Below are 72,089 nucleotides of genomic sequence, written 5' to 3'. Positions count from 1 at the left end.
AGGTTATCTCGGCTAGGCCGAGGTTTTCTCCGAAGATATCGGAATCCGTGATAAGCGGATAAGGGACAAGAGTCCCAGTATGAGGAAGGATTTCAGCCTAGATAAGGATAAAGCTCTTAGAGAGTTTATCTTTATCTATTGAAGAGTCCAGGATAAACAGAGAACTAAAGTCCATTGAAGCAAGGCTCCTATTGGGACTAGGATTGAGTTGACTATAAAAGAGAGGCACCCCCATGGGTCTAAGGTACACAATTTATATTCAGAACAGTGAAATTAAGGACTATTGATTAATTTTTAGAGATATTTAGTTACTGACTTGATCATCGGAGTGCCCCCGAGTGGATGAACCACCGTCGGAATCTCTTCTTTCTGTTGCAGGTTGTTCGGGCTAATCCTATTCTACTAGTGTTTTCCAGCTGAGTACTGAGTTGGCAGTGCGGTCGAAAATTGACATACACACTACGTATTTGTCATATGTTCGTATAAAGTACCCACTCCATTATTTTTGGAAGGTATACATTGAAAAAAAGTTACACAAATTTTGAAATTATCCAATAAGTTAATTTAGAAAGAGTTACTTTGAAAAAAGCCTCCGTCAGTTTAGAATATGTTTTACAAGTTTATTTTCAATTTTCAAATTTTTTTTCTTGACATGAGGTTTACTTTGAATTTATAAATTATATGTATTTAACAGTTTGTACTTTTCATGACCCTTATAAAGGCGTTAAATAAGGAAATGACTTCTTTCCGGGCCAATTATAGATTGAAAGGTACTGTTGGGTCTGTAAGGGCCCACTACAAGTCCCGTTTTAATAATTCAAACTGTTTAATGTGTAGAATTCGTCGAGTACTATATAGTTGTAAAAAATTATATTGGTCGGATATCAATAGCTATGTGATCAAATTAGATTTTTGTAAGCTGTTTATTTTTCACTGTCCATTTTTTTCATACAAAACTGATTAGATTACATAACTATCAATATCTGATTAACGTAATTGTTTATAATCATAGAATACTCGACGAGTTTTACACATTGAATGGTTCAAATTATTAAAACGGAACCCGTAATAAGCTTCTACGAATCCAACAATACCCTGCAATCCGTGATTAGACTAGAGAGAAACCGTTCCCTTAGATAACTCCCAAAAGTTGTCTTGTATAACATTTAAATATAAAAATAAAATAAAAAAACTCTCTTATTAAGATTTCGCTTTAGGCGTCATTAAAGGTTGGACTGGCCCTCTCTATGATTTTGTGCTATTAAAATAGCAAAGAAAATACTTTAATGAGTTTGATAATAATACTCTAAGTAGACATAGTTCTTTGTTTGGGTTTGTCTTTATTGCAACAAAATTTATAAGCTTGTCTTTTCTGACAATAAAATCTTATAAAGATGGACTTATGGCCAAAATCATCGGTAAAAAAGTATACGTGATTTTAATATTATGGTTTTAAAGTAGAAATAATGAAAATTAATAAGGAAATTTTATTTGGCAAATTATTTTTAAAATAGTTTGAAAATATTGTTGAAAAAAATAGTTTTTAGTTTTTTTTTTTCAAATAATAGATTTTGAAAATGAAACCAAACAAAGTGCACATTTTACGTTTAATTTATTTCTAAATTTCTTAAAATTAATTTCTAACCCAAAGAAAATGAGAGTTTTCAAACTTTCTGTTATTTTTGTTTAAACAATAAGTCTAGAGAATCTCTCCAGTTTACTCAAAAGTTTACCAACTGCCCACATAGAGCCCAGTATGTGGAGGCTGTTTTTATTTTAACAGTAAAAAAAATTATATATATATATATATATATATATATAATACCCTAACCTTAATATAATTTAATTAATTAAGTTATCAATCTATATTACTAGAGATAGAGGAAGAACAAATTCATGTGAATCTAAATAAGTGATTATTAATAAAAACTCGTGTACATAGCCCCCTCCCAAAAAAAAAGCCTCACATAAATAAGTGATTTCCAATTAATTAATTTATCAATATGTATTAGTAATATCAAAAGCCTCACGTAAATAAGTGAATATTATGAAACCATTGAAGAATAAATTCATATGGATCTATCAAAACTTAGAAATAATTAAACAAGAATTAATTATAGAAGTAGATACAATCTTTTTACATAGTTTTTTTTCTTTATTTTTTTTTTTTTCCAGAAAGGACTTCTCACATGAGTTGAGATTCACAAAAGATGAAACTCAACTCATGTAAAGAGTTGTGTTAGATACCATGATCGATTTAGATGAGTTCTTAGACTTTTTTTAGAACCAATGCTACAATCCTATGTTACAAAGTTGTGCGGAAAAAAAAAAAAAGAAAAAAAAAATTACAAAAAGAGCAAATTCATCTTTAAATATCAACATTTTCTTTTACCTTTCTTTTAATTAAAAAATCAAGTAACCTGTATCAAGGTTTCTGATTCAATTTGTTTGTTTGAGTTTTCAAAAAAAAAAAAAAAATTCTAAAAAAAAAATCTAAAAAATTCAAAAATTCGTTTGGTAAAAAAACTAAAAAAATTAAAAACTCATTATTTTTATATGATTTGCCCTTTTTTGGTAAATAATAATTTTAAACATTTTAAAAATGTGTTTTTTAATATTTATTTTTGTCAAACTAGTTTCTAATTTTTGGGAAAAAAAATTCCGAACACAAATTCTAAATACTTAAAAAACTTAAACAAACAGAATTATTTATATATATATAGATATATATTTTGTCACGACTCAAACCCATCCCTATAGGTTTAATGCCGTAACCGACCAGTAATCCGTGATTACCAAAGGCATGCTTAACAATAATGACAATATTACAATATAAAGGGGCTGGCGAAAACCAATAAATAATAAGATAATGTCCAATGAGCTGTGAGGACCTGAATGCAAATAAACTTTCATATACATAGTCATATCCATAACCATTTATGCCCATAAACACATATATACAAAACAAAATACAAGTTAGGGAATTAATTTCATCACCAAAAGCAATATCATTAAAAGTCTTAAAACATTCTTTTCACTTGGCAAACTCAAAAGGGTGAATTTGAACTACCCAAAAGGCCTTGACACATGATAGTTCAGAACCTCGCAATAAGGGACAATAGCTTGCTTGAAAAAACAAGAATTCGGGTCGACGCCTCTAGCTTTGATCCGGTGCTTGGCCACCTACATATATATAATAAACTGTGAGTTAAGCCCAGTGAATAACAGATGTGTAAAGATGTTAAGAATGATGTTCTTATAGTCTTTGAAACAATCGATTATCATTAGAATATTTTCAATCAATATTATTTGTCAATCAATCGTTTAGTCATTCAATTCAATCAATCATATTCATATAGGTCATACGTGGTACATCCAATAGCAATAATACAATAGGTCTTATAAAGATCAAACAATCAATTGACGGCCATCAAACAATAACAATAGTTTCAAGATTTAGAACTGACAGAAATTTCTGTAACAATAGCGATAGCAATAACAATAACAATAACGATACACTATGGATGCCACGAATGCAATTCAAAAGAGAATCATCATTCAATCGATAAAAAGTAACCGTTTAGAAACAATATAATTTATCATTCATAAAATAAATACAATTTGAACATATCTTTACAACATTGTTACTCACAGTAGGCTTCTCAATACACGTACTATTGGTTCATCATCTGACCTAAACAAACAAATTCAAGCACAACAATTCAATGACATTCATATCGCTAGCCAATTCTATTTGATTCGGTTGTTACTTATTCAATAACTACTCATCTTTACTAATTTGGTTCTAATTTTCCATTAATGCACTCGTGAGATGCAAATGATCATGAAAACATTTTAAAACCATGTAAACGGAGGCCCGGATGGTAGAGAAGAGAAGCGAAAAACAAAACCCGGATTACCCAAACTACTGCACGTGCAGGGGTCTTTGTCGCACGTGCGGGACCACCTCCGCACCTGCAATTTAAGCAAAATGCTCCTCAAATCTGCCCTGTTTTCCGCACGTACGGGGCCTCAAGCTGCACGTGCGGTGCTGGGTTTGTTAGACTCCAAAAATCTACTCTTTTATGGGTTCTCATCTTCACTTCATTTTGGTCTCAATTTCACATGTTTCAAGCCATAAATTTATATCAACCACCTTGAATTTAGACCCTCAACAGAAAAGGGAGATCAAACTAGAGATTAACACTTGAAATCAACTCCCTAAGTTTTTAATTTGCAAAGCTTACATTTCAATTGAATTACAAAACAACCTCATGAAGAAATCATTTGAGTTCATGAGGTTCATGCATGAAATTATTTATATCTACAAGAAACAACAAGGATATGAAAAATTCATGCCATGCAAGGTGCCTTTAAGAGTTAATTTATTCATTCCTTTCATTTAAAGCCATGCATGTAACAACCTTCTAATTACAAGAACAAATCTTTCTATTAACCTTATATTTTTCTTGGTAATTCTTGAATTCCATTGTCATGAGCATGATTCTTCAAATGCATGGGATTACAGAGGAGAAATCTTACCTAGAGTGGGTGATTTATAAAGTACAAGGTGTGGTTGCAATGATTTGCATAAGCTTCTACCTTTCTCAATTTCTTCTTCCGTTGAACTCTTACTCTCCAAGACTCTCCCTTTCTCTCTACATGTATGTGTTGTATTAACTAATTGGAATTAAATTCACTCAAATTAATTTAATTCTCATCCTTATAATCTTAATTACACTAAATTTAATTATACTGAATTAGGCTCTAATTTGTATCCAATTTTCTTAATTCTAACTTGTTAAAATTAGCAAATCAGATAGGTTTATTTCGTTCCTTTACATATTTGTTCACAATAACACTACAATACCAATCAATGCAAGCATATATCATATAGCACATAATTCACATAACACATAATCACATAATTAGCAATAAGCATATAATTAATATAATTAATTTGCTTAATTAAGGAGGTGGTTGTCACATATTTGAAATACTCATTTATTTTATTTATTTTTTAGTTCTGTGCATCATGGCGCTACAATCCTAAAACATATTCAGAGGAAATAAAAAGAAATACATACTTATTTTCTCTACTTATCTAGTAATAACAAATTGATAACTTAATTAATTGAAACTCTATTTTTTCCCTTAAAAGTCTCCATTTTAAGGTGAGCTCTCATGTGGAGAGTTAACAAATTTTCAAGTAAATTAGGACTTTCCCTAATCTTATTGTTGTTTAAAACAAAGAAAATGATATCAAACAGACATGATTCCCTTTCTACCCTGTTGAGCCAAACAACATATTCCAGTCGGGCCTAACAATAAATTCCCATTTTGATAGCTTTTTATATGGGGATTATTATGTGGAAAATGTTTGGTAGCTCAAAATTTTATGACTCAAGTGGTTTAAATCTGTCAAAACGACGTAATTTTACACTCAAAATTTGTCACAACGACGTCGTTTTAAGTGATTTGAACCATTTGAGCCACAAAATTTTGAGCTACCTAGCATTGTTATTATTATATTTACACCTAAAAAAAATTTAAGTGAACTTAATTTTTAGGAATACCTTATTAAAATATTTAGGGTTATAATTTATTCTTAAGGGGTGTTTGGGAAGTAGCTTTTTTGGCTTTTTTGGCTAAAATAGCACTAAAAGACAAAATAAGCTAAAATAGCCAATAAGACAAAATGTCACATCAAATCTCTAATCATTTCATTTTTTCTCTCAGAAACATCATATCTAACTACAAAAAAATCTAACTATCTTCTCAAACACAAAAATTTTAGCTTCCTAAAATAGTCAAAAACTAAAATAGTCTACTAAAATAGAAACTTCCCAAACACCCGCATAGTATATTTTCTTTTTGTTTCTTAAATTACCCTTTTAAGGTACACTCAAACAAAACAAATTAAAAAAAAAAGTCGAATTACTTTTGAAAAATCTTTCTTTTATTCACATACATACATGGGACACGATCAGAAAACCCGGCTAGGGCGGACCCTGGGCATAGGCCCACCAAGCCATGGCCTAGGGCCCCTCAAAATAGACCCAAAAAAAGACCCCCTCCTATTATAATTTAGTATAATATATTATGTATGTTTTAAGTCCAAAAAAAATTTGAAGAAGGCCCAAACTAATTTAAAATAAATTGACCCATTCAAAAATTGGAAGTCCCATTGAAAAAAATTAGCATTGTTATCCATTGACAATAGACCCAAAAAAGGCCCCCTTCCTATTATAGTTTAGTGTAATATATAAGGCATGTTTTAAATCCAAAAAAATTAAAGAAAGTAAAAGCTAATTTAAAATAAATTGACTCATTAAAAAAGTTGAAAGACTCATTTAAAATAATTAGCATTGTTATCCATTGAAAATGATTTTGCAAAAAAAAAAAAAAAAACTAGATTATGCAAATATGATTGATTTATTTGCTTCTAAAAATGTAAGAAGAGCGAGAATCAAGCGATACTTATTAGTTGTTGTAATGTAATGCTAAGTATTTTTTTGTGATTTTGACACATTAAATATTTTGTCCTTTTACCTTCAAATTTTTTTTTTCATTCAATGAAAAAAAAAATTGTGAAGGGCCCTAGAAATTTATCAGTTGATTATCAGCTTTCGGGCCCGAAAATCTCAGGACCGGGCCTGAACCCGGCATTAGCAAAGGAGAAGGAGAACGGCGAAGGAGGACGATGAACATTCAACCTATTTTTCATTATTGTACGGACTTTCAAAACTGAACAAAACGAATTTGTTTAACTTTCAGAATCGAATAAATTTACTTTGTTTGGCTATACACTGCCAAACAAAGTGAATTTGTTCGGTTCTGTAATTTCGAACAATAATAATGAAAAATGAAACTGAATATTTGTTTTTATGTATTAAAAAAAACACACACACAGAAATCAATAATTATACTTTGATATTTGCGTGAATACTTGCCTTATCTTTGATGAGTTGTTTCAAAAAACTATTTTGATTATTATTCTCATCCATTGTTTAATTTTGTTCAAAGTTTTTTCTGTTTGCAATTAACAATATAAGAAAAAACTATGATTATGATGATAACAGTGACTTTTGGTGGAGTGGATTGAAATTTTGAAGTAAGGAAGAAAAAGAGAAAATAATTAAAATTTGGAGAAGAAGATAAAAAGATTTAAATAAGAATAATACATATAATTGATTAGGGTGTATCATAATAAATAAATAAATAATTATTTTAATATTTAATATGTATTATATTTATTAATAAATTTATATTAAAATATAATAAAAATTAAAATTTTAAAATTTGAATCTACTAAGTTAATTTTTGGGTTCGAATAGAATGGCCAATTTTTATATATATGCGCCCAAAAGGAATAGAGGATTCCGAAAGGAACCTCCGGCCTAGTGTTTTATGCAAGTAGGAATACCAAAGCCCGTTTGTTTACTGCATTGGAAATTCTGTTCATTTTGGAACGTGTATATCTTACAGCTATGACATTTGTAATATTTGTTTATGATTTATTGTATGATTAATTATGATTTGATTGTGATTCATGGGTGTTAATTATGACTGATTGTGATAATAATTATAACCTATCATATCATATATATACATTACTAAAAATAGTATTTTTCTTTTATTTATTTGGCACATTTTAAAACTTTACTTTTTTTTAAAAAAATCACATCAACTTACATTTTCTATTAGAATAATGTTTGAGGGCCCGAATCAATGGCTCGAATTTGGCTCAAAACCCAAAACGACGTCGTTTTGGGTTTTGATTTTTTTTTTTTTTTTTTTTTTCTTCTTCTTCCTTCCTGTTCTTTCTGTTCTGCTTCTTCTTCTTCGTTTGAACCTGAGAAGCAGAGGCGAGAGAGAGGGAGGAGAGAAAGAGAGGGAGAGGGAGAGGGAGAGGGAGAGGCCGTCGCCGTCGTCGTCGCCGATAGCCGATCGCCGCGCCTCCGCCTTCGCCGCCTCGCTGCTCTGCTCTGATCGTCGCCGGCTCTGCCCCGATCGTCGCCTCCGCCCCTCGTCGGCTCTGCCCCGCTCGTCGCCTCCTCCTCCGCCGCCTTCTCCTCCATTTTTTAGGCCCCCTCCATTCCTTCCTCCCCCTCCCCCTCCCCCTCCCCCTCCCCCTCCTTCGTCTTCCTCCTTTCTCCGGCTGAAAAGAAAAAAAAAAAAAAAAAAATAGGAAAATGTTTTTTGAGCCATTCGAGCCGTTGCCCATTCGGGCTCTGTAGCATAGTTGTTTCTATTAACATATAAAGTTATACACAAACTCAATTTAAATTATAAGAATCAATTTTATATGGACTCTATTTGAGAAATAGATATTTTTCATATATATAATTATAATTTAATTATTATGATTTAAAAAAAAAATTATCTTGATATACACATTCTAAAATTCTACTTTTTTCTAAAAAATCCACATCAGCATATTGTAGACTCGACTTTCTTCGCGCGCTCCCCTTTCGAAGAGGCACGAATTGGTCTACTACAGTTTGGACTCCTGTCACAGTTCTGAATCTAATCTTACAAAGCGTAATGCGAGACTGATAAACACCAAAGAGTCCATTTCGACAAATTATTTTGGAAAATCGATTTTAAATCAAATAATACCAAAACTGGACTACTTTGCCAAATTACAAAGTCGCCACCTAAATATTTTGTTTTTGGAAAATTTAAGAAACCCTGACTCGTGCCAAAGGCCACGTGTCTGTCATCACCAAAGTTGCCTCGGATCGGGAACTTGGGTACGAAAGGGGAAGGTTCTGAAATGAGCGCCCCCGCTCGCCCGATCGAAGATCGGCCTCTACTACGATATGTTGTTTTATAAATACATGTGTTCTTATTCTAGTTATTAATCTAGCTTACTATGTGATGCACACAGCACACAAGTATAGACTCAATCACGAGAATTGGAACAAAACAACTCATGCTTGTTTTTGAAAATGGTTTGAAAATACTACTCGCAAGTAAGCTAAAGCGCGGATTTGCCACCCGCGAGTGGGCTTTAGAAAATATGATTTTGCACTCCGCAAAGTGGGCTTAAAACTCGCATTCGTTGAATTGTCTCAATTCAGGCAATCAAGCCTTCACCCACAGGCATTCAAGCAGTTAATCACTTAAGAAAATAGCCTCATGGCAAGCATGCTATCATGGCAACATACACACTCATGCAAGTATGCTAAAACGTAACACTTACAGTGTACTCCGAGCCAAAACAAAAGCTAATTAGAAATATGCATGATCCCTAATTATGCAAAATAATGCATAATGCAACACATGCAATAATGCAAATAAATAAGCTCGGCTATCTAAGATGGCATATGAATGTAACGATTTGATACACGTATTCAACTAAGTATTGAAATACGATGCAGTTTGAATGATGCGCCGAGTCTCGGTGCATGCAAGACAAATGAATGATGCACACATGTGAACATAAGGTATGTTCATCAAAACATGACCCCTAAACTGACCATCGAAAGCGGTTAAGTAAAAGGGAGAAAGACGTGGGGTTAAAAGACATGCACACACACACGCACCCTTATTATAACATTGCGCCCTCGCGAAGAAGGGTCCCAATGAATAAGCTAAGCTAATCTGAGCTAAGCTAAAGCTAAAGCTAAAGCTAATTAATCTAATTAAACTAATTAGACTAATTATTACACAACCAAATGAATAACTAGCAAACTACTTACTAATTATTACAACAATTAACTAATTAACAAATTAATTAATTAAATTACAAACTCAAGCTAATTAATAAGTAAAGCCCTAAACTTGTACTGCCTCAGCTCTGTTTGAAGAAGTTGAATATGCATGCCTCGGTTTCCGTCTCGAAAAGCTCTCCAATTTGCTCTTTAGAGGCTCTGTTTACAGGGTGTCTTCAAGAACCTGCTGTTGAAACTTACCAAACCAGTGCTGGGGAGTGCACCAGTGGCCTGCCGACCATGAGGAATTGCTACCGGCAATCTGCCGGCCAAGAGTGTGCCTTTGCCGGCCATCAATGCAAGGGTGCCGGCCATCAGTATGGCACTGCCGGCCACTAGTGTGCTGTGACACCAAACTACAACAGAGCACAAAACAGAGGAAATTGAGGGTCTTCCTAAGGCATGTATGTACTGTACCACTCCTTATCATTTCAAAACATCAAAGGAGGGGCACCATTGGATCCAAAACCATCAATCAAGCATGCAATGCATGATGGCCAAAGATCCAACTTGCACACACTTCAATAAATGCAAGACAAACAAGACTCTAAGACCACTACCTTATCATGGAAGATCAAAGGCAATGGAGACAAAGGGGATTGGCTCACTTTCATCACTTTGAATATAAAGTGGACTAATCCACGATGTGTTCAACATAACGTCCGGTTGAACACGATGCAATGCAAACAATATGCTATGCAAACAACATGCTAATCTTGACACGTTTTACTTGATTGATTTTTTTTACACATTTTAACCTTACCAACCATTCTTTAATTGATTTGTCCAAATGTGAAAGTCCTCTAATGATAAGGGGTCAACCAAAAAGGGAGTTTAAGACATGAGATGGATGATGCCTTTGACTATGAGAAACCCTCAGAAGAGGGTTAAAGCCATTTGAGCACTAACCCTACCTTATGTTTAAACATAACGTTAAGGCCAAACAACCCTCAAAGCAAATTGAAGAATGAAGAAATGAGGGAAGTGGCAGCTATGCAATTGCATGATATGGTATGAAACACAAAATTCTAACATGCAAACAACGCATGCACAACATGCTAAGAGACTTAAGCATAAAAAACTAGTGAAGGGCACAACACTAGCACCATGCAATACAATGCTCCAAGGACTAAACCAGCCCTAAACAGACCCAAAGCATGCCAAAACAGTGGCCAAAATAAGTTGAAATGACAGCATGAAAAGCAAGAAAAAGCATGCTCAAATGATGGCTCGCAAGCAAGGCACAAAGCTCAACTCTCAAACACATTGAAAGAGTGAAAAAAAGTGAAAGTGTGATGGAGAAACATACTTTGAAATCACATGCTAAATGATGCCAAATCATACAATCAACACAAGCACAACATGCTAATGGCCTTAGAACTCAAAGCTAATCAAGAGCATTTACACTATGGCTATACAAAGCAATGCATGCATGACCAAAGCTATTTAAATTAGAGCTAAAGCATGCTAAATAAAGACCAAAAACATGTTGTAGTGGAGCCAATACATGCTAGAATAATGAGCTAAAACATCAAGCATACAGGCTAATTAGCAAGATTACACTACAAGTGTAAGAAGCATGCATGAGGTGACTCAACCAGGCCAAAACAGAGTTACAACATGCTAAAATAAGGTCAAAAATAGACTGAGATCAAGTCAAGTGATGGTAGAAAAACATGCTCAACAAGTAGGGTAACAAGACATGCAACCAAGGAGCAAAGTGGGGAGGTCACCCCCTCTTACTTTGGACCTCAAAACATGATTTCTACTACTGAAATTTATCTGCGTTTCAGTGGTAGAAAGGCCAAACAAAGGGTGCCTCAAAAGCCTTAAGAGATGGCAAAAGGCATAAGCAAATAAGGCACACAAGGGGGTGAAACACCCCTAACTCCCACAGGGCCTCAAACAATTACTTTTAACACTTAAAAATATAGATTTTTGTAGTTGAAAGCTAGGCTAAAAACAACATGCAAGGGTGGCCAAACCAATGTACAAAAACAAAGCTTAAAGAGGTAGATTCTCACCCTTGAAGCACAACTTTAAAACAGCAAGCAAACAGCCAACTTTTGGGCCAAAAACACTCCTAGGAGCTCCAACAAGGCCTCCAAGAACCTCAAGCCTAAGGTTAAGGTGTTTAGCTAGGTGTTTTAGTACAAATATGTGAAGAAAACACACTTTCAAAAACAAAATATAGAGAGAGAGTATTCTAGAGAGAGAGAGAGAGAAATATCTCAGCCAAAATTTTCTAACCCCTTGCATGCATATAGAAGACCTCTATATATAGAAGATACAAGGAGCCTTCAAACAAATCCAGCCCTCCACGTGCAAGCAGATGGTCTATCCTGCAAATAGCTGGCTTAAAAATATCTAAAATATATCTGTTGAAATAATGGTAGTCGGCCGGCCATCAGTGGTGGCCGGCAGGGCAGATCCCATGGCCGGTAGGCCATTATGAACATCAATATGGAGGGACCAAAGCATAGTCCAAAAATGAGACAGAATGAAAATAGGGTCTGGAAGGATCAAACATGGAGCATTCTGTCGCGAAAGTCGAGCGCTCAGCGAGCAATCAAACTTGTTGCTGGATGAACCTACAAGAACATTCAAGCCTTAAGGACGGTAAAAAATGGGGTGTTTACACATATATTTTCTATTAACATATAAAGTTATACACAAATTCAATTTCAATTATAATAACCAATTTTATATGGACTCTATTTGAAAAATACATATTTTTCATATATATAATTATGATTTAATTATTATGATTTTGAAAAAAAAATTATCTTGATATACAAATAAATAAACAAGATAGAATGTGCTTAATTATGCAGACCAAATTAAGTTTCTTTTATATAGATATATATTTTTTGTCTATCTTATTGATATCTTAATATTAATTTATATTTAATTATATATATATATATGTAAAAGTACTGTTTATCCTCAAAAAAAATTTCTCTTATGTAGCATATCTCTGTTCTGTTTTTTTTTTTTTTTTTGTTCTTTGAAGTGCCACATAATATACCCTCGTCCTTAATTATTTCCAAAATATAATATTTGAAAGACTTTTACTTAATCTAAACTACCCATAAATAAAATTTAAAATAATTATATGTACTAAAAAATACTTTACAAATTAATTTTCTTATACCTTTTTCACTTTTATTCAAGTATTCAATTTTTATATTAAAATTAAATATATTTCTTTTTTTTTTTTATCTATCTTATTTCTATTGAGTTTCCTATTTAATATGAAGTTATTTACTAGGAAAAATTTATATTTAATTTAAACTTTATATACACATATATAATTATATATAATATGTATAAACAGATTTAAAATAGATATTAAAGAAAAATCAACACTCAACATAATTAATCTATCTATTTTTTCTTAATCTAACCGCAACATACTTATATTTAATTTTTTAAAATAAATTTTTTTATAAATAAATAATTAAAATCACTTTAATTGTATGTTACTATTTTCTTTTTCAATTTAACTATTATTATTAATGTCAAATTGAGTATTTATTTTACTATGTTATAATTTAATATCATATAAAATTATTATATATTTATTTCAGTTATACTTGTATAGCATGGTAGAGTTAAGATTTTTAATATACACATAAATAATTGAATAAAATTATTATATATATATATATATATATATATTTGTTTAAATAACACTTTTATAGAACAACAAGGTTAATATTATCAAAATAAATAATTCGAATTATTCTTTTATTTTAAATGACTTTTTTCTCCAATTTAATAATTATTTTTAATATTAAAATAAATATTTATTTTATTATATTGAAATTAAGTACAAAAGTATCATATATATTTAAACTATACTTTCATAGTTTAACAGAACAAAAATTATATTGCATATTTTGTAATATATTTTTTAAATAATTATATATATATATATATATATATAGATATATTATTCTTTTGTAAGGCATACAATGCAACATATTTCTAAAAACAATTTATATATAAACATATATCAATAATTTAATCTAATTTTATAAAATATTATTTAAAAGGAAAAAAATAACATATGCATCATACGGGCCAACTACTAGTATATATAATTAAAAGTAGTATTTTTCTCTTACTTAGGTGGCAAAATCTAAAGGCTTACTTTTTTTTAAAAAAAAATCCACATCAGCATGATTTTTTCATTTATATATAAAGTTCTACGCAAATTCAATTTTAATTATAATAACCAATTTTATATGAACTCTATTGAGAAATACTTGTTTTCCGTATATATAATTGTAATTTAATTATTACGATAATTGAAAAAAATTATCTCGATATCCCATATCGAAAAAAGAAGGAAAAAATGAATTCTTTTGTTTATATAAAATGAACCTTATACTCCTATTCAACATTGTAGTTTTATGCATTTTTTAATGTAAGATAGTTTAAATTTAAAAAAAAAAATTAAAATAACATTTAAAAGGTTTAATTAATTAATTTTTAATTTTTGTATAAGTTGATTGGTCTTTTGACCTAACCAATTAGGTTGAACCGTTTTCAGTTTAACCGATTCATCGGTTTAACCAAGATTTTAGCAATTTTAGCAAAATATATTGGTTAGATTTTGTTTGATTTGAAATAAACTAAAGATTAACCTAATTAAAAATTAAATGACTAATATTATTTGATTTGAAACAAATTTCCCGTCCGAACAATTGTTAATTTTTATTTTACACAATCTCACATGAGAGAAAAAAAAGTGAGCTGTTTCACTTATATAAAGTAAACATATTCTCCCATTTAATATTATAGTGTTGTGCATGTTTCAGTTGAAAACAGTTTAAATTTGAAAATAAAATAAAATTTAAAAATTTTAATTAATTATTTTTTGTGTAAGTTGGTTGATTTTTTTTTATCGATTTTAACGATTGTATCAAAATATGTATATTGTTTTATTTCTAAAGGTATGTTTAAGTTTTATGACAAATTTTAACATAGAATAAACTAAAACTAAAAGAATTATAAAACGAAATTTATTTTTATTTTATCAGAAATATAATTTTTTTTAATTTATTCTATTTTTTTTTTTATCTTTACCAATTAAATTATGACATATATTTCTTATTGTGAACTTAGAATATGCAATTAATGACATAACAACTGCAATATATATTCTAATAAAAAGGTCAAAATTTAATTCATTCTAAATTATTGTTATATATTTTTAAAGTAAATTTTCTATTATTATTTAATTTTAAATTTATTTTAATTATTTATTTAGCCCATGCATCACACGGGTTCATATGCTAGTTGTGATTATAATTTTGGTTATTATCCAAAAAAATCTTTAATTATACTTTATATAATACTTAATTCTGACTAATTATGATTTTCTTTTTTTTAGTTATGTCATTTGTCATAACCAATACTACAAATTTCAACTTGTATATGGTCATCTAAAGGCCGTGTATTGTAGCATGACCCTTAATACATTACTAGAGAGCACATATATTGTGTGTTTTTTGGGGGGAATTTCACTGGAAAGATGGATGAAATATCCATTTTATGAGTGTATATGGCATTACGATCAAGAATTGTTTTGTTTTAATTGTAATAATATGATTAATGAAACTATTTGGTAAAAATGACACATTATTATTTTGAAGGATATTTTTTTCCATTTTTATTTCACTGTCGTTGGACCACCGATTACTAGTCACCGAAAAAGTCGTTGGCAGTAGCAAGTGATGATGATGATGATATGGACAAATAAGCAAATTAAGTTGATAAATATGTGATATTAGACAAATAGGTGATGCAAACATATGAATGATATGAACAAATAAATGAACAGTGAATAAAATAGATAAATATGGTATTTTAAATTGTTATTGTTCTTAGCCCCAAAAGATCTCAAAAGCTTCAAAATTAGATTTATAGTCCGAGTGTCTAATTTTATTTGCACTCCACAACTTATCCCAATACACTCAATTTATTTAATTCATAATACATTCATTTTTTCACTTTAATTTTTTTTAAGGATAAATTATAGTAAATTTCCTTACACTATGACCCATTTGCATTTTACCTCCTGCAACTTCAAAACTTAATCGTTAATTACCTCAAAGTATTATCTTGATATAGTTAACCCCTTCTATTAGGATTTCGTTAGAGATTTATATAAAATCATATCATATATAAAATATATGACACATTTATTGAATTTTTAGGATAATAATGCCCTTATCTGGTGATTTTTTTTTTTTTTTTATCAGCAAACGAAAATTTTATTGATGAACCAAAGAGAATTACAACAATAAAGAAAACGATGAGTGCAAAGAGCATCAAAGTGAAAACAAACCAATCACAACTAGGTTGGCACTGATAAGGCCGCCCTATCATCTGCCAGCACACTATCAAGAGTTGGTGAGTAACCAACCGTAACAAAAAACCAAAACAGAGGACACACAGCCAAGCACACACAAGAACTCCAATGCTGATACAAGACAGACAACACAAACCACCACAACGAGCAAGGATCCTCTAGAGTTTTTTTTCCTAAAGTTTCTTAGAGTGGTGCATTGTGTTGTTGAGATTTAATGACAAGTCACATCAATTTTTCAGCATTAAATCTCAACCACACAATACACCACTTTAAGAAACTTTAGGAAAAAAACACTCTAGAGGATCCATGGTGCACCACAACAACCTTCCTCAAGAGAGATTGACAACACAACACAAGGATACCAAAACTCTTCTGCATTCAGCACTAGATTAACTAGAAGCTATGCTATTATTCCATCCACATAGATCAACCAGAAGCTTTGCTGAGCAGAGCACTAGAGCAACTGATTTAGCAAAACCACCAGCACAGCAAATTGGCAGTTCAACACAGCAGGACAACAGCAGGAGGATACCCTAACAGCAGCAGATCAGTAGCAGAATAACAACACCTATGCCTAGCAGTCAAGCTTCAAGCAGCCAAACTCCAAAAAACAGCAACAAAACTCTCCAAGATAGCAACCAGAGACAGAGCATGCAGACTCAGTTAATCAGAGACAGAGTCAAACCAACATATATCAGAGACAGACCGGTAGCCAGCCGCCACCACCAAATTAGTAACTAGAGACAGACCAGTATCCACAACCTACTTCAGATCATTCCACTGACCCTGCTTGAGAACATACTTCTCAGATACACAACTAGACCAAACATATGCAACCCCAAACCGAGTTGGACAGAAACCAAACTCAAAATAAAAAACACCCAACACCTAACATCTCACAACCTACCACCTAAACAATGTCTAATCTGTGCAAAAATTAAACAAGAATTCAATAATAGAATACTGATATTCTTTGACAGAGGCTTTCAACCAAATAGCTAATTTGATCATGATTGACTTCTTCAACTCCCCCATCCTTGGCTGAATTCCATTGAACAAGCATTCATTCCTATATTTCCAAATGGACCACAATGCAACCAACGATAATGCCTTCCAGATTTTCCTCTCTGATTTTTTGAATCTTACTCCCTCCCACCATTGTAGCAAACTCTCCACTGATCTAGGTATCACCCATTGAATCCCCCACCACTGTAACAAACCTGTCCAGACTTGCCAAACCAGTGGGCATAAAATTAGCACATGCTGAACTATTTCTAGCTCATTTTTATAGAACACACACTGAGAGGATACACTTCCATCCAATATTCCAAGCCTCTGCAGAAAAACAAATGTTTTCACCTTATGTTTCCATGCAAGCCACCCAAAGAACTGAACTTTAGGTGGTAGATAATTCACCTATACCAGATTGCTACCTGTACACATCTCACCAGCAGCCAAATCTGTATGCTTATACAGAATTGAGACAACAGACTTACCAGAGTATGCAGCTAGACAGACTGGTTTATCATGCTCATTCCTGTTGATTGTAATTTGCCACTAAAATAAGGAACACAAAGTGCAAATGAAATCATTAGATACATATATTATTGTCTTAAAAAAATTAATAACAGATAATATTTTCCTAAACATTCAATACATGTGTCATTTGCTTTTTATATGTACAATTTTGTGTAAATTTCTAATAGAATCCTAACAAAAATGTAACAAAATCATATTTCTGAAGTGGTTAACTATTAGGTTTTAAAGTTCAGGTGGGCAAAATGCAAATAAATCATACAGTTTATGGGATCTACGATAATTTACCCTTTTTAAATTTGTACCTATAATTTTTAAATAATGCAAAAATACCCCCATCTCAAATCTTAAATTCTAACCCTATTCCTAACTTTACCACCCACTATCAGTGTTGCCATTCCTCTTCAAAGCTTCTACCTTCAACGTCACACCCTTTCTAACCCTATTCCGCTACAACTTCTACAATCCCCTTCCCCAATCTATATGATCCCTTGTCACGACCCAAACCCGCCCCTGTAGGTTAGGCATCGTAACCGGCTAGTAATCCATGGATTACCAAAGGCCTCTGAACAGATAAGCATATAATAGGGGCTGCGGAAGCAATAATACAAAATAGACAAGGTCCATGAGCTGTGGTAACGTACATGAGACAGTAGATTTCAAAACTTATATATATACATAAGCATGCCGGTCAAAGATACCATATTTACAAAACATTTACAAAAGTGTAATTCCTAAGATCTGACTTTACAAAATAGACAGGGACCAGCATAAGTACAAAAACAGCCATAAAACTGGACATCAATCGGAACCTCCTCGGGAGGCACAACGGTTGGCTGACAAAAAATAGGAACGAAGGCCGTCAATTCTGACCCTGGTCACGCACCAGCTCACCTACATATATAATATAAACTGTGAGCAAAAGCCCAGTGAATAATAACAGAGTAAAAGCGTTTCAATGAATGAGTCCGTACAGATTTAGAAATCATAATTCCGATTTGTATCAAATTCATAATGTGTCCAGATCATATAGAGAAATCATAAGGTATGCTTAAGTTTACGTGATACATCCATTAGCATTAACAGAGCAGATACAGAACAGATGCAGACACGTGAGGGTCGCGAATGACCAGTTCCATAAGGAACCTCCAGATCTGGGTAACAAAGCAGAGATACACTAAGCCCCCATGACGGGGCCTCCGGTACGGGTAACAGAATGCTGATAAATTTAAGTTCCATAAAGGAACCTCCGATACCGGGTAACAGCCAACGGATATCACATGATGCTAAGGATGTCACGAATACATAACAGAAATTGGATAATCATTCATTGTACAGAACATATCATTTCAGGAAACAAATCTCATCTTGTCACACAGAAAATAAATACAGTTGAACATAACTTTACTAAGTTATTACTCACAGTTGGCCTTAAGACAGACAGGCGGAACAGACTGGTCAAACAGTACGCGGCACGTGACCTACATAAAACATAACAGATATACACTTGAAACACACGTTCTAATTGTACAAAACTTACGTCGTTGGTTCCTAGTGTGTTTCTAACCTTTAATCCTCAATATGGAGCCTTAAACATGGCCTAGGAATGCCTAGGATGGAATGAGGATGCAAGAATGCATTGGAAAACATTTCTCAAAATTTGTTGAAATTAAGGTCCACGCTCGAGCGTGGCTTACCTCGCTCGAGTGGACATACAGACACTGAATTCCCGCTCGAACGTGACTCTCCTCGCTCGAGCGGACTGCAAACTCATGAAAAGTGCTGGATGCATGATTTTCACGCTCGACGGGCGCTCGACCTATGCTCGAGCGTGAGACTCAGAGTCTCGCTCGAGCGTGGATTCCCTTGCTCGAGCGGACTGTGAAACAACAAACTTCTGGGTATACGCATTTCACGCTCAAGCGTAGACATAGTCGCTCGAGCGGAGATGAACGTACTCAGAGTGCACGCTTGAGCGTAGAGTTCCACGCTCGAGCGTAGATCAAATTTCTGGAATTTCCAGATTTGATCACCAAGCTCAAATTCGACTTCAAATGCAACAAACTCAAATTTCTGGGCCCAAAACTTTGGAAAACACTTAGAGACTCATAAAACAACATGTTTAAAGGATCATTTCAAGAAATCATGGCCCAAAAGCATGCCAATTATGCACAAACTCAACTTAAACCCAAAATTGATTCATGTATATGACTTGTATGCAATTCTTTGAACTCAAGTCTTCCAAAACATGACCAAATGCAATGTTCAACTCAAAAACATGATCAACTATGACAATATGACATGGAACATGAAGGATTTCTAAAACATAGCTTGGATTATGACATGAATGCAAGAATTCCTTAGGAAGACAACCCCAAATGCCATGAATTACACATGCATGTATGTATTGAGCTTCAATTCACCAATTCTTAGCTTAATTGGCCCCTAACTTTCTTGAGTTCACTTACTTAATGCCTTAAATACAAAGTTTAAGAGTATAGTTCTTACCTAAGGTTGATTTCAAGTATGATCCTAACCCAAAGCTTCAAATTAGCTTCAATCTCCTAGTCAATTCTTCATTTGAGCTCACCTCCCCTTACTCTTTCTCTCTCTCACGTTTTCCCCTTAGAATAGGCTCAAAATGTTTTAAGATCAAGGAAAAAGAGATAAGTGGAGTGTCAAATTGGCCTTATAGGTAGTAGTTGTCATAACTAATCAAATAGCATTATTTTAGTCTAATTTAATCGCTCCGAACCGAATTTTAATTGAACCTACCATGAAATTCTATAAATCCTAATTAGCACATAAATCAAGTCAATTTCTGATTCGAACGCCGATAAGGCTTTCAATTCGCAAACCGAAACTAAAACATGAACAGATCTTTCTACACTGAACAGATAGAGACACATAAATAATGCAATGCACATTTAAATTAATTTCAATTCCCTCATAAATTATTGTTAGGCATAATTAATCATGGATTAACATTAATCAGAGGTCGGGATTGTTACAGTCTTCCCCCCTTAAAAGAGTTTGGTCCTCCAAACTTGAATTACCTTTATTCTGGAACAACATTAGGTCCAATGGGAACAAGTCTGGATATCTCTTCATCATGTCTTCTTCTGTTTCCCAAGTGGCATAGGTTCCTCCGTGGTTTTGCCAATTAACCTTTACCAACAGTATTTCTTTATTTCTCAATCTCTTGATCCTGCGGTTCACAATCTGGATAGGTCTTTTCTCATAGGTGTAATCATCTTTCAAAAGCACATGTGTTGGCTCAATGACGTGGAGTGGATCCCTCAAGTATTCTCGAAGCATTGATACATGAAAGACGTTATGCATATGCTCCATTACTGGAGGTAAGGCTACCCGATACGATACTGGATTGATCTTTTCAAGGACTTCATAAGGTCCAATATACCTCGGCGCCAATTTGCCTTTAGCACCAAACCGAGTTTGACCCTTCATCGGGGTCACTTTAATGAATACATGGTCCCCAACTTCATATTCCCTACTTCTTCTTCGGACATCAGCATAGCTCTTTTGTCGACTTTATGCAGTTTTCAGATGCTGCTGGATCAGTTTCACCTTCTCGGTTGTTTCTTGCACAAGTTCCGGTCCTAACAAAGGTCTATCACCTACTTCAGCCCAACATATCGGAGAACGGCATTATCTTCCATATAAAGCTTCGTAAGGAGCCATTCCAATGCTCGAATGGTAACTGTTGTTGTACACAAATTTAGCTAATGGCAAATAGGTCTCCCAATTCCCCTGGAAGTCTAACACATACATTCTGAGCATATCTTCTAAAGTTTGGTTAGTCTGTTCAGTTTGTCTATCTGTCTGTGGGTGATAGGCACTACTCAACCTCAGTTCAGTCCCCAAAGCCTGTTGCAAACTTTGCCAAAATCTAGATACAAACTTTGAGTCCCTGTCAAACACAATAGATACTGGCACTCCATACAATCTCACAATTTCAGTCATATAAATATGGGCCAATTTGTCAGCATTGTAAATAGATTTAACAGATAGGAAATGGGCAAACTTAGTTAAACGGTCGACTATAACCCAAATAGAGTCCATACCTCGGGAAGAACGAGGCAATCCTATAATGAAGTCCATGGTAATATGCTCTCATTTCCATTCCGGTATTAGGAGTGGTTGTAGCAAACCAGCGGGTCGTTGATGTTCAGCTTTGACCTGTTGGCAATGTAGACATCTAGCCACAAAATCGGCAATACTCTTTTTCATTCCAGGCCACCAAAAATTCTGTTTCAAATTATGATACATTTTCGTATTCCTCGGGTGCATGGCAAACTTACTGCTATGAGCTTCGATCATCACACGTTTCCTCAAATCACAACAATCGGGTACACAAAGACGATTTTGAAATTTCAGTACATCATTCTCAAACACAAATCCTGGTCTCGGCGTTGAATCAAATTCCTCTATGATCTTTTTCAAGTATTCATCTTCACACTATTTCTGTTTGATCTTGTCAAGGATTGTCGGTTGAGCGGAAATAGTAGTTAACAACCCGTCTTGTTCAAGATCATTCAGCAATTCTTTTCAGTTGGATAACGGATATGAAAAACTTTCCATTGATTTTCGGCTCAAGGCATCCGCTACGGTATTAGCTTTCCCTGGGTGGTACAAGATCTGCAAATCATAATCTTTGATTAACTCTAACTATCGCCTCTGTCTCATGTTCAATTCCTTTTGGGTAAGGAAATACTTCAAGCTCTGATGATCGGTGTACACCTCACAAGTTACTCCATACAAGTAATGACACCAGATTTTCAAAGCAAACACCACAGCTGCTAGTTCAAGATCATGTGTTGGGTAATTCCTTTCATGAGATCAAAGTTGTCGAGAAGCATAGGCAATCACTTTTCCGTTTTGCATCAATACACACCCCAAACCTTTGTAGGAAGTATCACTGTACACTTGAAACCCATCAGTACCATTAGGTAAAGTTAAGATGGGTGCAGTCACTAACTTGGTTTTCAATTCTTGAAAGGCTGCCTCTCTTTGTTCGTTCCATTCAAATGGCACATTTTTCTGAATTAACTGGGTCAATCGCATGGCAAGCTTGGAAAAGTCTTTTACAAATCTCCTGTAGTAACCTGCAAGTCCCAGAAAACTTCTAATCTCTGTCACATTTGTCGGTTTAGGCCAATCCACAACAGCTTCAATTTTCTGAGGGTCAACAGAAACACCATCTTTGCTGATTACGCGACCCAAAAATGTCACACTGTCCAGCCAAAATTCACATTTGGACAATTTAGCGTATAATTTCTTTTTTCTTAAAGTCTGCAGGGCAATTCTCAAATGATTCTCATGTTCTTCCCTGCTTTTAGAATAAATCAGGATATCATCAATAAACACAACAATGAATTCATCCATAAATGATTTAAACACTCTGTTCATAAGGTCCATAAAGGCGACAGGTGCATTGGTCACCCCAAACGGCATTACCAAAAATTCATAATGTCCATATCTAATTCTGAATGCAGTTTTCTCTATGTCTTCAGCCTTAACCTTTAATTGGTGATGCCCAGATCTGAGGTCAATTTTGAAAAATACTTGGGCTCCCTGAAGTTGGTTAAACAAGTCATCTATTCGGGGCAGAGGGTATTTGTTCTTGATAGTTACTTTGTTCAATTCCCGATAGTCCATACATAGCCTCAAAGATCCATCATTCTTTTTGACAAATAGGACTGGAGCAACCCAAGGCGAAGTGCTCGGACGGATAAATTTCTTGTTTAGCAGTTCCTGAAGTTAGGTTTTCAATTCTTTCAGTTCTGAGGTAGACATTCTATAGGGAGTCTTAGAGATAGGTTGTGTTCCCGGAAACACCTTAATAGTGAATTCAATTTCTCTATCAACTAAGTCCCCAGGTAAGTCATTCGGAAACACATCGGGAAATTCACAAACAACAGGGATAGTTTCTACATTAGTACTGTCAGATAGTGCAGTCAGTATACAACACAAGTAACCCCTACATCCCTTCTTAAGCAGTTTCACAGCTTTCATAGCCGAAATCATATATGGGGGAGGAACTACCCCATTCCTAGTAAAAGTAAATTCAGGCATACCCGGTGGTCTAAACACAATAAATTTACTTGCACAGTCAATGGTAGCACAGTATTTAATCAACCAGTCCATTCCCAAAATACAATCAAAATGATCAATGTTCATGGGCAATAAGTCAACATATAACGTCACATCGCCAATCATAATATCACATGCGGAATAAACATGAGCACATATCATAGAACCCCCAGACAGCGTAGATACAGATGACGCATATGTCATAAGTTCTAATGGTCTAGTCAATTTTCGAGAGAAAGCATGCGATATAAAGGAATGTGTAGAACCAGAATCTATCAGTACACATGCATTATGGGAACATACAGAGAGTGTACCTGACACCACAGTATAGGTGTTTTGTACATCACCAGGCACTAAGGCAAACACCCGACCTTACCTCAAAGGTTATTTCCCAGTATTGGCTTTTGCATTTGTTTTGGTCACAGAGACGAATCCAGCTAAACTTGCCGTAGGATGACTAGTAGTCTCAGACCTGAGCAGGCAATCTTTCACTACATGACTTGACTGGCCACATCGGAAACAAGCACCGGATACTCGGTAGCACACACCCCTATGCCTTCTACCGCAATCAGAACAGACCAGAGTAGACCCACTACTCTGACTCGAGCTACTTGTAGACCCCGTGTTTTGCTTCTTATTGACAAAAGACCGGTCTCTTTTAAAACCAAACCTGGACCTTTTTCATCTCTAATCATTTGTTGTAGTTACTGGGGCTTTACTTTGTTTCATAGCAGCTATAGTGGCTTCCGCCATTAAGGACCTGTACAAAACTTCTACATAAGTAGGCAATTTCAGTACGCCTACTTGATCAAACACCTCTAAATCCAGTCTGCCTTCAAATTTTCGTGCTTTCTTGTAGTCAGTATCCACCATATGTGGAGCAAACCAAGCCAGTTCGGTGAATTTGGCTTCATACTCTGCTACAGACATTCTTCCCTGTTTAAGTTCCTGAAATTCAGACACTTTCTGATCCCTGAAACATTGGGAAAAGTATTTATCATAGAAGACCGCATTAAACTGTCCCCACGTCATATTTCCATTGCTACTTCGAATCAGTAACCACCACCCTCGGGCTTCATCTTTCAGAGTGTAGGTGGCTAGGAGGACTTTCTGGATTTCAGAACAAAGAAACACCTCATATAGTTTCTCCATTTCAAGTAACCACGTTTCTACTTTCAACGGTTCAATTCCACCGTAGAATGTCGACAGTTTCATTTTCATGAATTTCTGTGTTAAGTTGATGATGTCATTATTATCTACTTTGGTTTGTGCCGGCGAAGGTGGATGGGGTAAAGGTTGTTGTCTTTGCTGTTGTGTCAAGGTCTTAGTCAAGGCTGCAAGCATTTGTTCCATGCGACCCATACGGGCCTCTACAGATTCACTTACATCACTTCCCCTTGCGTTCTCCATGTTGCTATAGAGACATCAAATGATAATAAACATAGGCATAATCTTATTCGTTTCTTTCAATTTATTTGCTCAAATTCACATTCAGTTTTCATATTCATTTGAATTACCACACACTCACACACGCAGATGGAATGCCCCTAACTCCTACTAGGACATCCTAAGCTCATATAGACTTGTGTGTGCGGTAGAACACGTGCTCTGATACCACTCTGTCACGACCTAAACCTGCCCCTGTAGGTTAGGCATCGTAACCGGCCAGTAATCTGTGGATTACCAAAGGCCTCTGAATAGATAAGCATATAATAGGGGCTGCGGAAGCAATAATATAAAATGACAAGGTCCAATGAGCTGTGGTAACGTACATGAGACAGTAGATTTCAAAACTTATATATATACATAAGCATGCCGGTCAAAGATACCATATTTACGAAACATTTACAAATGTGTAATTCCCAAGATCTGACTTTACAAAACAGACAGGGACCAGCGTAAGTACAAAAACAGCCATAAAACTGGACATCAATCGAAACCTCCTCGGGAGGCACAACGGTTGGCTGACAAAAAATAGGAACGAAGGCCGTCAATTCTGGCCCTGGTCACGCGCCGGCTCACCTAAATATATAATATAAACTGTGAGCAAAAACCCAGTGAATAATAACAGAGTAAAAACGTTTCAATGAATGAGTCCGTACAGATTTAGAAATCATAATTCCGATTTGTATCAAATTCATAATGTGTCCAGATCATATAGAGAAATCATAAGGTATGCTTAAGTTTACGTGATACATCCATTAGCATTAACAGAGCAGATACAGAACAGATGCAGACACGTGAGGGTCGCGAATGACCAGTTCCATAAGGAACCTCCAGATCTGGGTAACAAAGCAGAGATACACTGAGCCCCCATGACGGGGCCTCCGGTACGAGTAACAGAATGCTGATAAATTTAAGTTCCATAAAGGAACCTCCGATACCGGGTAACAGCCAACGGATATCACATGATGCTAAGGATGTCACGAATACATAACAGAAATTGGATAATCATTCATTGTACAGAACATATCATTTCAGGAAACAGATCTCATCTTGTCACACAAAAAATAAATACAGTTGAACATAACTTTACTAAGTTATTACTCACAGTTGGCCTTGAGACAGACAGGCGGAGCAGACTGGTCAAACAGTACGCGGCACGTGACCTACATAAAACATAACAGATATACACTTGAAACACACGTTCTAATTGTACAAAACTTACGTCGTTGGTTCCTAGTGTGTTTCTAACCTTTAATCCTCAATATGGAGCCTTAAACATGGCCTAGGAATGCCTAGGATGGAATGAGGATGCAAGAATGCATTGGAAAACATTTCTCAAAATTTGTTGAAATTAAGGTCCACGCTCGAGCGTGGCTTACCTCGCTCGAGTGGACATACAGACACTGAATTCCCGCTCGAACGTGACTCTCCTCGCTCGAGCGGACTGCAAACTCATGAAAAGTGCTGGATGCATGATTTTCACGCTCGACGGGCGCTCGACCTATGCTCGAGCGTGAGACTCAGAGTCTCGCTCGAGCGTGGATTCCCTTGCTCGAGCGGACTGTGAAACAACAAACTTCTGGGTATACGCATTTCACGCTCAAGCGTAGACATAGTCGCTCGAGCGGAGATGAACGTACTCAGAGTGCACGCTTGAGCGTAGAGTTCCACGCTCGAGCGTAGATCAAATTTCTGGAATTTCCAGATTTGATCACCAAGCTCAAATTCGACTTCAAATGCAACAAACTCAAATTTCTGGGCCCAAAACTTTGGAAAACACTTAGAGACTCATAAAACAACATGTTTAAAGGATCATTTCAAGAAATCATGGCCCAAAAGCATGCCAATTATGCACAAACTCAACTTAAACCCAAAATTGATTCATGTATATGACTTGTATGCAATTCTTTGAACTCAAGTCTTCCAAAACATGACCAAATGCAATGTTCAACTCAAAAACATGATCAACTATGACAATATGACATGGAACATGAAGGATTTCTAAAACATAGCTTGGATTATGACATGAATGCAAGAATTCCTTAGGAAGACAACCCCAAATGCCATGAATTACACATGCATGTATGTATTGAGCTTCAATTCACCAATTCTTATCTTAATTGGCCCCTAACTTTCTTGAGTTCACTTAATGCGTTAAATACAAAGTTTAAGAGTATAGTTCTTACCTAAGGTTGATTTCAAGTATGATCCTAACCCAAAGCTTCAAATTAGCTTCAATCTCCTAGTCAATTCTTTGTTTGAGCTCACCTCCCCTTACTCTTTCTCTCTCTCACGTTTTCCCCTTAGAATAGGCTCAAAATGTTTTAAGATCAAGGAAAAGGAGATGAGTGGAGTGTCAAAGTGGCCTTATAGGTAGTAGTTGTCATAACTAATCAAATAGTATTATTTAATCTAATTTAATCGCTCCGAACCAAATTTTAATTAAACCTACCATGAAATTCTATAAATCCTAATTAGCACATAAATCAAGTCAATTTCTGATTCGAATGCCAATAAGGCTTTCAATTCGCAAACTAAAACTAAAACATGAACAGATCTTTCTATACTGAACAGATAGAGACACATAAATAATGCAATGCACATGCAAATTAATTCCAATTCCGTCTTAAATTACTGTTAGGCATAATTAATCATGGATTAACATTAATCAGAGGTCGGGGTTGTTACATCCCTCTTCCTAGCCCTTCTTCACTTCTTGACATTCTTCTCTCTAGCCTCTTTCACTCTTGCGCTTGCTCTCTTGCTCTTGTGTCACCCTTCAATGGCACCCACCGCTATTACCCTTCCAACTTGAAACCCTAGATCTAGGAAGAGGAGAAACGGGAAATAAGGGTTGGAGGAGAGGCAATGGGTTCGTGGAAGAGATGGTTGGTGTTGATGGTTGAGCAGCCGGTAATGTGTACTGCGATTAGATTTTATGCTTTTATTCAACAGAGTAATTTGCTTGAAAGACATAATGCTAATAAAAAAAAATAGTAAATGGTATGCGTTGAAAGAAATGACGATGTGCAAATATAACCATTTTTTTTTTTAGCATTATTATTCAGACTTAAAATTTCGATGCATTTTCTAAATATAGTGATACTAGTTTAGAAAGTAAATATAAAAAGTGAATTTTTATATCATTTTTTTTTTTTTTTTTTTTTTTTTTCCCTATTGGTGAAATCTTCTATTTTTACTCTATTCATGAACCATCCGAACACCCATATCCTAAGAAGACTTGAACCGCATCCTCCCATATGGAAGTCTTGGGGGTGATGTCACCAGGAAACGACCTAGGCTATTGCACTTTTGGCAACTCATTTTTAGTGTTTTTTTCTTTTTCTTTTTGTTTTTTTCCACTTTTAGCGAACATTTTAAAAATAATTTGATATTTTTTTCAATAAATTTTTTAAGTCCTTGTAGACTTAGAAGGCGATATAATCATAAAAAAATAAACTTAATTCGAAAAAAAAGTTTTACTAAAAACAGTTACCAAGAAAAGGTTTACCAATTGATTTTTTTTTCTTTTTTTCTTTGTTTCTTTTGTCTTTTCTCAACTTTCTACAAATTTTGGTTAATTTTAAAAAATTTTAAGGCCGTTTAGTCTAATATAATTTTAAAAATAAACAATTTTGACAATTTTTAAAAGCTTTCACTATAGAGGAAAAAAAAATGCCCTTGTTAAAGCCTAAAACTCTATATTCTGTAGAGTAACAAGCTTTATTACTAGCCCAAAAAAAAAAGCTTTATTATTCCAATTATTCGAAAGCAAATATGCCCATAATTTTTTTTTTCTTGTATCCTATAAACAATGAGTATATATAAACTAATTCTATTTCTATTTCTCTTTCTCTCCTTTGCTTTTTTTTTTTTTTTTTTTTTTTGTGACAAATTAAACATTCAGGATATGGCTCCTTTTTTCCTTTTTTTTTTTTTTTTTTTTTTTGAAGATCGAATTGCGGCAAGTCCAAACATATAGTTTATTGGACCACTTTGAAAAATATAAATCAATAAATGATAGATAAAGAAAGGAAAAGTTGAATGTTTGGTGTGAATTGTTTCAGGTAATTAAATCCTAAGACTCAATAAGATCAAGATTATTACTTTTGGAGAGTTAGAGGGGGGATTGGGATTGAGAGTGAGGTGAGACTCACTAACATTGTGTTTGTTTTGAGAGATGAAGAAGGGATTGATAGTGAATTCTGGATTATGAATCCCCATGGGAAGGGGATTTGGATGGGCCTCCAAGACTTGGTATTAGAAAAATAATTCGCCCGACTAAATTTTTTATATTTTTTATTTTACATATTGGGTATTTTTTTCAAACATTAATGTTTAATTTTTTATATTTTTTGTTAAATAAAAATCATTATTTTATTTGTTTTATTTTTTTCTAGAAATTTTTTATTTTTTTTAAATTTTTTACATGTTAGGCATTTTTTTTAAAACATTAATGTTTAATGTTTTTGTATTTTTTTATTTGTTTTATTATTTTATATAAAAATAATTTAACAATCCCTACACTAACAACTATTATCAAAACAAACACAATTTTATTTAATCCCCTCACTATCAATTTCCTTACTAACAATCCCCTCCATTCTATCTCTGAAAACAAACGAGCCATAAGGACATCGGTTCACATATGATACAAAACTAGTCATAGTTGAATTTTTAAAATCTATTTCACTATATTTTTATTTATTTATTAGAAATTAGCGAGTAGAAAATAAACCCCCAAAAAAAAATTTGAATTTGAAAAAATTATTTTTGCCCCAAAAAAGAGAACCATTTAGCGTTTCTAATCTATTTCATTTTTTTTTTCCAAACTAATTTTTGTGTTTCTTATTTTTCAATTTTTTGAAAATTCAATTCAACAATATAATTTTCTAATGATGAGCAGAACCACAAAAATTATCCCATTTTTCAAGATCTATTTTACTTATAGCCCTTTACTATTATTATTTTTTTTAATTCAAATTTAGCCAATGAGAGTAATTTTTGGGCATGGTATTGCACCATAGAAGGTATTGCACCATAGAAAAATCTATTCAAGCATAGCGCAACACCAAATAATTGCAAGGAATATTACAAGAAACATATATTATTTAAATTTTAATTCACTACATGAGTATCATTACAAAATGCAAATAACCAAGGCAAAGGTATCAGGATCCTCTAGAGTTGGATTTCCTGAAGTGATCTCTGAAGTGAGTGATCCAACGGCTCAAAATAAAACTAACCAAAACGACGTCGTTTTGGTTAGTAATTTCAAAAAAAACAAAAAAAACTTTAATTCAAAATTTCTGTAGATCTGATATGAAGCATTTCAAAGAGAAAGAGAGAGAGAGAGAGAAAAGGGCTGAGTTTCAAATTTCCATCGCTCAAACCCACACCACCCACTGTCGCCCCCTTCTCTCCTCCTTCCTCTCTTCACTCTCATCTTCTTTTTCTTCTTCTTTATGTTCTTCATTTGAAGTTCATGGCCATGGATGACACCTTCAGGAAGTTCTTCTCAGGAAGTTTTTTCAACTGAAATTTTTTTCAGGAAGTTTGGTAAAAAATTTCAGATGAAATTAGTTTGGTGAAATTTTTTTTTCATCTGAGATATTCTACACCGTGGAGGAGATGGAGATATTCTTCTCAGGAAGTTTGGTGAAAAATTTCAGATGAAATTAGTTCTTCTCAGAAACTTTATGGCCATGGATGACACCAAATCCATTTTCATGTGGGTTTCTTTGCAAATCCACCTATTTTCTTCATCTCTCAACCATCAAAATCTCTGCAAAATCTCTATGTCCTTGAACCTTCTTGAAGAATAGAGATTAAAGTGAGTGTTTTGAAGAATAGAGATAAAAAAAAAAAAACTAAAGGGCATAGAGATTTCAAAAAATTATATCTCTGCAAAAAAAAAAATAAAAAAAAAAATCAATCTTTGCAAAATCTTATTTCCTCAGCTCTCTCCCCTCCTCCCTCTCGACCTGCAAACTGCCCAAAAAAAAAAAATATTTTTTTGGGTTGGCCACCAAAACGACGTCGTTTTTGCGAGGATTATCTCAGCCATTGGTTCCATTAATGGGACACGTGTCGAGCCATAAAAGATCACTGTAGAGGATCACTTCAGAAAATGACTCTAGAGGATCCAGACGCAAGGCAAAGTGGAACCAAATAAAAGCCAACACAACCACACATTAATTTAAAAATAAAAATAAAAATAAAATCACTAAAATGAAGTTCAGTGATTGAGCAACATTTTAAAATTAAGTGGACAAGCCATGTAGCATCACAGTCTCAACGGTGAGCCCTGGTCCGAACCCAAAGAGCACGCCCCACTTCGAGCCCCCTCACCAGTGGTCTTGAGTCTTTCCTTTGTTGAACTCTTCCCCATCTCATCCAAGATAAACAACACACATGTGCTCAACACGTTACCGTACTCACTTGGCACGTGCCGCGTGGCTCGAAACTTCTCAGGCTTAAGGGCCAACTTTAATTCCACTTGGTCCAAAATGGCAGGGCTACCAGAATGGGATATGTAGCGATCCTGATTTTAACCCGTTTCTTGTGGTGTTTTGGGCTCAGATTGGTATGGTTTTGAACGGTGTTACGCATCTTAGTTTCCCTTATATTCCCCTTATTTTTTGTTATCGGGTTATAATGGTGTGTTTGGAACAGGTAATGTCTCCAAATCATTAGATGCGAATCCAACTCGAATTGTGCCTTGCAGAGTTGTATCGGAAGTTAATTCTTTCATATTTTGCCACTTCGCTGAGTATGTCGGGAGTCGAGTCACCCTATACAGCTTACGAGAGTCGAGCTGCCCGGTCAGCTTGCCGAAGCAAAAATGCAAAATGCATTCGAAGTTGCTTGTCCGCTCGAGCGGAGAATGTTTGGTTTCAGAAGTTTGACCTGTCTGCAAAAGTACTGAGAAAGTGTATTCGACGCTCGAGCGGGGCTTTCCACGCTCAAGCAGACCATGTTATATCAGTTCGTGAATCTGATATTTTATATTACTTTTGTATATCTCTCTCTAAAAACATTTCCTCTCCTTTCTCTCTACATTTCTCTACACAAACTAGATCAGAAACCTTGATTTCTCAATATCTATTTGAGTTTTGCCATTGCTTCTTCATCAAAGTGGGTTATCATCTCAAGGGCTTCGTTTTGTGCGATGAAGATCGAGTTTCAATACCGTTAATTTTGGGGGTTTCATCTCATTTCCTCTTCAAAACTTGAGGTAGGGATTTTCTTAGAATTATATATATATATATTTTCAAGATCTAGATGATTTTCGAAATCATCCTTTGATAGCTTTGAAAATTGATTGTTAATTCAAGAAGTTAAGCGATTTTGAAAGTGGATTTGTCTCTTGTTCTTTTAAAATGATCTTATGGGTTTTGATCTTCGTTGATTGAAGAAAAGATGATTTTGGAAAGTTTTATTTCAAAAGATTTGAGTTGTATAGTTTTGGTAAGAAAACCTAGAATTTGGGATTTTTTTTTTTAAGAGACTGAAAATCCATGAATGATATTGTTATATTTATTTTGTGTGTCAAAATAAATGAGTGTTTGTAAAATTTCTTATTTATATTTATATAAATGATGAATTTCAGGAAATATGAGAATTGTTGTTCATTTTGGAAATTGTACGGGGAGCAAATATTCCGGCAAGCCCGTACTCCTTTCTTCCGAGCTCCGTCTCTGTCCGATCACCTGCGAGCACAACAGCGATGAGCTACCCGGCGGTGTGTGGCTGGAAAACCCCTCCGACAATCAAGTTAGAACACACACACACAGGGGATAGATAGAGAGAAGGGAGAGTGTTGAGTGTTTAGTGTATGTCTCACCAAATGTTCATCTGTCCGCGTATGGGGGGCGCAGACATGCTTATATACCTTCTGCGCCCCAAATCTACTCCCAGTAACCTCTCAACACGTGGCACTGCTATCCCATCCTTTAACATAAACCTTGCTGAGCATCACCTAACCCAACTACCTGCCCATTCTCCTGGGAGCTCGACAGCCGGGTAGTTCTATCCCGGCCATCGTCTGCCATGCTGCGCTTCATGCCCAAGTACTCCAATAGCTAAGCTCAGATGAGGACCGGACTCGGCGGCATCTCGGCAAAGCCGAGCTCGGGACTACTCACGCTTATCTGCGGTCGACCTACCTGCCGAGCAAACAGGTACCTCGGTCCAACCTTGCCTTTCTTGGCGATGGACTTTTCACCTGACCGGCTTCGCAACCACGGATCCTTGCAGCTCGGTCAATCAACGCGCTGCCTTAACCGAGCAGCTTCCTTCAAGGCCGGGCCACACAACTTGGCCCAACACCTGTTCGGCCCAAATCTGTCCGGCACAAATTCCATATCATTAATCTCCCTCTCAATTGCCTCTTAATTCCGTCCGCTGAAGCGTGACTGAGATTACCTATCCTGACCGGGGTAATACTTCTTCAGTATGCAAAATGGCGACCGAGCTAGTTGACATTCCTATCTTCAAAACTTGCCCAGTTCAACTCCTTGGTTGACATTCCTGTCTCCAAAAGTTGCCCGGTTGACCCCTCGACTCTTCATCCTGTCTCTTCAGTTCTGATGCTGTCATAAATGGAGACACGTGTCAATCCTCTGTTGGTCCTCGAGCAGCCAACCCAACCGTTCCCTCAATTTTGAATTTGGGCGGCCTCACCGCCCCTATAAACATGCATCTTCCTTCTTCCTTTGATCCTTACTGACTCTCTGGCATTCCAAGCATTTCGAAGCTGCTGTGCCCTCGCCAAGCTTCCATTCTCCTTCCTGCTCTGTGTTTGCGTTGGAAGGAACTGCATTTGCACCAAATCTTGGTAAGTCCTCTATCCCATGTCATTTTCATTTGATATTTCTTCCTCTCTGGTACCAAATCTGCAGGTTTTAGGGCCTTCCCCACCAACAACCTTCAATGCCCCTTAGTTTCTTCATTTTTCTTCAAACTGTTCTTCATTTTTCCTGAAGAACACTGAGGATCTGGGGCTGACCGGGCTCCGGATCTTCATTTGATCCAAGAAATAAGTTTAACCGAGCAAATAAACTGTTTGCTGTAATCTTAGCAAAAACCGGAATGGCCATAGGACTTGGCCGCTCAACCGGGCTAACAACTGGTCCGCTTGGGCGACCGAGCTCCTGGTTAGACTTTACGACTGTGGTGGTTTGGCACAATCCATGGCCGAGCTAAAGTCAAGCTCGTTTTGCGCGACCGTGCTTCCTCTTATGCTTGCCATCCTTTTTCCTGCAGAGTCCAAGGGGACCAAAGACCAATTCTGAGGCTCATAAAGACCGAACTGCCACCCATTCCTAGTATGTGCCAAACCACCTCGGTCAAGCTAGATTAGTCAGCCACATGGGGAAATTCCGCTTCCTGGTGGATACTCCGGCTGCGCTAGCTGCGTTCAGGGAGGAGTACGGCATCCCGGCCGACGTCCACCTTAAGCTCGCAGAAGAAGAGACCACGCCCTGGGGCAGATCAAAACAATGCCCCTTCACCGTGCTGTCCATCATCGAAGGAGGCCTTCGTTTCCCTCTCAATCCACTAATCACCGAATTTCTGCGCCGCACCGGGCTTGCACCCACTCAAGTGTCCACCAACACCTACCGGATAGTAAACGGTGTGCATGAATTAAATAACCGGTTAGGCATAAACCTAGGTTTAGCCGAGATACTACGGCAGTATATCCTGGGGCACACCGGCGATGGCCTCGCCTACTACCTTAAGATTAGGCTGGGCAAAGAAAAAATTGTGACTGGCACACCAGACAAGGACTTGCATGATGACGATTTCTTCTAGGTGTCTGGCAACTATGAAACAGCCGAGGTACCGGGCTGGTTCATAAGCAAGAACTTTGGTTCCACGTGTAAGCTGTTCAAACTTGCTCGGTTAGCTTACTTTCTTCATAGTTCTGTACTTAACCATTTTTCTTGTTTTTTTTGCAGCAATCCAGGCCTTGCAAGCCAACTACCAATACCCCAATGTCGAAGCCATTAGGACCGCACTTCGCTACCGTGACCGAGATTGCAACGAGTTGCTCGGTTACACTCCAACCTACAGATACTCTGCTCTCCGCCGGAGTAAAGTTACAGACTTTCTCCGTGCTCCATCACCTCCTCCAGATCCAATTTTGCCAGATGTTCCACTAATCCGGTTGACAGAAGAGCAAGAGATGGCCAAACGAAGCCGAATCAAAAACCTGCTCACCGCAACGTCTGCCGAGATACCGAGCGTCGTCATCCGCTCGCCAGTCGCCGGTCAGTCAAGGGGCGCCATGGTCGCCCTAGCTTCTCCAGCTACCGGGCAGTCAAGCCAAGCAACACGCCGGGCTGGCAAAAGAGCTCGCGCGGACCCGTCTGCCTAGCTGATTACCGAACTATCCACTGAGCAACCTACCATCACAGCTGACCCAACGCCAGCATGGAGACCGCAGCTCAAGCACCGGGGAAAGGAGATCCCGGCAACGGCCTCCGTAAAGGGAGACAATGAACATCTTCTTGCCTTTGATCTCTCCAAAGCCCTTCTCCTGCCGAGCGACGTGGTTGGCAGCGACCACGTTCCTGACACCCGGCTAGTGAAATCAGCCGTGAAGTCTATGACCAGGGTAAAAGTCTTAATCTTCTACTCCAATTTTCACAAGTGTTTGCACGGTTTCTTCTCTGATCAGGTTTCCTTTTCGCAGGCCATCCAAAAACAACACTTAGTCATGGAGCGCATCCACCGACTTCGGCAAAAGGCAGCCAACACTGACAGCCAAGTCCAAAGCCTCCAAACCGAGCTTGGCCGAGCAAAGTCCTCACTTGAACTTGCCAACACCGACAACAACCGGTTGCTCGGCCAATTCGACGAAGCCGAGAAAAAGAGGGACGAGCTCCAGGCCGAGCTGGACGCGCTCAAGGAGTCCAGGGAGAAGGATTGTGAAGACACCAATAATGCCGGCTTCAAAGAGGCGGAAGACAACTACAAAAAACAAGTCTTCGCCACCCAGGACATATATTTCAAAGCTGGATGGAAGGCTGTCTGTCAATAGCTCGGTCAAGGTCCAGACACTGACGTGTTTGCTTCTCCACCGGCTGTCTTCTTACCGACCTACCTCATTCCATACGCCAATGACGTCTTCAGCGCGCTGCAGGCTGAGGCTGAGGCTGAGGAAGGACTCGAAGAAACAGAGGCAACCGCTGAGGGAGATAACCAAACTGAGCAGGTGCAGCCCGGCCAGATTGGAACCGGTGTCCAGGACCAGACAACAACGGTCAACCTGGAAACTGATGAGGAATTCCCAGACCTCTCCCCCTTGGCTTAGTTTTCTTTTTTCTTTGTCTGCAAATGTAACCGGGCTATGTTCTCCACCTTTTGTATTAACTTTTTATCAATGAAAAGCTTTAATTTCATCAAGTGTTTGCACGATTTTCTCCAACTCTATCTTCAGCAAAACATCTCGGTATAAGTAGCAGAATTGAACTTCTTCAATCGAAATAACCATCTCGGTTAGATCAACAAAGTTGAACAAATCACTATGTCTCTCAACCGGAATAAACCATCTCGGTTGAGAATGCCTAAGCTGAACAAAACATCAACTTCTTCAACCGGAATAACCATCTCAGTTGGAACAACAAAGTTGAACAAATCACCAACTCTTTCAACCGGAGTGAACCATCTCAGTCGAGAATACCTAAGCTGAACAAAACATCAACTTCTTCAACCGGAATAACCATCTCGGTTGGAACAACAAAGTTGAGCAAATCACCAACTCTTTCAACCGGAATGAACTGTCTCAGTTGGGAATCCTAAGTTGAGTAAGTCATCAACTCTTCCAATTTGAGTAAATCATCTCAGTTAGGAATCCTAAGTTGAGTAAGTCATTAACTCTTCCAACCGGAGTAAATCATCTCGGTTGGGAATCCTAAGTTGAGTAAGTCATCAACTCTTCCAACCGGAGTAAATCATCTCTGTTGGGAATCTCAAAACAGAACAATAATCAAAATGCCAAAGCAAAGAGGACACTTCTATGTATTGACAAAAAGAATTACATTCTGAAGTGTAAGCCAAAAAATTCCTTTGCACAAAAAGAAAACTAAAGCTAGAAATAATACAATTTGAGGTTGGCCGCATTCCATGGCCGGGGTATTCCTCTACCATCGAGATCCTCCAAGTGGTATGCCCCTTTGCCCGCCAGACTGGTTATCTTGTAGGGTCCTTCCCAATTTGCCCCTAGTTTGCCTTCATCTAGCACCAGGGTGTTGCCCATAACTTTCCTCAAAACCCAATCACCTACTTTGAACGGTCTGGGGTGCACTGTTTTATTGTACTTCCTTGAAAGCTCTTGTTGGTAGGCAGCGATGTGGATGAGAGCCTTTTCTCGGCGCTCTTCTACTAGATCCAATTCCAGAGCAATGGCCTCGGCGTTTAGCTCGGGTTCAAAACTTTCACTTCTGAGAGTGGGCATGCCTACTTTCAAAGGTATGACCGCCTCCATGCCATAAGCCAAAGCGAATGGAGTTTCCCCGGTAGAACGCCGCGAGGTAGTTCGGTATGCCCAAAGGACGCTGGGAAGTTCCTCGGCCCACTTTCCCTTAGCCTTCTCAAGCCTCTTCTTCAGTCCGTCAAGAATAGTCTTGTTTGACGCCTTGGTTTGACCGTTGAACTGTGGGTAAGCCAGAGTGGAGTTGTAGAATTTAATCTTCAAATCTTCACAAAACCCTCTGAATAGGCGACCGTCAAACTAGGTGCCGTTGTCAGAGATCAAAATTTTAGGGACGCCGAACCGTGTTACCACATTCTGCTAGACAAACCACTTCACGTCTTTCTCCTTGATTGTTGCCAAAGGCTCGGCTTTAACCCACTTGGTGAAGTAGTCTGTTGCCGCGATGAAGAACTTCCAGTTGCTTGGTACTGTTGGGAGCGGCCCCACTATGTCTAATCCCCACATTGCAAAAGGCCAAGGGCTGGTTAGGGGAAGAAGTTCTTTGGCCGGCTAATGGATATGGTGTGCAAACTTCTGGCACTTCTCGCACTTGCGAACATATTTCTGTGCGTCGGCTTGCATGCACGGCCACCAATAGCCTTGTGAAATAGCGCGGTAGACCAAGGACCTGCCCCCTATGTGACTGCCATAAATGCCTTCGTGAATTTCGTACAAGAAGGGCTCCATGCTACTCGGGTGCATGCACTTCAGATAAGGACCGGTGAAGGACTTTTTATACAACGCTCCAGATGGAGATAGCCAAAACCGCTCTGATTTCACCCGGACTTTGTGCGCTTCTTTCTTGTCGGCTGGCAGAGTCCGATCTCTGAGAAACAGGGTTATAGGGTCCATCTAGAAAGGACCTAGCGCGGCGCAGAATACATCCGTCTACCCGGCTTCCTCTATGCTTGGCCGTGGAAGGAATTCAATTAACAGGGGGTTAAGAGATGTACAATCAACCATTAAAGCGAGGCCGGCCAGGTCATCAGCTCGGTTGTTCTCTTCTCGGCCAATCTGTTGAACTCTGATTGCTTGAAATTGTTTGATGTGTTCCCTGACCAAAGCTTGGTACTTTGCATTCTGTCGTCCTTTGCTTCATAAATCCCAGCGACTTGGTTAACCACAAGCTGGGAATCACTGTACACCATTAGCTCAGAAGCCTTCATCTGAAGGGCGCTCTTGAGTCCGGCCAAAAGTGCCTCGTACTCAGCCTCGTTGTTGGATGCTGGGAAGCCAAGGGTGATAGAATGTTCAATAGTTAGGCCATCCAGCGAGATAAGAACGATACCTAGCCCGGCACCGTGGCGGTTTGACGCTCCATCAATGAAAAGTTTCCACATCTCCCCCACAAAGAGCTTCCAACATTCTGAAGGGTCCTGAGAGTTTCGAAGGTCGATGAGATCACGGTTGTTCGGCTGTTCGGCTGAACATTCTGTGCCGACTGGTTCCACTTCAGCCCCCCTTGATGATTCGACATCGGACTCGGCAAGTTGACCTACAATGCCCAAATCCGTAGGTGAATCTCCAAGCTGCGGTATTATGCCGGCCGCAGGCTCTGTGCTGTGTGCTTCCACTTCTTTCCCTCTTGGTGATTCGGCACCGGACTCGGCAAGTTGATCTACAATGCCCAAGTCCGTAGGCGAATCTCCAGGTTGTGGTATTATACCGGCCGCAGGCTCTGTGGTGAGTGCTTCCACTTCTTCCCCTCTTTGTGATGCGGTACTGGACAGAGCAGGTTGGACGGTGATTCCCAACTCCATTATCGTATCACCATGTGGTTGATTTGTACAAACTGAGGGTGTGCCGGAGGGGTGCGCAAAGTCCGCGTCGCCAACTCTATCAAGTTGTTGTGTCTCGGTCGTGCTTGCGTTCACCTCATCATCTGCCACGGTAATGTCGATCGGGCACACCAGATGAGTTCCAGGTGAGAATTCCGCAACGAAATCGGCCAAGGTCTGGGCTTTTATAGCAGTGCGCGGCTGGAACTTAACATCAAATTGACCTAATTCGACCGCTCACTTAAGAATTCAGCCAGAGAAGTCTGCCCATTCAAACAAGGCCTTAAGGGGGAATTCGGTCAGAACGATGATGGTATGCGCGTGAAAATAGTGCACCAACTTCCTTGAAGCCATCATCAATGCTAACGCAAGCTTTTCCAACGGCAAGTATCTCAAATCTGTCAGTAGCAAGGTCTTACTGACGTAGAAGATTGGGAGGTGCTTAATTCCTTCAACTCAGACAAGCATCGCGCTGACTGCATGCTGTGAGACGGCAAGGTAAAGATAGAGTACCTCTCCTGGCTTTGGTGTAACCAACAGTGGCAAAGAAGACAGATACTCCTTGAGCTTGGCCAAAGCACGGTCACATTCTTCGTCCCACGAGAACTTTGATTTCAAGGCCTGAAAGAAAGGGCGGCAGCGATCTGATGACCGGCTTATAAATCGATTAAGCGCGGCGGCCATCCCGGCTAGATGCTGCACGTCCTTAGTCGAGCTGGGCTGTTTCAAATTTTGCACGGCACTGATCTGAGTGGGGTCTGCTTCGATGCCTCGGTTTGTGACTAGGAATCCCAAAAAAAATTCGGATCCCACGCCAAAGGCACACTTAGACGCATTCAGGCGCAGCTTGTGTTTTTTGAGAATGGCGAACATTTCGGCCAAGCCGGATAAGTGGTCTCCTGCATGCTGGCTTTTAACCGCCATATCATCAATGTAGGCCTCCATTGTCCGCCCAAGCAAAGGAGCAAACATCTTGGTCACCATCCTCTGAAAAGTTATCCCGACGTTCTTCAAACCAAAAGGCATGACTCGGTAGCAGAAGAGTCCCCTTGGAGTCGTGAAGGAAGTAATCTCTTGGTCGGGCCCATGCATGGCAATTTGGTGGTAGCCGCGATAGGCATCCAAGAAGCTGAGCCGATTATGCCCAGCCATCAAGTCCACAAGCTGGTTGATACGGGGCAAGGGGAAGCTATCCTTTGGACAAGCTCAGTTGACTGTCTTGTAATCGACACAAACTCGCCACTTCCCATTCTTCTTGGGCACCACTACTGTGTTAGAAATCCACCAAGGGTAGTGCACTTCTTGAATTGCTCGTGCCTCAAGCAAGTTTTTCACTTCCTCTGCAACTACCTCGGCGTGATGAAGCGCCGATCTCCTTGTTCGCTGAATGACTGGCTTTGCTCCGGGGAAAACATTGAGGTGATGGCAGATAAAACTTGGATCGAGGCCGGGCATATCGTAAGGCGACCATGCGAAGACTTCGATGTTGGTCATCAAAAACTCAACCATCTTGGTCCTTTCTGGGGCCGTGAGGCTGGAACCGAGCAGGAAGAACTTATCCTGCCACTCCATATCAACTCGCACCTCCACCAATTCCTCAACAACTTTGTCCTCTGCCTTGGTGCCCACATCGTCAAGAACTCCCCGATCTTCCGGTCGTTCTATCATTTGAACGAAGCCTTTGGCCGCACGGCTCCCGTTCACTGCCACGAAGCATTGTTTGGACATGAATTGATCTCCCCAGATCTCCTCGATTGCCCCCATAGCCGAGGGGAATCTCATCACCTGATGGTAGGTCGGCGCTACGGCTTGCATGGCATAGAGTCATCCCCTTCCAAGGATTAGATTGTAAGTAAAAAGAACTTGTAACACCCAGAACTCCACTTGCTTGACCATGGATCCCGCTTTGACCGACAGGATAATCTTTCCCAAAGGCCACTCCGGTTGTCAGTTGAAACTAACCAGTGGCGAAGTTGCCGAAGCCAAGTCTGTCTCCCGGAGCTTGAGCTGCTTGAACGCGTCGTAATACATGATCTCGACCGAGCTTCCCTGATCGATCAAGATCCATTTGACATCGAATTCCTTGACGCAGAGTGTTACTACTAAGGCATCGTTGTGCGGCGTCTGAATACGCTCTAGATCCCTTGAGGTGAAACTAATCATATCTTTCTCTACGGTCTTCCCCCTCTTGATGGCAGGCTGTATCGACAAAACCTCCCTCATATGTTCTGCCTTTTTGATCATACCCCGGAGTTCGCAAACACGCTCCGGTTCCAATATGCCGTGGATGACATTAATAACTCCTTGTGGTGGCGCATCTCGGTCATCCTGTCCCCTGGGCTCAACCGGAGCCTGGTTCGCCTTTATGTCCCCATCAATGTAAAGGTCTAGGTGTCCGGCCGCGACTAGAACTTCTAGGTGTTGCCTCAATGGCAAACAATCCTCAGTCCGGTGGCCTTGCTCGCGAAGAAACGTGCAACGATACTGCGGATTGTAGCCCTTTTGTCCGTCGCCCAACTTAGCAGGAAACCGGACATACTCATCGTCTCAGATTTCACTAAGTATGCGATAGATTGGAATCTTGAAGACTGTGGTTATGCCAGTCCTTGCCTTCAACCTTCTGTTTGCCTCCGCTATGTCATCTCGGGGGTAGTCATCCCGGTCATTCTGACGTCCTCTACCCCGGTTTTTGCGATTCGAGCCACGGTCCGATTCCTCTGCTCGGTCACTTAAACGGCTGGACTCTTGCCCAACTGCGTGCACTTTGCCTGCTGTCTTCTTGTCTGTTACTACCGGAGTTGCCTTCACGGTAGATACTGACGCATCATCCTCCACTCGGCTGTGCTCATTGATGCGCTGCATGAGCTGGCCCATGGACGTCGATTGGTGCATGGTAAGCGAGTCCCGCAGTCTATGTCCGACTGGGAGACCACGCTTGTATTGAGTGATTACAAGGTTGACCGGGCAATCCAAGATCTCGTTGAAGGTCTCCCAATATCTGGAGTTGTACGCCTTCAATGTGTCGCTTGGTTCCATCTTGACACTCAGTAGGTGATCCACTTCTTTTGGTGTTTTAGTGTTGGTTTTGAAGCGCGTGACAAAGGCTTCGGCCAGCTAATGCCACCTCTCAATACTCCCCTCCGGTAGCCTTTTAAACCACTTCAAGCCTAGTTTGCCCAAACTTGACGGAAAGATGAGGCACATAAGAGCATCATTCTGCCTATGTCCAGCCATGACCTGTCGGAAATGACTTACATGCATGTAGGGATCGGTTTTCCCGTCGTAAAGCGTGAACTTTGGCTGGTGGAAGCCTGCCGGAAGCAGTGTTGTTTCTATTTCCAGGGAGAAAGGAGTGGCACTTAACCTTGCCAAATCTGAATCCACTAGGAGTGGTGCTGCTTAGCGGGGTGGAGGCATTCCGACTTCCTCGCTGGCGTGAACCCTGTACGATAACTGCTGGAACGCCGGTATCCTCTGAGTTTCCTGCCGGCGAGCCCGCTCCCTTAAGACCGCCCGTAAATCCTCTGAATGAGCGGAGTAAAAGTACCTCGACGTCGTCACTGGACGTGAGGGCTGGTAAGTGCTATCTTGCGCGCTAGACTTCTCTGCATGCACGTCGGAATCACCAACCTTGTAACTTCTGGTAATAGAAATGGACGGAGTGCGTCGCTGACTCTGGCCGCCTGAACGGCGGGATGGGGTGCGCTCACTGTGGTCATCCACTCCAGCTACACCCTTCCCTTTGACATGCCGCTTGAGGTCTTCCATCTCCGCCGCCATTCGCCGGATGTCGGCGTCTTGGTCCCTCAACTTGTGTTCCAGACGTCTGGCGTGTGACTCTCTCCGCCGCCGATGACCGTCTAGACTCCGCGAATGACCATAACTTCTCCCACGCTTATCCCGCGCGTCCCCCGATTGCCCTCCGGGGAATGTCTCCAAATCCGCCATTGGAAGGATGGCGGGATGTCCCTCTCTCCTTCGAATAAACTCCGGGGTGGCTCCGTCGATGGCAGACAACGGAATCTCATCGTTGTTTTCCATGAACGGCGATCAGATGAGCTTGGAAGACAAGGTTTTGTCTGTCAAGTTCCCACAGACGGCGCCAATTGTACGGGGAACAAATATTCTGGCAAGCTCGTACTCCTTTCTTCCGAGCTCCGTCTCTGTCCGATCACCTGCGAGCATAACAGCGGTGAGCTACCCGGCGGTGTGTGGCCGGAAAACCCCTCCGACGATCAAGTTAGAATACACACACAGGGGATAGATAGAGAGAAGGGAGAGTGTTGAATGTTTAGTGTATGTCTCACCAAATGTTCATTTGTCCGCGTATGGGGGGCACAGACATGCTTATATACCTTCTGCGCCCCAAATCTACTCCCAGTGACCTCTCAACACGTGGCACTGCTATCCCATCTGTCAGCATAAACCTTGCTGAGCATCACCTAACCCAACTGCCTGCCCATTCTCTTGGGAGCTCGGGAGCCGGGCAGTTCCATCCCGGCCATCGTCTGCCATGCTACGCGTCATGCCCAAGTACTCCAGCAGCTAAGCTCAGATGAGGACCGGACTCGGCGGCATCTCGGCAAAGCGGAGCTCGGGACTACTCACGCTTATCTGCGATCGACCTACCTGCTGAGAAAACAGGTACCTCGGTCCAACCTTGCCTTTCCTGGCGATGGACTTTTCACCTGACTGGCTTCGCAACCACGGATCCTTGCAGCTCGGTCAATCAACGCGCTGCCTTAACCGAGCAGCTTCCTTCAAGGCCGGGCCACACAACTTGGCCCAACACTTGTTCGGCCCAAATCTGTCTAGCACAACTCTGTCCGGCCCAAATCTGTTCGGCACAAATTCCATATCATTAATCTCCCTCTCAGAAATTATTGTTCAAAACGTTGAAATAGTCTTGAAATGACTAATTGTTAAGGATACTTGAGAAGAGGGAATTGTGTTATTCCTTGGATGATGAATTGGAATAAAAGTATTTATATCCATCTTGTGTTATTGGAATATCAATTCATTTGATTACATTAAACTTTCAAAGTTGATTTGAAAACTTGCATTGAGAAAAGAATTTTGAGAAACAAGTTTCCATGAATTAGTTTTGGGGTAAATACGATGGTAAGTCTTGACAGGTGGTGTAGATGAAATTGAATATGTGTCAAGCCTTCCAGTTAATACTGGTAAAAATGACAGATTATTGGTGTCGAGCCTTCCAGTCAATGCTGGTAAAAATGACAAATTGGTAGTACTTGTATAGTCTACTTGTAGACACCAACCTAGGGATTACCAGAGTCGTATTTACCGCTTTTGAAATGAATTGTTAAGTTTTGAAGAATTGAAATTGCATGATATCATTGAGTATGATGGTTTTCAAAGATGAAGGTGTGATTTTATTTCAAAAGGGCATAGCATGGCATGTGCATTTTATCTCTTGAGACTTGTATAAAATGTATATACTTTGTTAAGGACTTCCTACTGGGCTTTATGTTCACCCTACGGAATTTTTGTGCAGGAAAAGATGTGATGCCGCCAAACTAGAGGCGAGCAAATGTGTGTTAAGAGTATGAGACTCTCATTTTGTTGTGACTCTATGTGTAAGCGAAGGGCTATATGTGTGTAGGTTTGAATAACCGTTTTGTGTAACCAGGCTCAAGTGTTGGAAATTTGTAAACCCTTTGGGGGTATTTATTTGTTTATTTACTTATTGTTGGATCGTATTGTTGCATAAAGAACTATTGTATCATGTAATGTAAGTTTGAAGATTTATATTCAGTTTTCCTTGAAAGAGCCATGATTGTTGTATTATTATTTGGGCTAGAAATTCGGGGCGTTACAGGCTATCCAGAAAAGGAAATTCTAATCAGCAATGTTCAAGGGTTGGAATGCCTCATTTAGACTCTTCTCTATGTTCTTGGAAATAAGCCCTGGAACATCCTTGAGGAGATGGAATGTAAGGCCCACTTCATGAAGATGCCCATCGATGGCACCGTCGCTATCTGGGAGGATGGTTTGGGCCGCTGAGACCAACTCAAACAACGGCTTCTCAACCTCGAGAATTAGGTCCGATGCAACTATAATAGCAGTTGCACCGTCACCAAACAAGGCCTGGCCTACAAGGTTATCAAGATGGGCGTCACTAGGCCCACGAAAGGTATCTGCAGTGATTTTCGAGCACACAACTAGGACCCGAGCACTTTTCTTGTTCTCAGCTAATCTTTGGCTAGGCGGAGCACGGTGCCACCGGCAAAGCAACCTTGTTGGTACATCATGAGGCGCTTGACAGAGGGATGGAGGCCGAGGAGCTTGGTGAGTTGGTAATCGGCACCGGGCATGTCGACGCCACTAGTTGTGCAGAAAACCAAGTGGGTGATTTTGGACTTCGGCTGGCCCTATTCTTTGATGGCCTTGGTTGCAGCCTCTTTGCCTAGTTTTGGGACTTCAACAACCACCATGTCTTGCCTAGCATCTAGTGAAGGTGCCATGTAGGCACACACATTTGAGTTTTCTTTTAAAATTTCCTCTGTCAAATACATGTACCTCTTTCGGTTAAAAAAAAAAAATACATGTACCTCTGCTTAATCATGGACTTGTCACTTGCATTGCACACCACATACACAAAATAATAATAATAATAATAATAATTAGAATATAATAAATATAGAATACATCAATTGCTTGGAATATTTCTTTTCGATTCTATGAATATAGAATATTTTTATAAAATAAAATACAATGTACGACAAAATGTGAAGCCCACTTGTGTAGTTCACAGGACTCTTGAACTCATCATTTATCTCATATCGTTACGTTATTTTTTAAAAAAATTCTTTGCACTTAAATTTACTCATTCTGTTTTAAAAAATACTTAAAATTGTTAAAAAATTATTCCTAAATTTATTCCCAAGGGAATAGTATGTGTGTGAGTGATTTTCTGACCACACTGCCAACTTAGTATTCAGTTGGAGAGCACTGGCAGAATAAATGGCACCTGTCTAACCTGCAGTAGAAAGAAAAGATTCCGATGGTGGTTCGTCCACCCGGGGGCACTCCGACGATCAAGTCAGTATATCTCTCACAGATAATTCAAGTGCTTAAATCACAGTTCTTTATATAAATTGTGTACCTTAGACCCATGGGGGTGCCTCTCTTTTATGGTTAACTCAATCCTAGTCCTAACAGAAGCCTGACTTCTATGGACTCCCATTCAGTACTTGCTTTGGACTCTACAGGAGATAAGGATAGACTCCCTAAGGGGGTTATCCCTATCCATCCTGAAGTCTTTCTTCATTCTAGGACTCTTGTCCCTTATCCGCTTATCTCAGACTCCGATATTTTCAGAGACAACCTCGGCCTAGCCGAGATCATCTCAGCATCATGACCAAGACACGTGACACGTCGGCTGACACATTGGCGTCACCTTGGCCACGTGTTGGTACTTGAAAAATATATCCCCACAACTGCCCCCTAGGTTTTATTACCTCGGCATCCTGAGGTGATGGAACCTATATATGTGCTTCCTGTCAATACGTCGGCTTAAAGACTTCTAGCCGAGATCATCATTAAAAGGCCGACATGCCTTCTTTAAAGATCAAGACTTCTAAGGGCTCTTCCTTGTTTATGAGCTGTCGTGCACAAACAACTCAACTATTGCAGCCACGCGTCTTCCACTTACTGGATCGTACTCCGGACGCGCTTGTAGATTATTTTTGCGCCTGTATGCGCCGTCTTACGGATTCGTTTTTCTAGGACCATTAATTTCATTTTTGCCGCCGTTTTAAGTTTAATCAAAACTCTTTCTTTCCCCCGTCTTTTCGTTTTACTCTTTCGCGTCTGAAGCTCTTTCTCTCTCTTTCTTGCTTTACCCTTCGAAATCCTCCATTGCTCAAGCTTCCAAAGCTTTGCAACCACCATCATTCGCTTTCTTCGACTAGGTTCGTGCTGATTCTCCAGTCCACCACCGTCGTCTGACCTCGACAATACTTAACACCGGCTTCGTTCTTCTTCTGGTAATCCACTATTCCTTCTTATTTCAGTTTCTTAATTTTTTCTTGAACTTGTCGCCATTACTGCCTTGCTTAAACATTCGATCTGTGAATCATATATCTGAGTGCGCTTATTTTGTGATTTTGCTCTTGTTCATGTCTTGAATGCACACATTGTTCACAACTCTTCTGCACTGTTTTTGGCCTTATACCCTCCGTATTTGCAATGTCTCTGATAATCCTTCTATGTTCTTGATTCTGAAGCACATTCATGCTTTTCTGTTTTCCAGATATTTGCGACTCCAATCTTTGTTTCTGTAGATTTAGGTTTGGGATTTGCTTGTAGAACCCATAATCATTTGGAAAAACTGAAACTATTTACACAATTTTTTGCCCAGCTCATACTTTAGGTTTTTGCTGAGGTCGCCATAACCCTTTTTAAAATACCTTTCTGAAATCCATCTTCTTCTTGTTAAGCCGACATCATGGGAATGTAGAAACACAGGGTAGACACCCCGATGAAATTAGAGCACTTCAGGCAGGAGTTCGAAATCCTAGCCGATGTCAATCTGAGGTTGACTGGGGATGATGACTCCATCATGCCTACTGATGACCCCATGCCCTTCCCTGTAGTCGCCTTTATTGAGTGTGGACTTCGGCTCCCACTTAACACCCTTTTCCGTGAAATACCTCATTATTACAAATTGAACCCAATGCAACTTGCCATCAATTCTTATCGAACCATCAATGGTATCATAACACTAGCCAAACAAGAAAATGCTAGGATCACTCTAGCCGACATCCAATTCTGTTACACTATGTGTTGCCTCAAAAAAGACACCGGCTATGTTTATTACCTAAATCCAAGGTCAACCGAATACAAAATCGTTGCCGACCTCCCTGACCCCAACAAGGGAGCTGGGGATGACTATTTCATAACTTCGGGGAACTGGGAGTTCGCCCCAGATGAGGATCTCCATCTCTTCCCTCTTCCTCGTTCAGTCTTTGTAGAGGGTAATGGTAAGAGCCCTACATTCATACTTACTTGTTTTCTTTCAAAGTCTTCAGTATTTTATCTGTTTCTAACTTCTGTTTTTCTTGCAGCTATTCCTAAGCCACCAAAAAACTTCTGCCAATCCTTCTATCCCAGCATGGATTTGAAAAAACTTCTGAAGTTGCCAATTCACAAACGAAAGGCGCCTCTGCTCCTTAACTTTATTCCAACATACAGGTCGGCTTTGCCCGACGTCTCTAAGAGGAAAAAGAAAAGCCTTTCTCCACCCTCTGCCACAACTCCACAAACCGCGTCCACATCTCGGACAAACTAAGGATCAACCTCTGATCCAGCTGAGCAACCGTCAACCTCGGCTCCATACTTGATTCCTATATCCCAATGCCGCCGTCGACGCCAAACAATTTCTTCTACCGAGATGGGTCGCCCAAAACCAATTGCAAAAGATCTCCTGGCTAACATTCCAACTGATGTTGATGCCCAACCAGTTCCAACCCAACTTCCAAAGCCAAAAAGAATAAAGAAGGCTCAACCAAAGGCTGAAGTTACTCAGACTGAGTCTGACGATACTTTGCCGATTTCCAAGTTGGCTGAGAGTGACAAATCTCAACCCTCTGCTGGGAAGAGGCGCTCTGAGGCCCAGCCATCCGAATCACCAAAATCAAAAAAGCCGAGGTCATCTTCTACCACAACCTCGGGGTCTAAAAAGCTTGATGCCCCTTGAGCCCCCGCAATCACTTTGGAAGATAAGCCTATTATGGCTAGTGATAGCGCCGATGATATCAATGTCGGTGTTGCCCTCAGTACTGCTCTGCTTCTTCCAGGCGATCTGGAGCGAAACGCCGAGTTCAGCGAGTACGAGAACTACGCTCTGATGCTTCAGCACACCGTTCAGGTAAGTGTTTTTGCTTGGTACTTTTTCTTTCTTTCTCTTCATTTTACACTTAAAATGTTTTCTAACACTTCTGTTTTCTTTCAGGCCATCCAGCTTGCCCACTCTTTCTCAATGCAATCTTTTGAGAACCGAGAGAGGCTTGCTGAGGTGAAGAGGGAGGTCTCCAGTCTTCAAAAGACTAATAAAAGTTAACAATCAAAGATGAAGAAGCTGGAGTACCAGGCCGAGGCTACAATCAAAGCTCAAATTGATGCCGAAGAAAAGGCTGAATCTGCCGAGGCTATTAGGAAGGTTTCTAAGGCCCAAAAAAGAGAGGCCGAGGAAAAGATAGATCAGGCCCAAAAGGAGCTTCAGGAGGCCTTGGCCACTAAAGAAGCCGAAATAAAAGATGCCGACGAGAAGGCATATGCCCAGGGCATGGCCGATGTCACGGAGGCCTATGAAAAGCAAGTGAAGCAGGCATGTAGCAGGGGTTTCACCCTTGGTTGGATGTCTCTTCTGAAAAAGCTTGAGGTCCCCGAGGACTCGCCTCTTCGGAAAGCCGACGCCATTCCTCTTCCATTCCCTCCAACTCCAAGTCCAGCCTAATCTGATGGTGACTCTGAATCGGAGGGGAAGGGTTTGGTGAGGAAGCCAAAAGATGCTGCTGGGGCCAAGTCCCCCTCTCAGAATGAGCAAGTCCAGGACTTGACTCAAGATGAGGAGGGTGATGAGGTTCTCAATGATGCTGCACCTGAGAAAGCACCAGCCGACGTCCCCTTTGCCGAAAAAAGCCTTGACGAGACTTTGCAAGAAATTGATGCCGAGCTTGCAACAGAAAAGGCGGCCGAGGTACCTTCTCAACAGTCTTCCACTGTTCAAACCCAGCCTGTTGCTGATGCTGGAGAATCTTAATTTTGATGTCTTCTTCCTTTGTCTTTTGTACTTTTGCTTCTTCTTTATCTTTTGAAACAATGTAAGCTCTTTGTATGGCCGATGTGCCCCTTTTTTTTGTTGAATGTTAATACAACTTTCCTTCACTAAGCGCTTGTACCTTTGTCTTCTCTTGACTGCTTTTGCGTGATTCTATACTTAGAATATTCTGCATGTTTTTAGCATACTCTTCCTTCTTTGTGCAATCTTCTCGGGGTGACACGCCTCGGATATACAACTTCTCAGTTTAACTTAACTTGTAAACTTTTCTCAAGTTTCAACAAGTGTTGAACATTATATCGGTTTAACTTAACTTGTAAACTGCTACAAATTTCAACAAGTGTTGAACATCATATCGGTTTAACTTCAACTTGTAAATTGCTACAAATTTCAACAAGTGTTAAACAATGATCTCGGTTTAACTTCAACTTGTAAATTGCTACAAATTTTAACAAGTGTTAAACAATGATCTCGGTTTAACTTCAACTTGTAAATTGCTACAAATTTCAACACGTGTTAAACAATGATCTCGGTTTAACTTCAACTTGTAAATTACTACAAATTTCAACAAGTGCTAAGCAATGATCTCAATTTAACTTCAACTTGTAAATTGCTACAAATTTCAACAAGTGCTAAACAATGATTTCGGTTTAATTTCAACTTGTAAATTGCTACAAATTTCAACAAGTGTTAAACATCTTTGTCTTCTCTCTGCCCCCTAATGTGAACCTGAGTTCTACTTGGGTTCTCATTATTTATGCATTCCAGAAACAACATTATGTATCTTTATCAATCACAAGTGTTGAAGAATCTTGCTAAAATTTTATTCATGACGTCGGCAAAAAACAAGTCAAATCTCAATGATAGAAAAATTTCAGGTTACAAGTGTTCCAGGGTCTTGGCAATGCTTTGCCTTCATTATCTTCAAGCCGATATGCCCCATTGCCCAATACTGAGGTGATTCGGTAGGGTCCTTCCCAGTTTGGGCCAAGTTTTCCCTCTCTAGGGTCCTTCTTGTTGCCGACGACTTTCCTCAGGACTAGGTCGCCGACTTGAAATTCTCTTGGATTGACCTTCTTGTTATAAGCTTTTGCAAGTTGCTGCTGGTATGCTGCGAGCTGGATTGCAGCTTTCTCTCTTCTTTCTTCTAAAAGATCCAGATCTCGGGCTAAGAGTGCATCGTTAGTCCCGTTCTCTACTCCCTGGGTTCTGATCCCAGGGATGCCGACTTCCAGCGAAATGACAGCTTCCGTGCCATAAGTCATGGCAAATGGGGATTCCCCCGTTAATCTTCTTGGCGTAGTTCGATATGCCCAGAGTACATTGGGTAATTCGTCTACCCACTTTCCTTTTACTGCCTGCAACCTCTTCTTTATCCCATCCAAAATTACTTTGTTGGATGCTTCTGCTTGCCCATTGCTTTGGGGAAAACTTGGTGTTGAAAAGTAGTTCTTGATTTTGAACTTTGCACAGAAGCTTTTAATTAGCTTACTGTCAAACTGTGTTCCATTGTCGGCAACTATTGCTCTCGGAATCCCAAATCTGGTGATGATGTTTCTCCATATGAAGTTCTTGACATCCACATCTCGGATCTTGGCAAGAGGTTCTGCTTCTATCCACTTTGTGAAGTAATCTGTTGCTACCAGTAAGTACTTTATTTGTCCAGCTGCTTGGGGCAATTGCCCAATGAGATCCATGCCCCATTGGACAAATGGCCAAGGACTGGATACAGGGTTCAGGTCAGCAGCTGGCTGGTGTATCATGGGTGCAAAGCTTTGGCATTGTTCACACTTCTTCACGTAGGCTTCTGCATCTTTTTGCATGTAAGGCCACCAATACCCCTGGGTAATGGCCCTGTGAGCTAGTGATCTACCCCCAGCGTGGCTTCCACAAATTCCTTCATGAATTTCATATAAAAAATCTTCAACTTGCAAAAGGTGTACGCACCTTAAAAGGGGTCCAGTGAAGGACCTTCTGTAGAGATGTCCATCCGCTGTCAGACTAAATTTTGCCGACTTCAATTTGACCCTGTGTGCCTCCTTGTGGTCTTCTGGCAGCTTTCATTCTTTTAGGAATGCAACAATTGCATCCATCCAGCTTGGTCTTATGTCCACACACATTGTTTTACGCTCTATGGTCGGTGATTCTATGCTCGGGCCTGACAAATAGTCAATCATTATTGTCCTTGTTTTTCCAGTTTGTATTGAACTTGCCAGGTTGGCCAACGCGTTGGCGTGGCTGTTATCATCTCGGCTAACCTGAAGAAGTCAACAGTTACGAAACAAGGCTGGCAGCCTGATGACCTCCTTCACGTATGCCAACATTCTTTCATCTCGGGCTGCAAACTCTCCTATTGTCTGATTCACTATAAGTTGTGAGTCACAAAAAACTATTACCTCATCTGCTTCTGCTGCTACTGCCAGCTTCAGTCCTGCAATCAATGCTTCATATTTTGCCTCATTGTTTGAGGCCTTGAATCCCAATCGAGTGGACTGTTCCAATATCTCTCCATCTGGGGATATCAATACTACTCTTGCCCCGCTCCTTGTCGGTTTGAGCTCCCATCAACGAACAGTCGAAAGGAGTCGCCAATGTAAATGCTGCAGGGTCTTAGTTTTTCTTCTTTTCTCCGTTCTTTTGTATTCGGCTGTGCTTCTTTTTCCTTGCTTGGGCATCGCTCATCTCGGCTCAGCGGAGCCCGGTGTACGATGGATTATGGCGTGAATTCGGCCACGAAGTCAGCCAAAACTTGGCCTTTGATTGCTGTTCTCGGCCTGAACTCCAGGTCATACTGGCCCAAGGCCACTGCCCATCTGGCAATTCTTCCTGTTAAGTCTCCTTGTTGCAACAAGGACTTTAGTGGGTGTTCTGTTAGTACCACAATCTTGTGGGCCTGAAAGTAATGGTTCAACTTTTTTGAAGCCATTACTAAGGCCAGCATCAATTTCTCTAAGGGTAGATACCTCGTTTCTGCATCGGCTAGAGTTTTGCTTACATAGTAAACAGCCCTTTGCTCCCCCTTTTCTTCTCGGATTAGTACTGTATTTATCGCATGTTCTGAAACCGCTAAGTACAGGAACAGCTCCTCCCCAGGTTCTGGATTTGAAAGAACTGGAGCTGTGGTCAGGTACTTCTTCAGATCGACTAATGCTTCTTTGCACTCCTCTGTCCAAAAAAAGTCCGTGGCTTTCTTCACCAAGTTAAAGAAAGGTTTGCACTTGTCTGAGTTTCTGCTGATGAATCTATTCAAGGCTACGGCCCTTCCAGTTAGCATCTGCACCTGTTTTGCCGATGTCGGGCTCTTCAATTCTAAGATGGCCTTGATCTAATCTGGGCTGGCCTCAATGCCCCTTCTAGTCACCAGGTATCCCAAAAACTTACTAGATCCAACTCCAAATGCGCACTTCGATGCACTGAGTCGGAGCCGATATGTTTTAAGGATTTCAAAGACTGCTTTTAGATCGGCGAGATGACCCTCAGGCTCCTTGGTCTTAACGACCATGTCGTCGATGTAGACTTCTACTGTTCAGCCAATCAGGTGTTTGAACATTTTGGTTACCAACCTTTGGTAAGTTGCTCTTGCATTTTTCAGTCCGAAAGGCATTACTCTGTAACAGTACAGGCCTTTTGGGGTGATGAACGCAGTCTTCTCCTCGTCTGGGGGGTACATGGCTATATGGTGGTACCCCTTGTAGGCATCTAGGAAGCTCATTCTTCCATGCCCTGAAGTGGCATCTACTAGCTGGTCAATCTTGGGTAGAGGAAAGCAGTCTTTGGGACAGATTTTGTTGAAGCTGGTAAAGTCTACGCAAACCCTGCATTTACCGTTTTTCTTTTTTACCACTACTGTATTGGATAGCCATGTCGGGTAGTGAACTTCTCTAATGGCCCTGGCCTTAAGAAGTCTGTCTACTTCTTCCTCTACTGCTTCGACGTGCATCAATGTCGATCTTCTGGCTCGTTGAATTACAGGTTTGGCTGACCTGTCAACATTCAGTTTGTGGCAAGTGACCTCGGGGTCAATGCCAAGCATTTCGTAAGGTGTCCAAGCAAACACCTCAATATTTGCTCTCAAAAAAGCTTCTAACTCTTTTTCCTCTTTTTCGGCTAAGCCCGAGTCGAGAAGAAAGAAGTGTTCTTCATCCCCATCCTGGACGAGGATTTTCTTTAGTGCCTCTTCGCTCTTCTCGACTGGCTCCTTGCCAACGTCTTCTAGGACTTCCACGTCCTCATCTTCAATTTCTGCCTTTTCTGGCTCTCGTATGCTGCAGGTAGATTTCATTGCTGTCATGGAGCAATTCTTCGCCTACAGCTGATCGCCTCTGACTTCCTCTATCCCATGCTCTGTTGGGAATCGCAATAGTTGATGCAATGTTGAGGGAACTACCCCCATCGCATGCAACGATGGCCTTTCCAAGATGATGTTGTAAGGGGAGGGTGTGTCGATGATGGTGAATTCTGTCTTGATCTTCCTGGTGCTAGCCTGCACCTCCAAGCTTACTGTTCCTTGTGGCCATGTCGGCGTTCCATTGAACCCAACCATTGGGCCATTGGTTTGTTCTATATCATCTGGGTGAAGGTCGAGCTCCTTGTAACATCGGACGTACATGATGTCACAAGAGCTGCCTTGGTCAATCAGGATGCGTTTCACTTGGCACTCTCCAACCTGGAGGGATACTACCAAGGCATCATTATGCGGATGCTGGACCATCTCTAGGTCGGCTTTAGTAAAGGTTATCATTGGTACCTGGTTCTCTTCTGCCCGATGTCTTTTCTCCCCGACTTGGTAGACATGTTGTAGGTGTTTTCCCTTCTGGGTCTCTCCTCGGATTTCGTTTTCGTTGACCTTCGAGTGGATTACGTTGATTACCCGAGGTCCTCCTGCCTGCGGTTGCTGTGCTGGGGGAGGTGGGGCTGCTGGTGCCTGAGGCAATCTTGCCCGTTCTTCTCTTGTCCTAGTCTTATCGACAAGGTCTCTCAGATGTCCTTGTCTCACCAGGCCGTCCAAGTGTGTTTTCAAGGCTCTACAACCCTAAGTTATATGCCTACCTTCATTGTTGTAGGTACAATGCCGGCCAATGTTTCTTTCCATGAGCTCTCCTGGAGTCCTCTCTGGTGTTCTGAAATAGGGCTAGTTTCGAATTTGATCTAGAACTTTGTGAATTGGGATTCGGAACACAGTTGTCACTGCCTGCATAGCCCTCAGTTCTGCCTCTTGTTTGAAGGATCCATTGTTACCTCGGCCTCGCTTCGACGAACCGTTTCCTTTCTCATGCTTTGTTTTCTTATGCCCCAATGTATCTTCCTCGGCTCTGGCGTACTTCTCGATTCTGGCCATGAGCTCTTCCATGCTTTTTGGCAATGTCTTTGCCAATGACTTTCGTAGTGGACAGTCATCCTTCAGGCCGTTCTTGAAGGATACGACCGCCACTTCTTGATTACACTCTAGTATTCGGTTGAATACCTCATAGTATCTCTTTGCATAGGCCCTGAGGCCCTCATCCTTACTGATCTTTAGAGCCATCAATGCGTCCACCCTCAGTGGCTGCAGCTTGTTTGTTACGAACCTGGCCACAAACATCTCGGCCAGGCCTTCCCAAGTCTTCACGCTTCCCTTTGGTAGTTTGTGGAACTAATCTGATGCAATCTCCCTGAAGGATGAGGTGAACACTTTGCAGAGCAACGGCTCATTCCCGTTATACAATGCCATTGAATTCAGGTATAATCCAACATGAAAGTTGGGATCTGACTTACCATCATATATTTGGAACCTCGGCATACTGAATCTCTTCGGTGCCTCAAACTTATCCAATTCCACCGAGAACGTTGTCCTTGGCTTAATAGGGGAAGTTATCTCGGCTTCGACATTCTGCTGCTTCCTCTTGAGGTAGTCTCTCAAGTCTTCTTTACTCCTTCCTGGAGCTCGGCTATCTTTTGACTTCAGTCTTTTCGGCATACTACTCTCGGCCTCGTGGTGGGCCCGTTTTGATCTTTCTCCGTTGGTTGTGTCAAAACACAACGCCTGCCCTTGAACATGCCGATGTTCTTTGGGGTCTGCGTCCTTTGTGTGATATGTCCTTCGGGACTCTTCTCTTCTCGACTCCCCTTGCTCGACTTCCCTGGGAGGCCGGTGAGAGTGCATTTCGCTCCTGGTGCGCTAGGGGGCTTCTGGGATTGCTTTCTGCCCTTTCTTCTGGGCGTTGGCCGCTGACATCGGCGTGTCCAGCAGCGAGTATGGTGGCTACATGACGTTATTTTGAATCATAAAATTGACGACCGATTGCAGGTCTGCCAATTTGTTTGCCATCTCTTTCACCTCTTCATCCCTTTGTAGGCACCTGTCCTTCCATACCTGGAGGTCGCCTTCGTTGTAGTACCCGCTTCAATTAGGTTTCTCTGGTATGTCGCTAGTCTGGCCGACGTCTTTTACTCCGTGAGCTTGCTCATGAGTTTCTGTGTTGGACTTGTCTCCTTTGACATCAAGGTCAATAGGTCTCCCACTCTCAGTAGGAGTGTCGTCCCCAATCTTTTCCTTATGTCCGTTACTGGCCATCTATTCTACTTTCTTTCCCACAGACGGCGCCAAGTTGTGTGAGTGATTTTCTGACCACACTGCCAACTTAATATTCAGTTGGAGAGCACTGGCAGAATAGATGGCACCTGTCTAACTTGCAACAGAAAGAGAAGATTCCGGCAGTGATTCGTTCACCAGGGGGCACCCCGACGATCAAGTCAGTATATCTCTCACAGATAATTCAAGTGCTTAAATCACTGTTCTTCATATAAATTGCGTACCTTAGACCCATGGGGGTGCCTCTCTTTTATAGTTAACTCAATCCTAGTCCTAACAGAAGCCTGACTTCTATGGATTCTCATTCAGTACTTGCTTTGGACCCTACAGGAGATAAGGATAGACTCCCTAAGAGGGTTATCCCTATCCATCCTGAAGTTTTTCTTCATTCTAGGACTCTTGTCTCTTATCCGCTTATCTCGGACTCCGATATCTTCGAAGATAACCTCGGCCTAGCCGAGATCATCTCGGCATCATGACCAAGACACGTAACACTTCGTCTGACACGTCGGCGTCACCTTAGTCACGTGTTAATACTCGAAAAATATATTCCCACAATATGTCATGAATTATTGTATGTCGAGGATTAATTTATTTAAAATCAATCAATTAGAACTCAACTCCTACACAACTGCATCAATATGAATTCATTTAAAATTGATATTTTAGAACTTTTAAACTTAACCTTTCTCTTTTCTTTTTTTTCTTTTTTATTTTTATTTGTTATGTTTGATTTGATTGATTACGTGTTCACAACGTTATCTGCTTTCAGACATTGGGTGGCTACATTCTATTTTATTCTGTTATGATTGACTGTTATTGTAAGGTGCATCATGAGCTTCATTTTGGAATTTTTTATTTTGTAATTTTTTTTTATATATTATTTATATAAAAAAATCAATCAATTATTGTAAATTGTTTAATTTATTATGTTAGTCAAAAAAATAATTAAATAAATAGATTATTTATTTTCAAAAATATATATATTTATTTTTTAAAGACCAATATGCCAAATTAAACAGATTATGGTTATTAAATTGATTGAATTTTTTTTTATTCAGGATTGAATTTATTTATGAATGATATATGTAAAATATCTTACAAAATAATTTATTTGAATCAAAATAAAATCTATAATGAGTACGGTAAACTCAAACAACAAATTCAGATCTAGAATTAATTACAAGTAGTTGACAATAAATATCGACATGCTCTGACCTCCCAATTTTATCAATTTTAGACTTGTTGTAGTGTTTGTTTTTTGGGTTGTGCCACGCTGCACACGTGGGACGTATGTAAAACAAAAGAGTAATACCAGGGATAATGAAAAAAATAATATGAAGATGATCATGTTAGATTACACATATAAGAAAATATCATACATTAATCAAAGAATGAAAAATTTTCATGAAGTATTTCATGATATTTTTTTTATGATCCCTAATATTACTCAAAACGAAATAGAGCGGGGTAGCTGATAATAGGATCTATTTGGTGCTACATTTTATTGTAAATTAAAAGATAGAAATTAAAATTATTTCTTTTCGAGCTTTCAGTAAATATATATATATATATATATATTTAATTATTTAAATTATTTTTGTCTAATAATTTATAAACAGAAACTACATTAAACAGATTAGCAAGACTCAAAATACAAAATAAAAATTAAAATTAAAATTAAAATTAAACAGCTTAAATAAATTGTACCAAATAGTCCCATCAATAATTAGAGAATGAAAAATTGAATTACTTTATGCTCTTCTTTGATTTCGATACTAATTTTGAATATTCAATACTAAAGGCGAGTAATTATTAACAATTTCCCTTATTCTTATTCCACAAACTTAGCTAATTAACAATTAATTTAATGATAAATGTCTCACTTGAGTTGCCTCTAGCGTTTAATTTTAGAGGATCCATTTCAAAAACCACTACAAGTTGCATCAATTCTTATAAAAAGTTTATTTATATAGCGCTTTTCTTTTTCTATTTAATTTTTGTCTAAATAGTTATTGATAAAAATAATTGTTTATAATGTATAGTTTATAGATAATATTTAATTTATATATATATATATATATATATATATATCTCTGTTGAGAACCCACTTAAATATGATGAGTTTTCAGAGATGAAAAGAAATAAATATGATATTCTATAACATAATTTGACAGAATTTGAAACTAGAAACTCATTATTCTCTTGCCTACGAGACAATGATAGTATATAAATGATGATTCATTCATATCCACGAGAGATTCCAATACAAAAGCCTTGTTGTATTATAAATTAATCCCGCCCTTAGTGGGCTCGGGATTAACAAGAATAGTTCGGGATAAACAAGAATAGTTAGGACAATAAATATCAGGAATGACAACAGGACGGGATGGGATGAGATGGGGTGGCACGGAATCGGAGATCACACTCTTCGTCTCCGATCGTGAAAAATGCCTCGGTCCCGGCCCCGATCCCCGACGGGAAACTTATCACCCTCTCCGTCCCCGCCCCCAAACGGGGATTGGGTTTTCCCGACCCCGAAAATTCTCCGGCCTAAATTTGTTTCAACATCATCAACAACAACATCACACATGCATTTTTAACAACACAGATCGGAGACACACACACAAAATCATCAATATCATCAAACAGATCAACAACAAGATAGAGACACATACATTTTCAACATCAACAACAAAATCATTAACAGATCAACTATTCAAATATTTATTTCTATAACACGAAAATCTTTTAGATTTTGTAAAATGTTTTTTCCTAAAATAATTTTTTGTATAATTGTTGTACCCTTAACTTTTTGACTATTATATTCTCAAAAAGTAAGAAATGAGATTTTCAGGTTCGTCTTGCTTAGATGAATCGACAAAAAATTACAAGAATTCAAAGAATTCAAAAAAAAAAAAAATCCAAAAAATGTTTGACACTTTTTCTTTTTAGCAATACTAGAGATTTTAAATACTTTATCAAATGTCTCACGTGAGTGTAAGACCCACATAGGACTCACATGATATGAGTCTCACACCTATGTGAGATATTTGATAAAATATTTGAGATCCCTAGTATTTTTCCTTTCTTTTCTCTCGTTCTTTCTAGACTTTCTTTCAATTTTTTTTATAAATATTTTGCTTATACGATCAGTCTAGTAGAACTCAAAATTATAGACCTTTTAAGAAAAATTAATTAAAAGAAAGTCCAAAAAAAAAAAAAAAACTACAAAAAGCTAACCTCAATTTCAAACACCTACTTAATGCTAAAGAAGTTGCAGCCAAACAGTGCCTAAATATGGACAGCCATATCACATGCATGATGTACAAAAAAAACAAAAGGAAAAACAATATTATGGGAATTGAATATCGGTACATACAGGAAAGCCGAATAAAGGGTCTGATGAAAATTAGGATATATATACTATTCGGCTCCGTCCTGGACGATCCCGAAGCCGAATAGATTAATCGGGCATAGAACCAGTTGAACACAAAGCCAAGTGGGAATTGACATACGACAGAATAGCTGAATGAGCAATCATGCGATGGATTAAAAGTGAACTCGACCCTAGGCCCCTGAAGCAAATATAAACAGAGGAACATCAACTAAAGAGAGGTATGTGAGAACAGACCCAAGAAACTTAAGACACAAGCAAACGAGAGACATATACTGTGACAGCCCTCACCACTGATTAGTGCTAATCTATGAGTAAGCATGATCAGTAACTGATTAAGCTGAAATTCTGAACTGATTGCATGAATGTGTTGCATTAAATGCATTTCTATCTGTTTGCCATTGATTTATCTGTTCACATTTTAATTTCGAATTGAAAATTGAAGGCCGTATCGGCGACCGAATCAGAAATTGATTAGCGCTATATGTTAATTAGAATTTATGTGATTTTATGGTAGATCTAATTGAAATTTGATTTGGGATGATTAATTAGATTAAATAATGTTAAATCGCAATAGTTCAAATAATTACCTTATTGCCACTAAGTGGACAATGCTAGGCCATTTATTTAGTCTTGATTTTTATATCATTTTGTTACATCATCTCATCCATTCCTTCTAGACCAAACCAAGTAAGAAAGGGAGAGTGAGAGGGATAGAGTTCATCAAGGAATTGACTTGAATTTTAGAAGATTTGCTTGGAGACTTAGGAGACTTGAAGGGAATTTGCAAAATTGAGCTTGTATACCTTGAATTCAAGACCTAAGGTAGAGATTTCATCCTCTCATTTGTACATTCAAGTTATTCCTTGCATGGTTCATGGGAATTTAGACTTTATAGTCAAGAATTAATGTAAAGAGTTGAATTAAGAGTTCATTCATGCATGCATGTGCACATTCTTGGATTTGAGGTTGTTTTCATGAGAATTGCAACATGCATGTTCATATCTTTGGTTATGGTCCATGAATTCATCATGTTTTGGAGTTCAAACTTGCATTTGGTTATGTTTTGGAGCATTGGAATTCATTAGAACACTTGCATGTTATGATTTTGCATTTTTCTTCAAGTTCCTTGAAATTTGGTGTTAAATTGGTTTACTTTTGGTCTTGATTTCACAAATTGATCTTTGAAACATATTGTACTATGGATTTTTGAATGTTTTCTAGAAAATTATCCCAAAAGAATAGAATTTGAGGCTTAAATGCTTGAGTTTTGTACATGGGGATCAATCTGGAAATTTTAGATTTTGGACCCATGCTCAAGCGTAGGACTTCACGCTCGAGCGTACACTCTGAGTACATGCACTTCCGCTCAAGCGAGTAAAGTCGCGCTTGAGCGTGAAATGTATATGCCCAGAAGTTCATGTGTTTTACAATCCGCTTGAGCAAAAGAATTTACGCTCGAGCGAGGACCTGAGTCTCACGCTCAAACAGAGGTCGAGTGTCCGTCAAGCGTGAATTTCATGCATCCAGTACTTTTGCTCGAGTTTACAGTCCGCTCGAGAAAAGAAAGTCACGCTTTAACAGAGATCCTTTGTTTGCATGTCCGCTCAAGCGAAGAAAGTCACGCTCGAGCGAAACCCCTATTTTAACAAAAAATTGAAAAGTGTTTTAAAGTGTAACTTTTGCATCTTCATCCCATCCTAGGCATTCCTAGGCCATATTAAGGCATTTTAATGAGGACAATAATGTAGAACCACACCGAGTCAAATAGGGACTAAGTTATTGTCTCCCAAGTGTGTAACTTAGTGTGTGTTCATTCTGTAACTGTGTAGGGTTGGCATCCGAGGACGCTCTCTAGCCTATCTGTAGCCCAGTACTCTGTGAGTAACAATGTTGTAAAGATACGTTTAAATATGATTATTTCTAAACGATTGACTGTACCGTTTTCTGAAATGATATTTCTTACTGAATGATTGATTGTCCTATTGTGAACTGTATTTGTGGCATCCTTAGCAAATTACTATTACTGTACTGTTACTATTACTGTTACAGAGATCTCTGTCGGTTCCCATGTTTGGAACCACTACTGTTTACTGATATAATGGCCATCAACTGACTATTCGGTCTATTAAGACTTACTATACTGTTTTTGCTTTCGGATGTACCACATATGACTATTATGATTTCTAAATGACTGTATGGCATGAAATATGAGCCACTGACTGAATAACTGATTTACTGATGAAAATGACTGTTTTGAATACTGAAAGGACATTCATTCTTAACCTCTTTACGCATATGTTATTCACTGGGCTTTAGCTCACTGTTTATATTTATATATAGGTGTCCAGGCACCGAATCGGAGTTAAGAGCGTCAGGTTAGCTCCTTTTTTGTCAAGCCAACCATCGTGCCTCACTTCGAGGTTCCATGTTAGTCCAGGCCAGGGCTTTTTGGGGTGTCCTAGTTCCCCCTTTTGCTTCTGTTCTGTAATACTGTTTAAGACTTGTACTGCACCTGTTATGTAAATATGTTTTGGTTTTGAATGTGATTACGTTTCAGAAAAGTCTTTTTGCATTCAGACTGTCACAACTCATTGGACATCTTTTGTTTACTGTATTGGCTTCCGCCAGCCCCTTTACTCTGTTTTACTATCATTGTTGTTAAGCATTCCTTCGGTAATCACGGATTACTAGCCAATTACAGTGCTAAACCCATAGGGGCGGGTTTGGGTCGTGACATATACTAACTTGTCAGTCGGAGTGCTAATTCCGGCACCCCCGACCGGAGTGTTAATCATTTTTTCAAGTGACAATCAGAAGATTAGGAACGTCCTATAGGATCCAAGAGTGTTTCCAATCCACCTCTCCACAATTGGCGCCGTCTGTGGGAATACTCAAGTACATCCATGCCGGGCGTAACAAAAGATCCTCTGATAATCGCTGACAAAACTACACCAAGAGACATGCTTGGACCAGAGAACATCGCCACACGACGGGCCTTAAATTTCGACTCAGTAGCTCAGACCACACCCTCAACTTCAGTGCATGAGACAATACAGACGATTATGGATCAAGCAAAGCAAAATGAGCAGTGGTTGGAGAACATGATGGCTAAGAACGAGCCCCTACGCCAGGATCAAGCAAAGCAAAACTTCCTTCATCTTCTTCTTCATTGTCTTCTTCTTTCTATTCATTTTCTTCTTTGTCTTCTACTTCTACTTCTTCACTTTCTTCTCTGGCTTCCGCTTCTGCACTGCTTGCTTGATCTTCTTCTCTATTGCTTGCTTCTTGTTCTTCTGTGTTGTCTTTGCCTTCTTCATTCCATCCTTCTTCTTCAGATGAATCCTCTAATATCTCCTTGAATTTGACAATTGCCTTTTTTTATTCTTTCTTCTTTTTTTACCAAGACAAAACTCCTCTGATGGGTTTTTAACAAGCTCCTTGTTATTTACTTGTAACAGGAGGCTCTTTTATTAGAGAAATGTTAAAAATTCATTAAGAGAAAAAATTCAAATAAGGCAGATAAAATTCATCTAAATCATACTAATAGAAAACAAACTTCAGAGAAAATTGTATGGGCTAGAGAAAATTACAGACAATGAGATAATTTTATGAGTTAGAGAAAATTATAAAATAAGCAACATAATTTATATATCAGAGAAAATCAATCAGGGCATATAAGTTAATGTTACTATAATTGTGTCGGAAAAATTTGGATTCCAGAGAAAATTCATTACAAGGGCAGAAATAAGTAGTGGTAATCAAAAAGCAACATAAATTGAAATTTCAAAGAAAATTGATCTCAATCAGTCAAGGCACATAAGTTATGGGCCAGATAAAATTCATTTAAATCATACTAATGAGATACAAATTTCAGAGAAAATTTTATGGGCTAGAGAAAATTACACACAAAGACAAATAATTTTATGGGTCAAAGAAAATTATGAAACAAGCAACATAATTTAGATAGCAAAGAAAATCAATCAAAGCGGATAAGTTAATGTCACTATAATTGTGGTCAGAGAAATTTGAGTTCCAGAGAAAATTCATTACAAGGGCAGAAATAAATAGTGTTAATCAAAGAAACAATATAAATTGAAATTTCAGAGAAAATTGATCTCAATCAATCAAGGCACATAAGTTATGGGCCAAAGAAAATTAGGCACGAGGAGAAATAATTTTATGGGCCAGAGAAAATTATGAAACAACGAACATAATTCAGATATCAAAGAAAAATCAATCAAGGCATATAAGTTAATGTGTTACAATTGTGGTTAGAGCAATTTAGATTCTAGAGAAAATTCATTACAAGGGCAAAAATACACCAGTGGTAATCAAAGAAGAAACATAAATTGAAAGTTTAGAGAAAATTGATCTCAATCAATCAAGGCACAAGGAGGGAAACAAACCAATAGTCAGAGAAATTTTGGAATTTCACTGAGATTTTAGTGGCGATATGTCACGACCCAAACCCGCCCCTATGGGTTTAGCACCGTAACCGGCCAGTAATTCGTGATTACCGAAAGCCTGCTTAACAGTAATAACAGTAGTACAACGTACAGGGGCTGGCGGAAGCCAAAACAGTAAATGAAAGATGTCCAATGAGCTGTGACAGTCTGTATGCAAAAAGACTTTTCATAACACATTCACATTCGGATCAAAGCAGTATATACATACATCATATACAAGCATTCAGGTTAGGGACCAAATCCCTACCATGACAGTACAGTACAAGTCTCAAACAGTCTATACAAAACAAAAACAGAAGAGGGAATCTAAAACACCCCAAAGCAACCTTAGCTTGAACACACTTGGAACCTCGAAGTGAGGCACTTTGGTTGGCTTGACAAAAATGGAGTTTAACCCAATGCTCCTAGCTCCGGTCCAGTGCCTGTACACCTACATATATATATATATATATAAACAGTAAGCTAAAACCCAGTAAATAACAGTTGTGTAAAGAGGTTAAGAATGAATGTCCTTTCAGTACTTAAAACAGTCATTTACAACAGTAAAGCAGTCATTCAGTCCATGGCTCATATTTCATGCCATAACAGTCATTTATAAACCATAGTAGTCATATGTGGTACATCTAATAGCAAACAGTACAGTAGGTCTTAACAGACCGAATAGTCAGTCGATGGCCATCATATCAGTAAACAGTAGTGGTTCCAGCACGGGAACCGACAGAGATCTCTGTGACAGTAACAGTACAGTACAGTAACGGTAAATTGCTATGGATGCCACAAATACAGTTTACAAATAGGACAAGCATTCATTCAATAAGAAATATCATTTCAGAAAGTAGTACAGTTGATCATTCAGAAAATATTCATGATTGAATATGTCTTTACAACATTGTTACTCACAGAGCACTGGGCTAAAGATTGGTTAGAGCGTCCTCGGATGCCAACCCTACAGTTACAGAATGAACACACACGAAGTTACACACTTGGGAATCAATGACTTAGTCCCTATCTTGACTCGGTGTGGTTCTACATCAATATCCTTATTAAGATGCCTTAAACTAGGCCTAGGAATGCCTAGGATGAAATGAGGATGTAAAGATGTACTTAAAAACACTTTTCAAAATTTTCAGAAAACAGGGGTCTCGCTCGAGCGTGGCTTTCTACGCTTAAGCGGACATGCAGATAAAGGTCTCCGCTCGAGCGGACTATAAACTCAAGCAAAAGTACTGGATGCATGAAATTCACGCTCGATGGGCGCTCGACCTCCGCTCGAGCGTGTGACACAAGTCCTCGCTCGAGCATGCATTATCTTGCTTGAGCGGACTGTCAACATGTAAAAAGTACTAGATACACACATTTCATGCTCAAGCGTTACTTTCCCCGCTCGAGCGAATTGCATGAACTCAGAGTATATACTCGAGCGTGAAGTTCCCCACTCGAGCGTGGATCCAAAATCTGGAATTTCCAGATTGAACCTCCAAGCTCAAATTCAACTTTTAAAACATCAGATCCGATCCTTTTGGGCCAATTTCTGGAAAACACTTTAAAACCCATAATATAACATATTTCAAAGATCAATTTGTAAAATCAAAGCCCAAAGGTCTCAATTAAATGCAAATCCAAACAAAACTTCATGAACACAATGTACATATGACATGCATGTTTTCATCTGAATTCAAGGCTTCTAATCCAAGATCAAATGAGTCTAAACTTTCAAAAACATGATGAATTCATGAGCTACAACTAGAGTGTAGACATGCATGTAAGAATTTCCATGAAAACAACCTCAAAACTCACCAATGTGTACATACATGCATGATTCAAGCTTCAATTCAACATTTTGAACTAATTCTAGACTCTAATCACCAAACTTCCATGAAACATGCAAGATACAACTTAAATACAAGTTCAAGAAGATGATTCTCCTACCTTAGGTCCTCAATTTTCAAGTCTAGAAGCTCAAATATGCAAGTTCCTTCAAATCTTCCAATTCTCCAAATAATCTCCTAGTTGAAACCAATTCTTCCTATTCGCACTCTCTCTCTCTCGAAATGGCCTCAATATGGCTGAAGAGTGATGTGTGATCAAGTGTAATAAAGCTTCAACATTGTCTTTGGTAGTGGCCCACTAAGTGGCAAAATGATAGATAAGTCCAACTAATGTAATTTAGCTTATTTAATCCAATTTAATCATACCAAATCAAATTTCAACTAAATTTACTATAAAATCACATAAATTCTAATTAGCATAAAACATTAATCGATTCCAAATTCGGCCGCCGATAGGCCTTCAATTTATAGTTCAACTTAAAACATGAACAGATCAATTAATAGCCAGACAGATAGAAATGCGTTTAAACTAATACACTCAATCAATCAGTTCAGAATGTCAGTTGAGTCAGTTACTTAATCCTGTTCAGTCACAGTTTAGCAGTAATTAGTGATATTATCAATAAACAGTGGTGAGGGTTGTCGCAGTCTCCCCTCCTTACAAAGAGTTTGGTCCTCCAAACTCGAATTACCTTCATTTTGGAAGAATACCGGATACAGAGGGAACAGTTCAGGATATCTCTTGATCATATCGTCTTCCCTTTCCCAAGTGGCATATACACCACCATGGTTTTGCCAATCAACTTTCACTAACAGAATTTTTTCGCTCCTTAACTTCTTGATCCGTCGGTTTACAATCTGAATAGGTTGTTCCTCATAAGTGTAGTCATCACTTAGCACTACACGGGTAGGCTCAATAACATGGAAGGGATCTCGGAGATAATCCCTCAACATTGAAATATGGAACACGTTATGCATATGCTCTATTTCAAGAGAAAACACTACTTGATACACCACCGGATTAATCTTTTCAATAATCTCATACGGTCCAACGTATCTCGGCGCTAACTTGCCTTTAACCCCAAAACGGGTCTGCCCTTTCATCGGTGTCACTTTAACAAAAACATGATCACCTACTTCGTACTCTCTGTCTCGCCTTCGAACATCCGCATAACTTTTCAATGTCCCCTGTCTTGATTTTCAACTGGTGATATCCAGATCTAAGGTCAATTTTAGAGAACACCTGGGCACCCTGTAACTGGTCAAATAAATCATCAATACGAGGAAGTGGGTATTTATTTTTCACCGTTACCTTGTTCAGTTCACGGTAATCAATGCAAAGTCTCAGTGAGCCATCTTTCTTTTTCACAAAAAAAACTGGAGCGCCCCATGGAAAAGTACTAGGCCTGATGAACTTCTTATCCAACAGTTCTTGTAGCTGAATTTTCAATTCTTTCAGTTCGATAGGTGCCATTCTGTACGAAGCTTTAGATACTGGCTACGTACCCGGAAACAACAATGGTGAATTCAATCTCCCTATCAATCAAATCCCCCGGCAAATCATCTGGAAAAACATCTGGGAATTCTCTAACTATAGGAATACTGTTCACATTAGTTTTAGCATCAGTAGGGACAGTCAATACACAACACAGATACCCTTTACACCCATTTTTAATCAGTTTAAAAGCTTTCATGGATGAAATCAAATATGGGGGAGGTACTACTCCAACTCCGTTAAACACAAATTCAGGCAGTCTAGGTGGGCGGAAAACAACTTGTTTTGTTACACAGTCTATGGTAGCATGATATTTCGTTAACCAGTCCATTCCCAATATTACATCAAAATGGTCAATGTTCAATGGCAGTAAATCAATATACACATGCGCATCTCCAACAATAATCTCACATGCGGGGTACATATAAGCACAAGTCATGAATCCCCCAACAGGTGAAGATACAGCTAACAAATAATTCATGGGTTCTAATGTTCTATTCAATTTCCATGAAAAAGCATGCGAGACATATAAATGTGTAGACCTCGAATCAATCAGAACATAAGCATTTTGAGCACAAATTGAGAGTATACCTGACACAACGGTCTCGGTATTCTGTACATCTCCCGGTAAAAGTGCAAACACTCAGCCTTACCTCATAGGCTCTTTTCCAGTAGCTTTCGGGTTTGGTTTCGGTGCATCAGTTGATGCCGCGGCGCTGGCTGCAGCTTTACTATTGCCCTGAGAAGCCGAAGGACAATCTTTAACCATGTATCCCACCTTGCCACACCTGTAACAAGCACCTTAAATTTTATAACAAATCCCTTTATGCCTCTTACCACGTTCAGAACAGGGCGGTATGGAACCATTTCCCTGACTGGAATTGGTTATTGACCCTGTGTTTTGCTTTTTATTCGATGGGTTGTTTCGGCCTTTCTTGAACTTAAAACCCCGTCTCTTACCGCGCCATTCAGTTTCCAGTGTTCTAGTCTATTTCAGTGCCTCGATATTCGACTCGGCCATTATTGCTCGGTCAAGGACATCTACATATTTCAGTAGTTTCAGAACATTGATTCTGTCAAGGATTTCAACATTAAGGCTGCCTTCAAACTTCTTGGCCTTTTTGTAGTCAGTGTCCACCATGTGTGGTGCATATCTGGGAAGTTCAGTAAACTTTGATTCATACTCTGCTACGGATATGGTGCCTTGTTTTAATTGTTCAAACTCAGTCACTTTTCGATCCCTGACACACTGAGGAAAGTATTTCTCAAAGAAGGCTCCCTTAAACTGAGCGCAAGTCATAATAGTATTGGTGTCACGGACAAGCATCCACTACCTTCTAGCCTCCTCTTGCAAGGTAAAAGTGGCCAATAGGACCTTGTGTGTTTCAGAACACGGAAACACTTCAAATAATTTCTCTGTTTCAAGAACCCAGGCTTCGACCTTTAATGGTTCAAGGCCTCCTTAGAATGATGGCGGTTTCATTTTACTAAACTTCTGCGTTAGAGCAATTATGTTATCATTCACATTCGGTTTCGGCTGTACCGGAGGAGGTGGGGGCTGTTGGTTCTGTTGTTGCCTTAAGGTCTCAGTCAGCAGTTCAACTATTCTTTCTAATCTCGCCATTCTAGCATTAGATAATTCAGTTTCATCAGTACTTCTTGCATTCTCTATTTCACTATAGGCAATTATGGCAATAATAAACATAGGCAGTTGCATACTTTAAACATATTAATACATTAGCACATAAATTCATGTCATGGCCACACACACTTTCATGCTCATGCAATGCCCTAATTACCTTTCTAGGACATCCTACAGCTCATTTGGACACCCTACAGCTCATTTGGACACGTGTGTGCGGTATAACTCGTGGTTTAACCTAGCTCTGATACCACTCTATCACGACCCAAACCCGCCCCTATGGGTTTAGCACCGTAACCGGCCAGTAATCCGTGATTACCGAAGGCCTGCTTAACAGTAATAACAGTAGTACAGAGTACAGGGACTGGCGGAAACCAAAACAGTAAATGAAAGATATTCAATGAGCTGTGACAATCTGTATGCAAAAAGACTTTTCATAACACATTCACATTCGGATCAAAGCAGTATGTACATACAACATATACAGGCATTCAGGTTAGGAACCAAATCCCTACCATGACAATATAGTACAAGTCTCAAACAGCCTATACAAAACAGAAACAGAAGGGGGAATCTAAAACACCCCAAAGCAGCCTTAGCTTGAACACACTTGAAACCTCGAAGTGAGGTACATTGATTGGCTTGACAAAAAGGGAGTTTAACCCAACGCTCCTAGCTCTGGTCTGGTGCCTGTACACCTACTTATATATATATATTTATAAACAGTAAGCTAAAGCCCAGTGAATAACAGTTGTGTAAAAAGGTTAAGAATGAATGTCCTTTCCGTACTTAAAACAGTCATTTACAACAGTAAAGTAGTCATTCAGTCCGTGGCTCATATTTCATGCCATAACAGTCATTTATAAACCATAGTAGTCATATGTGGTACATCCAATAACAAACAGTACAGTAGGTCTTAACAAACCAAACAGTCAGTCGATGGCCATCATATCAGTAAACAGTAGTGGTTCCAGCACAAAAACCGACAGAGATCTCTGTGACAGTAGCAGTACAGTATAATAATAGTAAATTGCTATGGATGCCACAAATACAGTTTGCATATAAGACAAGCATTCATTCAATAAGAAATATCATTTCAGAAAGCAGTACAGTTGATCATTCAGAAAATATTCATGATTGAATATATCTTTACAACATTATTACTCACAGAGCACTGGGCTACACATAGGCTAGAGCGTCCTCGGATGCCAACCCTACAGTTACAGAATGAACACACACGAAGTTACACACTTGGGAATCAATGACTTAGTCCCTATCTTGACTCGGTGTGGTTCTACATCAATATCCTCATTAAGATGCCTTAAACTAGGCCTAGGAATGCCTAGGATGAAATGAGGATGCAAAGATGTACTTAAAAACGCTTTTCAAAATTTTCAGAAAACAGGGGTCTCGCTCGAGCATAGCTTTCTACGCTCGAGCGGACATGCAGATAAAGGTCTCCGCTCGAGCGTGACTTTCTCCGCTCGAGCGGACTGTAAACTCAAGCAAAAGTACTGGATGCATGAAATTCACGCTCGATGGGCGCTCAAATTCAACTTTTAAAACATCAAATCCGATCCTTTTGGGCTAATTTTCTGGAAAACACTTTAAAACCCATAATATAACATATTTCAAAGATCAATTTGTAAAATCAAAGCCCAAAGGTCTCAATTAAATGCAAATCCAAACAAAACTTCATGAACACAATGTACATATGACATGCATGTTTTCATCTGAATTCAAGGCTTCTAATCCAAGATCAAATGAGTCTAAACTTCCAAAAACATGATGAATTCATGAGCTACAACTAGAGTGTAGACATGCATGTAAGAATTTCCATGAAAACAACCTCAAAACTCACCAATGTGTACATACATGCATAATTCAAGCTTCAATTCAACATTTTGAACTAATTCTAGACTCTAATCACCAAACTTCCATGAAACATGCAAGATACAACTTAAATACAAGTTCAAGAAGATGATTCTCCTACCTTAGGTCCTCAATTTTCAAGTCTAGAAGCTCAAATATGCAAGTTCTTTCAAATCTTCCAATTCTCCAAATAATCTCCTAGTTGAAACCAATTCTTCTTATTCTCACTCTCTCTATCTCTCGAAATGGCCTCAATATGGCTGAAGAGTGATGTGTGATCAAGTGTAATAAAGCTTCAACATTGTCTTAGGTAGTGGCCCACTAAGTGGCAAAATGGTAGATAAGTTCAACTAATGTAATTTAGCTTATTTAATCTAATTTAATCATACCAAATCAAATTTCAACTAAATTTACCATAAAATCACATAAATTCTAATTAGCATAAAACATTAGTCGATTCCAAATTCGGCCGCCGATAAGGTCTTCAATTTACAGTTCAACTTAAAACATGAACAGATCAATTAATAGTCAGACAGATAGAAATGCGTTTAAAC

The 72,089-nt window shown here is 39.0% G+C and overlaps 1 pseudogene; it reads right to left on the bottom strand.

Moving 5' to 3' along the window:
• Positions 1-31,460: 31,460 nt before the first annotated feature.
• On the bottom strand, positions 31,461-58,264 carry LOC114282067 (chalcone synthase 2-like; annotated as a pseudogene).
• Positions 58,265-72,089: the final 13,825 nt, after the last annotated feature.

The sequence above is a fragment of the Camellia sinensis genome, chromosome 7, assembly GCF_055761805.1.
Source record: "Camellia sinensis isolate YWXY chromosome 7, ASM5576180v1, whole genome shotgun sequence".
NCBI classification, from domain to species: Eukaryota; Viridiplantae; Streptophyta; class Magnoliopsida; order Ericales; family Theaceae; genus Camellia; species Camellia sinensis.
Note: the sequence above shows the minus strand (reverse complement) of the source record. Positions and strands in the feature narration are given on the sequence as shown.